This window comes from Moschus berezovskii, chromosome 5 (genome assembly GCF_049115385.1).
Source record: "Moschus berezovskii isolate FMDL1 chromosome 5, NW_MosBer_1.0, whole genome shotgun sequence".
Classification (NCBI taxonomy): Eukaryota; Metazoa; Chordata; class Mammalia; order Artiodactyla; family Moschidae; genus Moschus; species Moschus berezovskii.
The window spans coordinates 93,990,886-94,062,974 of NC_142464.1; the positions used below are offsets into that span (position 1 = coordinate 93,990,886).

Consider the following 72,089-nt stretch of genomic DNA (forward strand, 5'->3'; position numbering starts at 1 on the left):
CTCTGGGTTGCTTTTGCCATTTGGAGCCTTTTTTGGTTCTTATAAATTTTAGTACTATTTCTTCTAGTTTTGGGAAAAATGTTATGGATATTATTGTAGGGATTGAATTAAATATATTGATTACTTTTGGCACTATGGCCATTTTAGCAATGTTAATTCTTCTAATCCAAGAGCAAAGGATAGCTTTCCATTTCCTTGAATAATTTTTAATTTCCTTCATTAGTGTTTCAAGTGTTTAAGGCTTTCAATTTATTGGTTTCTTCTTAGGTATTTAACTTGTTTTTGATTTGACTTTAAATGAGACTTTTTTCTTTCACTTTTTGATATTTCAAGATTAGTGTATAGAAATACAACAGATTTCTGTATTAATCTTTTATCCTTCAACTTTGCTAAATTCATTTATTCTATAATTTTTATTATAATGCATTAGAGTTCTCTATATAGAGTGTCATGTCATCTGCAAGCGGTGACAGTTTTACCTCTTCCCTTCCAATCTGGATAATTTTATTCTGCTTTTATTTTAATTTTTTTTTTTTTTTTGAACAGAGGAAAATTTATGCGTCGAACCTGGACTGGTCACTTATGATAATATACATGCTACAATTCCATTCTCCCCAATCATTCCACCTTCACCCTCTCCCACAGAGTCCCAAAGACTGTTCTAAATGCCTATGTCTCTTTTGCAGTCTCTTATACAGGGTTCAGGTTACCATTTTTCTAAATTCCATATATATGCGTTAATATACAGTATTGATGTTCTTCTTTCTGGCTTACTTCACTCTGTATAATTGGCTCCAATTTCATCCACCTCATTAAAACTGATTCAAATGCATTCTTTTTGATGGCTGAGAAATACTCCATTGTGTATATGTACCAAAGTTTTCTTATCCATTCATCTGCAGATGGACATCTAGGTTGCTTCCATGTCCTGGCTATTATAAACAGTGCTGCAATGAACATTGGAGTACATGTGTCTCTTTCAATTCTGGTTTCCTCGGTGTGTATGCCCAGGAGTGCGATCGCTGGATCATATGGCAGTTCTATTTCCAGTTTTCTGAGGAATCTCCACACTGTTCTCCATAGTGGCTGTACTAGTTTGCATTCCCACCAACAGTGTAAGAGGGTTCCCTTCTCTCCACACCCTCTCTAGCATTTATTGCATGTAGACTTTTGGATAGCAGCCATTCTGACTGGTGTGAAATGGTATCTCATTGTGGTTTTGATTTGCATTTCTCTGATGATGAGGGATGTTGAGCATTTTTTCATGTGTTTGTTAGCCATCTTTATGTCTTCTTTGGAGAAATGTCTGTTTAGTTCTTTGGCCCATTTTTTGATTGGGTCACTTAGTTTTCTGGAATTAAGCTGCAGGAGCTGCTTGTATAATTTGGAGATTAATCCTTTATCAGTTGCTTCATTTGCTATTATTTTCTCCCATTCTGAAGGCTGTCTTTTCACCTTGCTTAGAGTTTCCTTTGTTGTGCAGAAGCTTTTGATTTTAATTAGGTCCCATTTGTTTATTTTTGCTTTTATTTCCAATATTCTGGGAGGTGGGTCTTGGAGGATCCTGCTGTGATTTATGTCGGAGAGTGTTTTGCCTACGTTCTCCTCTAGGAGTTTTATAGTTTCTGGTCTTACATTTAGATCTTTAATCCATTTTGAGTTTATTTTGGTGTATGGTGTTAGGAAGTGTTCTAGTTTCATTCTTTTAAAAGTGGCTGACCAGTTTTCCCAGCACCACTTGTTAAAGAGACTGTCTTTTCTCCATTTTATATTCTTGCCTCCTTTGTCGAAGATAAGGTGTCCATAGGAGCGTGGGTTTATCTCTGGGCTTTCTATTTTGTTCCATTGATCATTGTTCCATTATTCTGCTTTTATTGTCTGATTGCTGTGGGTATGAATTTACATTCTGCGTTAAACAGAGGCAGTAAGAGTAAGCATCTTTATCTTGATTCTGAATTTAGCAGGAAGTCTTTCAAGTTTTCATTTTTGAGTATTATATTGACTGTGACTTTACAAAAAAATGACCTTTATTATGTTGAGATATGTTTCTTCAATATCCACTTTAATGAGAGTATTTTTCTCATGAATGGATGCTGGATTTTGTTCAATGCTATTTTGTGCCTATTGAGATGATTATGTGGTTTTTTAGTTTCTTTTTTTCGTGTATGTATTCCACTGATTGATTTACCTCTATTGAATCATCTCGTGACCATGGAAAAATTCAAACATAATCAATCGAAGATCTTTTTTTTATATATCATTACATTCAATTTGCTACTATTTTTTGAGGATTTTTGCATATGCATTCATCAAAGACATTGGCCTGTAATTTTTTTGTATTGTGTCCTTGTCTGATTGTATACCAGGTTAATACTTCCCTTCATTAGTGAATTTGGGGGCATTCTGTCTCTTTAATTTTTTGGATAAGTTTGAGAAAGATAAGCTCATATTTATATGTTTGGTAGAATTCTCATTGAAGCTGTCTTGTCTTGGACTTTTGTTGTGTGATAGTTTGTTGTTGTTGTTTTTTTAAAATAGATTCTATATCACTTATTTAAGTTGGAATTTGGGAATAAGGAGTTCATGATCTGAGCCACAGTAAGCTCCTGGTCTTGTTTTTGCTAACTGTATAGAGCTTCTCCATCTTTGGCTGCAAAGAATATAATCAATCTGATTTCGGTGTTGACCATCTGGTGATGTCCATGTGTAGAGTCTTCTCTTGTATTGTTGAAAGAGGGTGTTTGCTATGACCAGTGCATTTTCTTGGCAGAACTCTATTAGCCTTTGCCCTGCTTCATTCTGTGCTCCAAGGCCAACTTTGCCTGTTACTCCAGGTGTTTCTTGACTTCCTACTTTTGCATTCCAGTCCCCTATAATGAAAAGGACATTTTTTGGGGGTGTTAGTTTTAAAGGTCTTGTAGGTCTTCATAGAACCATTCAACTTCAGCTTCTTCAGCGTTACTGGTTGGGGCATAGGCCTGGATTACTGTAATATTGAATGGTTTGCTTGGAAATGAACAGAGATCATTCTCTTGTTTTTGAGATTGCATCCAAGTACTGCATTTCGGACTCTTTTGTTGACCATGATGGCTACTCCATTTCTTCTAAGGTGTTCCTGCCCACAGTAGTAGATATCATGATCATCTGAGTTAAATTCACCCATTCCAGTCCGTTTTAGTTCACTGATTCCTAGAATGTCAGTGTTCACACTTGTCATCTCCTGTTTGACCACTTCCAATTTGCCTTGATTCATGGACCTAACATTCCAGGTTCCTATGCAATATTGCTCTTTACAGCATTGGACTTTGCTGCTATCACCAGTCACATCCACAACTGGGTATTGGTTTTGCTTTGGCTCTATCCCTTCATTCTTTCTGGAGTTATTTCTCCACTGATCTCCAGTAGCATATTGGTCACCTACTGACCTGGGGAGTTCCTCTTTCTGTATTCTATCATTTTGCCTTTTCATACGGTTCTCAAGGAGAGAATACTGAAGTGGTTTGCCATTCCCTTCTTCAGTGGACCACATTCTGTCAGATCTCTCCACCATGACCCATCTGTCTTGGGTAGCCCCACACAGCATGGCTTAGTTTCATTGAGATAGACAAGGCCGTGTGATCAGATTAACTAGTTTTCTGTGATTATGTTTTCAGTATGTCTGCCCTCTTATACCCTCTCGCACACCTACCATCTTACTTGGGTTTCTCTTAGCCTTTGACTTACCTTTCTCTTAGCTTTTCCTTATTGCCAAATGCAAAGTTAAATTGAAGAAAGTAGGGAAAACCACTATACCATTCACATATGACCTAAATAAAATCCCTTATGATTATACAGTTGAAGTGAGAAATAGATTTAAGGGACTAGATCTGATAGATAGAGTGCCTGATGAACTATGGACAGAAATTCATGACATTGTACAGGAGACAGGGACCAAGATCATCCCATGGAAAAGAAATGCAAGAAAGCAAAATGGCTGTCAGAGGAGGCCTTACAAATAGCTATGAAAAGAAGTGAAGCCAAAAGCAAAGGAGAAAAGGAAAGATATAAGCATCTGAATGCAGAGTTCCAAAACATAGCAAGGAGAGATAAGAAAGCTTTCCTCAGTGATCAGTGCAAAGAAATAGGGGAAAACAACAGAATGGGAAAGACTAGAGATCTCTTCAAGAAAATTAGAGATACCAAGAGAAAATTTCACTCAAAGATGGCCTCAATAAAAGACAGAAACGGTATGGACCTAACAGAAGCAGAAGATAATAAGAAGAGGTGGCAAAATTACACAGAAAAACTGTACAAAAAAGATCTTCACGACCAAGATAATCATGATGGTGTGGTCACTCACCTAGAGCCAGACATCTTGGAATGTGAGGTCAAGTGGGCCTTAGAAAGCATCACTACGAACAAAGCGAGAGGAGGTGATGGAATTCCAGTTGAACTATTTATAATCCTGAAAGATGATGCTTGAAAGTGCTGCACTTAATAGGCCAGAAAATTTGAAAACTCAGCAGTGGCCACAGGACTGGAAAAGGTCAGTTTTCATTCCAATCCCAAAGAAAGGCAATGCCAAAGAATGCTCAAACTACCGCACAATTGCACTCATCTCACACGCTAGTAAAGTCATGCTCAAAATTCTCCAAGCCAGGCTTCAGCAATACATGAACGTGAACTTCCAGATGTTCAAGCTGGATTTAGAAAAGGCAGAGGAACCAGAGATCAAATTGCCAACATCCACTGGTCATGGAAAAAGCAAGAGAGTTCCAGAAAAGCATCTATTTCTGCTTTATTAACTATGCCAAAGCCTTTGACTGTGTGAATCACAACAAACTGTGGAAAATTCTGAAAGAGATAGGAATACCAGACCACCTGATCTGCCTCTTGAGAAACCTGTATGCAGGTCAGGAAGCAACAGTTAGAACTGGACATGGAACAACAGACTGGTTCCAAATAGGAAAAGGAGTATGTCAAGGCTGTATATTGTCACCCTGCTTATTTAACTTATATACAGAGTGCATCATGAAGAGCGCTGGGCTGGAAGAAGCACAAGATGGAAACAAGATTGCCAGGAGAAATATCAATAACCTCAGATATGCAGATGACACCATCTTTATGGCAGAAAGTGAAGAGGAACTAAAATGCCTCTTGATGAAAGTGAAAGAGGAGAGTGAAAAGTTAGCTTGAAGCTCAACATTCAGAAAACGAAGATCATGGCATCTGGTCCCATCACTTCATGGCAAATAGATGGAGAAACAGTGGAAACAGTGTCAGATTTTATTTTTTGGGGCTCCAAAATCACTGCAGATGGTGACTGCAGCCATGAAATTAAAAGATGCTTACTCCTTGGAAGGAAAGTTATGACCAACCTAGATAGCATATTAAAAAGCAGAGACATTACTTTGGCAACAAAAGTCCGTCTAGTCAAGGCTATGGTTTTTCCCGTGGTCATGTATGGATGTGAGAGTTGGACTGTGAAGAAAGCTGATCGCTGAAGAATTGATGCTTTTGAACTGTGGTGTTGGAGAAGACTCTTGCGAGTCCCTTGGACTGTAAGGAGATCCAACCAGTCCATTCTAAAGGAGATCAATCCTGGGTGTTCGTTGGAAGGACTGATGCTAAAGCTGAAACTGCAATACTTTGGCCACCTCATGCGACGAGTTGACTCACTGGAAAAGACTCGGATGCTGGGAAGGATTGGGGGCGGGAGAAGGGGAAGACAGAGAATGAGATGGCTGGATGGCATCACTGACTCGATGGACGTGAGTTTGAGTGAACTCTGAAAGTTGGTGATGGACAGGCAGGCCTGGCGTGCTGTGATTCATGGGGTCGCCAAGAGTCGGACATGACTGAGCGACTGAAATGAACTGAACTGATGGCAGATCCATTTGTCATTAAGTAATGGCTTTTTTTTCTTTCAAAAGGCATTTCCTTAAAAGTCTATTTTGTCTGATATTTCCCTACTTCTGACTTGTTTCCATGTACATAAAATATCTTTTTTCATCCCTTTACAAAGACATCTCTGTGTGTCTTTCACCCTGAAGTATCACTGTTCTTATATTTTTTAATCCATTCATCCACTGTATATCTTTTGATTAGAGCATTAAGTCCATTGATATTTAGAGTAATTGTTTAAAATTTTGCAGTTACAGACATTTATGTTTTTATTTTCTAATTGCTTATATAGTACTTCTGTATTCATTTCTTTTTATTTTTCCACTTGTCTCTTGATGATTTTTTTCCTCTTGTATTTTGGTATAGTTCCTATGTTTCTGTTTTTTGTGAATCTCTCTATGTTTTTGATTTGTGGTTAACATGGCATTTGTTTAAGTTGACACCAAATATGTCTACTTGCTTAAATACATTTGAGTTCAGTCATACTCTAAAAGATTTATGTTTTATACTTCTCTTCCTCACATTCTGTGACTTTGATATCTTATTTTTATTTTCATCCTGCTTATTCTTTGACTGTTTATTATAATTATAGTTGCTTTTTCAATTTTTAAATTTTTATTCCATGTACTGATTTATCTAAGTGATCTTCAGCCTTTACTCTATGCTTGCCTTTCTTATTCAGATCTTATCTTTCTAAAGAATTTTTCTTGTTTTTCATTTAGAGAACGTTCAGCCTCTCTTTTAAGATAGGTTTGGTACTACTGAATTCTTTGTTTTTACATGTCTGAGAAATTATCTTTCTTTCTATACTAAATGATAGTCTTCTGGGCAAGTTTGAAGGGTTTTCCCATTCAGTATTTTGTTTTTAGCATGACTCTCCCAATGGCTTTTTTTTGTCAAGAAATCATCTGATAGACTTATGGAAGTCTCCTTGAAAATGACTGTTTTCTTCCTACCTTTGAGCATTGTCTTTATCCTTAATATTTACCATATTAAATTATAATATGTCTAGCTGTTGGTCTGCTTAGGTTGATTCGGTTTCATACCATTTTAATATCTGTTTCTTGCTTTATGTTAGGGAATTTTCCATCCATAATTTCTTCAAATAGATTTTTGATCCTTCTCTGTCTCTACTTCTTCTGGAACCTGTATTATGCATAAGTTGGCGCATTTTCTATTATCCCAAAGATCTTGTATGTTGCTTTCATTTTTTCATTTGTTTTTCTGTCTGCTGTTCTGATTGGGTGATTTTTTCCTAAGCTTTCTTCCAAATGACTTGTTCTTCTGTGTCATTTAGTTAACTATTGATTGCTTATAAATTGCTTTTTGTCTCAGAAATTGAATTCTCTAATTTTGGTTGTTTGATTTTTATAATTTATAAATTCTTGTTATAGTTATTTGTGTTTTTTATTTATAACTTTCCTTAAAATTTAATTAATATTTGTATTACTTCCTTTTAAAACTCAGGGTCTGGTTGATTAGTGATGCCTGTTTCATTATGTATTTTTTCAGGGGATTTCTCTCACTCTTTTAGTGGGAGTATTTCCTCTGCTTTTTCATTTCACTTAACTTTGTCTCTCTGAATTTAGGAGAAATAATTCTATATTGTGGTCCTGATAGGGTGAGTATTCACCTATATGTGAGTATTCCTGTGTAGACTACATGTTTTCAATGTCTTTGGTGTGAGCTGTGGTTTGGAAATGGATGTCAGTCATAACTTTCATCAGAGTGTGTGTGCTGGCTGTTAAAACCTTGATAGGGAGTGTTGTTCCTGTGTAAGTTTCTAAAAACTAGCAGGATGTGATATAGGACTTCTTTTCTGCTTGAAAGCTCTCGCTGCCCTGTCATGGGTAGAGTCTATTCCCACTTGTTGGAAAGAAGTCCTAAGAGTTAGGTTTAATCAGGCTTTTTTCATATTATTTTTCCCCCTTCTCCAAGGGTGGGGATTGCTGAAGTTAGTGAGGTTGGTTTGCTCACAGATGTCCTATATAACCAGACTCCATCAGCCAGTAAAGAAACTGCCTGCCATGCCGGATACCTGGGTTCAATCCATGGATCAGAGCATCCCCTGCAGAAAGGCATGGCAACCCATTCCAGTATTCTTGCCTGGAAAAGCCCATGGACAGAGGAGTCTAGCCAGATACAGTCTTTTGGATTGCAAACAGTCAGACATGACTGAGTGACTAAGCACGCACACACATCATGTATACCACCTGTGTAGACATCTGTGGTTCTGTTTTTGTGCAGCCCAAATTTATGTCCATTGATGTGGTTGACTCAGACATACTGCAAAACTGTGCTGTGGAGTTCAGTTTGAGTTTAGTTGTTCAGTCATATTCAACTCTTTGCAACCCTATGGATTGCAGCATGCCAGGACTCCCTGTCCATCACTAACTCCCAGAGTTTACCGAAACTCATATCCATTGAATCGGTGATGACATCCAACCATCTCATCCTCTGTCGTCCTCTTCTCCTCCTGCCTGTAATCTTTTCCAACATCAGGGTCTTTTCAAATGAGTCAGTTCTTCACATCAGGTGGCCAAAGTATTGGAGTTTCAGCTTCAACATCAGTCCTTCCAATGAACACCCAGGACAGATCTCCTTTAGAATGGATTGGTTGGATATCCTTGCAGTCCAAGGGACTCTCAAGAGTCTTCTCCAGCACCACAGTTCAAAAGCATCAATTCTTCGGTGATCAGCTATCTTCACAGTCCAACTCTCACATCCATACATGACCACTGGAAAAACCATAGCCTTGACTAGATGGACCATTGTTGACAAAGTAATGTCTCTGCTTTTTAATATTCTATCTAGGTTGGTCATAACTTTCCTTCCAAGGGGTAAGCGTCTCATAATTTCATGACTGCAGTCACCATCTGCAGTGATTTTGGAGCCCCAAATAATAAAGTCTGACACTGTTTCCCCATCTGTTTGCCATGAAGTGACAGGACCGGATACCATGATCTTAGTTTTCTGAATGTTGAGCTTTAAGCCAACTTTTTCACTCTTCTCTTTCCCTTTCATCAAGAGACTCTTAGTTCATCTTCACTTTCTGCCATAAGGGTGGTGTCATCTGCATATCTGAGGTTACTTATATTTTTCCCAGAAATCTTTATTTCAGCTTGTGCTTCATCCAGCCCAGGGTTTCTCATGATGTCCTCTGCACATAAGTTAAATAAATAGGGTGACAATATACAGCCTTGAAGTGCTCCTTTTTCTATTTGGAACCAGTCCTTTGTTCAATGTCCAGTTCTAACTCTTGCTTCTTGACACGCACACAGATTTCTCAAGAGGCAGGTCAGGTGGTCTGGTATTCCCATCTCTTTCAGAATTTTCCACAGTTTGTTGTGATCCACACAGTCAAAGGCTTTGGCATAATCAATAAAGCAGAAATAGATGTTTTCCTGGAACTCTCTTGCTTTTTCCATGATCCATTGGATGTTGGCAATTTGATCTCTGATTCCTCTGCCTTTTCTAAAACCTGCTTGAACATCTGGGAGTTCACGGTTCACATATTGCTGAAGCCTGGCTTGGAGAATTTTGAGCATGACTTTACTAGGGTGTGAGATGAGTGCAATCGTGCGGCAGTTTGAGCATTCTTTGGCATTGCCTTTTTTGGGATTGGAATGAAAACTGACTTTTTCCAGTCCTGTGGCCACTGCTGAGTTTTCAAAATTTGCTGGCATGTTGAGTGCAGTACTTTCACAGCATCATCTTTCAGGATTTGTAATAGCTCAACTGGAATTCCATCCCCTCCACTAGCTTTGTTTGTAGTGATGCTTTCTAAGGCCCACTTGACCTCACATTCCAGAATATCTGGCTCTAGGTGAATGTGAGTGATCACACCATCGTGATTATCTGGGTCGTGAAGATGCTTTTTGTACAGTTTTTCTGTGTGTTTTGCCACCTCTTATTAATATCTTCTGCTTCTGTTAGGTCCATACCATTTCTGTCCTTTATCAAGCCCATCTTTGCATGAAATGTTCCCTTGGTATCTCTAATTTTCTTGAAGAGATCTCTAGTCTTTCCTATTCTGTTGTTTTCCTCTATTTCTTTGCATTGATCACTGAGGAAGGCTTTCTTATCTTTCTTTGATATTCTTTGGAACTTTGCATTCAGATGCTTATATCTTTCCTTTTCTCCTTTGCTTTTCACTTATTTTCACAGCTACTTGTAAGCCCTCCTCAGACAGTCATTTTGGTTTTTTGCATTTCTTTTCCATGGGAATGGTCTTGATCCCTGTCTTCTGTACAATGTTTAAAACCTCCATCCATAGTTCATCAAGGCACTCTATCAGATCTAGTCCCTTAAATCTATTTCTCACTTCCACTGTATAATTGTAAGGGTTTTGATTTATGTCATACATTAATGGTCTATTGGTTTTCCCCACTTTCTTCAATTTCAGTCTATTCGCAACAAGGAGTTCATGATCTTAGCCACAGTCAGCTGCCGGTCTTGTTTCTGCTGATGGCATAAAGCTTCTCCACCTTTGGCTGCCAAGAATATAATCAATCTTATTTCAGTATTGGCCATCTGGTGATGTCCATGTGTAGAATCTTCTTTAGTGCTGTTGGAAGAGGGTGTTTGCTATGGCCAGTGGAGTAGGTGGAGTCAAAGCACTTGGTCAGCTGGTAGATGGACTATAGCATGTGATCATAGTTATTTTTCAAACAATGCCCAATAAGTGCTAGTACTGGCTGTAGTCACCCCATCCAGAACACACCCAAGGCTCCAAGCTTTCTCATCATAGCTAGTCTGAGTCTTTTCCCAGCTTACCCAGATTCTGTGTCAAGCTGTTGTGTGAAATGAAGAGGCCTGGAATGTTTCTTTTGCTTGGATTCAGGTGTGTGGCAAGGTGAAAGCTGCCAGTGTGGAGCTGCTCCTTACTGTTTGTAAGCAAGTAGCACCTGTGTACTGTTTGAGAACAGAGTCTAGACTTCTCCAGCCATGTGCTTTGTGTCAGTAGTTCTCTCAGCAACCAATGGGCTTTCCCCTTCCATGTAGGACCCCATGATGGACACCCATTCTATGGCTTGACTCCTTAGTTACCCAAGGGGACAGTTCACCTGTTTGGACCTTCTCTCTTTTTCATATATCTCTCAGGAACAGCCAATCTTACAACTTTTTTCCATCCTGTGAGTTATATGGAAATCCTTCTTGTGCCTATATTTGTGTAAGAGTTTTGCCAGTCTGAAGATAGTTTTCTGTGAGAATTTTTCCACAGAAAGATACATTTTTGATGTGTTTGTGGGGGGATGTGAACTCTGGGCCCTCTTACTTCACCTCCATGTTCCAATCCCATATGATAAATTTAATTCTGACAGATTTAATTTCTAGAGATTTGATGGAAAATGCTGTTATTATCATTTATGTTTGAAATGTTACATTAAAAATTAGACTAAAATTATTGTTGACAATTTTTATTCATTTTAATGAGAATAGTTAGTGTAAATTACATTCCACTATGTACAGAATTTATTTAGTCCTCTATGATGTTAATGTATTCAGACTCTGTTAACCCCATGAACTGATTGATACCATTACTTTATCTTCATTACTATATATAAGGGAACAGCTGAGGCATAGGGAGGTTAAATAACTACAATGATCCCAAACAAATCCATAGTAATTTTGTAGTGATTTTACTCTACACTATCTTGTTTTTAGTACAATCCCTTAAACATTATACAATGGTGTCTCACTTTTGGGTTCCAATGTAAAACAAGAATCTTTCCATGTTATTATACTTCTTCAAAATTAGTTCTACCAGATTAATTGCTCTGCAAAGTTTTGGTAAAAAAAAAAAAAAATGATTTTTTGACTTAATTTATATTCCTTAAGAACCAGTGACTTTTGTCACCTTTAAATTATCATTGACAATTTTACTTATGTGAATTTCCTGTTTGTATTCTTCATTTATTTTCATTTTGGGCTGCTTAAGTTTTTGTTGTAGATCTGTAGTCATTCTCATTGTACAGTGACTACCAATCCTTTTTTTGTTACAATTATTAATGGATAGATTTGAGGCAAATTATATAAGCCTATATATGTGAGTTAACAATACTCTCTACTATGGCAGTATATTATTTCTACTTTTCTTCGGAAATGTGTCAATTATCAACAGGGGTTCTATGGAAAGTCCTGTGGTAAATCTTCCTATTATTCTCCAAGCATCAACGTTTCAATTTATTTTTAATATTAGTTATGTCTTAGGTTGATGAATGTCATACGGTGTGGATGGTGGTCCTCTTGACTAAAATACTCTTTTCTTCACCTGGACCGCTTCAATCATAAACTGCTTTCCTGATGTGCAGTTTTCATGAGTGTGGCTTCAGATTGCTTTCATCTGATTCACCAATTTTTCTTAACATTTCTGTAATTTTTGTACTGTGCTCATTGTTGCTGATTATTTCAGTCATAGTGGACCCAGGTTTAAAGAACATGATGTCTATGTTATTTTCTGTCATGATAAAGAATTGAATTTTACATATAAGTGCTATGGCAAGGAATGAGGCAATAGCTGCTTGAAGCAAGACAAAAGAATGATAAATGCTAATCAAAAGTGTGGTTCAAAATATATTACAATGCAATAGTAATTAATTCAATCTATGGTCAACAAACCCATTGGATATCACATCGTATCTGCCAGTAGTTAAGTGATGCTGTGTCCTGTTTTGTAAGAGCATATACAGACTTAGATACGTATATAGATATAGATAAGATCTGTAGATAAATTCGGGTATTTGAGAGAATGAAAATTCTCTAAGTCCCTTTAGAGTCCAGGTTATATATTTTCTTTATATACAGTTGAGAACTTACATCCATTATTAAAAATTGAATATGGAAGGGAAAATAATAGGTGACTAAAAGGTGGATGAGAATTAAGTCATGAAATTAACGATTTTCACAAATATTTTGATTTTATAATAGGAAGCAGGTAGCAGTTGCTGTATTTCTAATTCTACAAACACTCTTCTGTGAAATAAGCTAAACTGGATGAAAGCAAATGTCTTGCCATGGCTCTAGGCAGGAAGTGATGCTGAGGCTGCATGCACAGTAAAAATGAAGACCTGATAGTGGTCTCACAAATAGAATAAAGGGATGAATCTTTTTTACAGAATTCCAATTATTGAACAATTTCAATAACAAGGAAAACCTATAAAATTTGACATCAAAATGAAGTTAAAAATTCTGAATATCTAGAAAATGACACAGATGCTATGAGTAGACTTCCTATTGTTGTTTTTATATAGAGTATGTGAAAAATAGTTAAACACAATCATTTATTTTTAGATTAACTTTTGAATTAAAATAATAAATTTCAATATGTATGCACATAGTTTTATTTTTATTTAATTTTTCATCAGTGTTTTTTCTTGGCAAGACATATTTTTGTCAGGTAGAAAATCCCTTGAAAGTAAAATTTATATTTTGTCACAGAAGAGTAGAACTTTATCATAATTCATCTTACTGTAATAAATATGAGGAGTTCTATTTATGTGTCAAACCTGCTGGACATCTCAGAAACAGCTAGTCTCTTTTCCCCTTCTTTCCTATGCTAGCAAGCTTCCGGGAACAAAACAGACAACACTTTGTAATGACAAAAACAGCAGTTGTCACACAGGCCAGCAGAAACCCAATTACATCCAGAGAGTGGTACTGGAACCAAGTGAGGTTGTGGGAGGCTGGCCGCAGGTGCTTGGCTCCTTTGTGCCGCATGACAAATTCAATCCAGAAGATCGCTCGGTCCAAGGGTTTCATAGGCTGATCATGTTGAATGGCTGATAACCTCATGACATTCTCTTTGTAGCTGAAGGAAAATCAGTGATTAATTTATAGAATGAGCTATAATAGATAAGTGAAATTTTCTTGCAAATGGTAACAAAGTGTGCAACACAGAGTGGAAGAAAAGTAGCTACTTTTCCTCCAAGGTGATTACTGAGATCTTAGCTTATGGGCTGTGCTGTGCTTAATCAGTCAGTCATGTCTGACTCTTTGTCACACCATGGACTATAGCCAGCTAGGCTACTCTGTCCATGGTGATACTCCAGGCAGGAATATTGGAGTGGGTTGCATGCCTTCCTCCAGGGGATCTTCCCAATCCAGAGATTGAATCCAGGTCTCCTGCATTGCAGGCAGATTCTTTACTATTCGAGCTACCAAGGAAGCCTGAGAATACTGGATTATCCTATCTCTTTGCCAGGATCTTCCCGACCAGGAATTGAACCAAGGTCTCCTGCATTGCAGGTGTTCTTTTCCGTCTGAGCTACAAGGGAAGCCCAGTTTATGGGCTAGATTTCTTAAATTCTTAGGATTTTGAGCTATGAAGGAAAGAAAGGAAATGAGAGGGAAAAGACTGTGTAGTCTAGAGAATGGCATGAGTTGTTCCAAAGTGAAAAAAAAGAAAAAAATTCATAATTTGTTTGTTCAAAGTTTGAATAATTTAGTAAAGAATTGTTAATTGACCTGGTAAACATGTTTTAAAATGTAGTCATAATCCAGAGATAGCAAGTAAATCTATGATGAAGTTGAGACAAGTCCAGAACGGACTGACATTAGTGAAGTAGTGGTTGAAAGTGTGGAAATGGATTGACTTGGTTTGATTTCTGACTCTGATACTTGCTGACTGTTTTTTATTCTTTCTGTCCTTTAGTTTTTTAAAAACTTAATTTTATTAATTTTTTAAAACATTTTAATCTTTTAAACATTTTATTTTATAATTGGAGGGCCCAATCACAATAAAGTCTGTTCCTCAGGTTTTCATTTTTTTATAAAATGGATAGAAATAGTACCTTATCTGATTATTTTGAGGATATCATATTGATTCTTAGAGACATTCTTAGAATCTAGTACACTTTCAGAAAATGTTTTCTCATATTGTTGTTCTGGTTCTTGTTCTTTTAGAATGTGGAGATTCTCTTAGAATGTGGAGAAGACTCAAAATTTCACTTTCAGGCATTGCAGTTACAATGCCTGAACTACTGTTTCCACTGTTGAAATGATGATGGACTGTGTGTGTGTTTGTATTCAGTTGTGTCTGACTCTTTACAACCCTACAGACTGTAGCCTGCCAAGCTCATCTGTCCATGGAATTCTCCAGGCAAGTGTACTAGAGTCGGTAGCCATTCTCTTCAGGGGATCTTCCTAGGGATGATGTCTAACAGACAAGAAAGTAGGAAGAATAATAATGATTATGGTTCATGAACTCTAAATCACAAAATGTTATAACATGGCACTGTAGCGGTAACAGTGGAGTTAACTTTTTCCCCTTTTCTGTCAAAACACAGGGGGAGCACTTTGTGTTTGCAAGGATTACAGTAATCAGGAAATATTTTTGTGATGCAATAGGAATCAGTTCAGTCACTCAGTCATGTCTGACTCTTTGTGACTCCATGGACTGCAGCACGCCAGGCTTCCCTGTTCATCACTAACTCTCAGAGCTTGCTCAGACTCATGTCCATTAAGTCGGTGATACTATCTAACCATCTCATGAATAAAGTACAATAAAAAAGTTACTTAATATGTGTAAAGTAACACTATGCTGCTAAATAAAATATGTAGCATATCATGAATATTCAGTATATAGCAGCTAAAAAATCGTCATTTTTGACACCAACTTTATATTATTAAAATTAAAAAATATAAAGATACTAGAGAGATGTACATTTATATAGAATCAGCAAATGAAAGATCTATTAAGAAAAAAAGAAAATGTGCTTTTTGCGCTGCTCATTTAAGACAATAGCTGTGCTAAAATTAAATTTAAATAGCACTGCTATAAAAACACAAATACACACTGTGCTACTATTACTGACATTCTCAAAATGTTTCATTGCAAAGTCATTATGAAACAATAGGGGGAAACATATATGTATCTTATTTATGATATTAATATAATTGTGTTACTGAAATTCACATATATCCTGAAGTGATTTGGAAATAAAAAATTTCTTGTTTTTGAAAATGTGGCTTTTGGACAGTAATATCCCATCATATCTCTTCCAAATAAGACAAAATCAATCACAACCTAAAGAACTCAGGATATATCTACATTTATAAGCAATATATACATAGTTGAAATTAAGTTAGAAAGTTCTAGTTAGCAAAGTATTATTAAAATCTTGCAGATATAGAGAACAATTTTTGGTTACCAGATTGGAGGAATAGAAATATATGCATAGGGGTGTAGGAAGCTAAAACTACCGGGGATAATATAAGCTCAAGGTTGTGTTGTACAACACTGTGAACATAACCAATATTTGGTAATAATTTTGAATGGAAAATAGGCTTTAAAAATTGTGTAAAAATTTTTTAAAAAGGAATATCTATCACAATCAGCAAACCTAAGAATAAACCTGTATTTATAAATATTATTTACACAGTTGAAACTGAGTAATTAGAAAGTTCTAGGTATTTACCATTTATCAGTGATGGAGTCAAAATATTATTATAGAAAACTTGGAAAATATTAAATGTAATGGAATTTAAGATTGATTATGTCAAAATGGTTTACTGAAAATAAAGTATCTTTGTAGAGTTTAAAATATTTGAGGAGTTCACAGGCTGAAAGAAAGTAAAGTGGGCAGATGAGTATTCATATTAACACGATGCATGATTCCCTGCTTACTTTTGTCCTTAATGCTTCTTAATCCTTCTATTACCATTTCAGTGATTCTTCTCATTCTAATGATTAAGTCTTCCAGAATTTCTCTACTATCTTTAAACCACTGACAAACCTTTCCCATAAAACCATAAAAAAATATTGAGACACTCATAATAGATTATTGTTGATTGTTTTCAAAGCATTGGGTAAATCTTACTCTTCATTATACTTATGTGAAGGCTCATTCCTGCCTCCTTGGCCTTCAGATGAGACCTTCTCTAGAAAGAATGTCAGGTAAAAAACATATACTCACAAAGGATTATTAATGACTTCCTTCAATGCATTGAGCAAATTTTCTGTTGACATTGTTTCCAAGTCCAATCTGATAGCTGCTCCCCTGGCCGTCATATGAACAACGTTATGAGGTTGATCAGCAAACAAAGGAAGACCGACCATAGGGATCCCATGGTAGATGGCCTCATAAATGCCGTTGCTTCCACCATGAGTTACAAAGGCTTTGGTTTTTGGATGACCTAGGATTGAGTGAATTTCAATAAAATTATTAATTATTACTTTTAGAATAAAATGAGAAATGGGCTTTATAAGGCACTGAAAGAAGCAGTGCTTTTTTTAGATAACAGATGATTACACATATGAAAGTGCTTTTAAATTGCTTTCAGAACTCAGAGGAGAAACTGCTATGTCTGTTGAAAGGGTAAATGAAGACTTTGTGAAAGAAATGCTGAGTCACTTGAATGTCACAGATGAATCCATGATTGGCAGGTGAACAACTTGAAAGAACCTTCTGGATAAAAGAAACCATGTGTGCAAAAAAAAGAGGAGGGCATGCCAGAAATTTTTCTCTTAAAGATATACTGGAGTCATTTAGTTTGACAGGAATGCTATCAGGGGAAAAGAAGGATAATGGTAGTGGCACTGGAACCAGAGGAAAAGCATCCTTTTGTCATGAAGTGTATTATTGTGTCATAAAAATGATTGCAGATTTTTTTTTTTAACAGAAAATGGAGAGTCACCTGTAACTCATTTTTAGCAGCATTTGGTATACCCCTACAGAGGGGAAAAGAGAGGTATAAGGAAAGAATTCAGAGACAGAACAACAACCCAGGAAGTTATTGAAAAGATCACGGTGAGTAAAAATTAGAGCCAAATTAAAGATTCTGGCCATAAGGGGTATGACTGTGTAGAATAAAAGGCCAATTGTTTTATGTTCTTCCTTTATCCCCTTGCATAGGAATTAAAAATAAAATAATAAATTTTCCAAGTGTTTCAATAATTCTCTATACGTTTGTTTCCTTTTGAAGTGCTATCACTTTGCTCAGCTGTTACTAATGTTTTCAATATTTTTTTTTTTTTTTACCAAGTCTTACCAAGAAGGTCGTTCTGGGGGATCCACTTATACAGCCGAGTATTGGGTCCTAAGGTGTCTGGTTTCTTGCCATCGTATCTCCATAGAACCTGTTAGGATAAGGGTAATATCTTATTCTATGAGTTGAACTTCAAAGTTACAATTCTAAAGTGATCAAAATATATCTAGTTACATGTCTTCCATATGACATGTAACAAATGAGGGCATATTAAGTAATATTAACTGTTAATACATTGACCGGCTTCCCAGGTGGAGCTGCTTGTAAAGAACTCACCTGCCAATGCAGGAGACATAAGTGATGTGGGTTCAGTCCCTAAGCTGGGAAGAGGCCCTAGAATAGGGCACAGCAACCCACTCGAGTAATTTTGCCTGGAGAATCCCATGGACAGAGGGGCCAGGTGGGATATGGTCTATAGGATCGCAAAGAACTGGATATGACTGAAGTGAATTAGCACCCACACACAATACACTGACACGAATAGGAACACCTACATTTGATATACACATGATGGCATAGACAATTAAGATTTCAGTGCCAGCCTGAAAACTTAAATTTCTAGGTGGTCTTATTTCAAGTACAAAAAGACAGTGACAGATTACAAGTAACCTGAACACTTATTTGCCTTCTTTTTATACTAGATGGCATCTTCAAATTTAATATTCACTGATTTCTTTTTGACCCTTATAGAAGAGTTTAGTTATATCAACTTGTTAGTATAGCAAGTTATTTTATTAGAATTTCACACATTTTGGTTCCAGAGAGGAAAATGCATGCATCAGCCACTTAGAAATAAATATCTTTGTTTATTCATAATTTATTAATAATAAGTTAATTAGTGCTTCTTAGGAAGTATAGCTTCATTTAAGTTATAAACTGTAAGCATTTGCAAAAGCAATGACAGCTGGAATTTTTTGACAGGAATCCAAAGTATTACCACTATTACTAGACTTGGATGTTTTACCTTTAGAAAAGAAGAGCCAGTTGGAAATTTGAAAGGGACAATAGGGCTATTGAAAAAGTTCCAAACTAGTGGCACCAAATTTTATTCAACTGATCCTGAATACTTCAACAATGAAGCATAAAGCATTGACGGAATTGATTAGTGTGGTCTCTAGATCCAGTACAAAAATAAGGAACAATTTTGGAATTCCAAGCAAGTCTCATAAACTGGATTATAATTTATTAGTGTTTAACTTCTATTTGCTCTGTGAGTGAATGTAAATTAATTTTAGTTTCTCAGCAAAAAATAGCGTAGATTATTAGCAGAGGCCTATCAGATTGCAAACTAAAAAAGTTATTCACAAATATCCGAAGACCACAGGGGCACTTTATATATTAGAAAAAAAGTTACTCCTGCATTTTATGAAGAAGAAGGCAGCTGAATCTTCTCCATGCCAGTCTTGCCTATGCTTGACTGCTTTTTATAGTCCCTTCTCCCTCTTCAATTAGGAGGAAGAATGTGACAGGTTAAAAGCAGAGTTCAGAAGACTGGGCCTGAATGCTGCGAGGGAAGTCTGGGGGAGCTGATTGGAGATAGCAGAGCAGACTGCGGGGTAGCTACCCTACGAAAAGCCCTAACTTAAGACTTTGCCAGCCCCGCTCACAGAACAAAGGACTGAGCAGAGCTAGCCAGCTGCGGACGGCCCATCCCCCACTGAGACAGGCAGGGGAGGGCAGCCAGAGCCAGAAGGGGGCAATCGTGACAGAGAGGCATCCGATACCAAACTGCAGGCAGGCTTCAGTGTTAACCAAGACTTTTTGGGTTTCTGGCTGGTTAACATCCGCCTGAGAAGGTGCGCCAGTTGTATACCCAGAAAACCCAGCGGGAGGGACCAGGGATATGACAAGTTGCAGCAACTGCACTCGCCAAACACCTGGTCACCTGAGCTGCTCGGTCTGGGGAAGGCACAAAACGCAGGCCCAACCAAGTCTGTGCCTTTGTGGATTACCTGAGTACCTGAACGGGAGTGGCTTAGACCTGAGACATGCATGCAACCCAGTGCAGGCCGCAGACAGTTATCGGCAGAGCAACTTAGAGCCTGTGCAGTGAAGACTGGGACGGCACACAGGCCGTGAGCAGGGGCAAACCCAGTGTGGCCGGGACACTGTGAGCACTCCTCACAGACGCCAGAGATATTTCTCTGCAGTGTTCCTCCCTTCCCAGAACAGGACTGAACAACTGAGCCTTAAAAAGTGTCCACCACCGTCCCCTAGTGTCAGGGCAGAAATTAGACACTGAAGAGACCAACAAACAGAATCTAAAACAGAGGGAACCATCTTGGAAGTGACAGATAGAGAAGCCTAGAGGCTATTGCAAGAATAAGACTGAAAACCAAAGACAGGAGAATTAAGTTCGAATTGTGAGAACACCAGAGAACTTCTGGCTATAGGGAACATTAATCGATAGGAGCTCTTCGAACGCCTCCATACCCACACTGAAACCAAGTACCACCTAAGGGTCAACAAGTTCCAGAGCAAGATATGCCACGCAAATTCTCCAGCAACACAGGAACATAGGCCTGAGCTTCAATATACAGGTTGTCCAAAGTCACTCCAAACCTATTGACATCTCATAACTCATTACAGGTCACTTCATTGCACTCCAGAGAGAAGAAATCCAGCTCCACCCACCAGAACACTGACACAAACTTCCCTAACCAGGGAACCTTGACAAGCCACCTGTCCAAACTCACCCAATGTGAGGAAACTCCACAATAAAGAGAACTCCACAAACTGCCAGAAGACAGAAAGGCCACAACAAACACAGCAATATAAGCAAGATGAAGAGGCAGAGAAATATCCAGCAAATAAAGGAACAGGATAAATGCCCACCAACCCAAACAAAAGAGGAAGAGATAGGGAATATACCTGATAAAGAATTCCAAATAATGATAGTGAAATTGATCCAAAATCTTGAAACCAAATTGGAGTTACAGATGAATAATCTAGAGACGAGGATAGAGAAGATGCAAGAAAGGTTTAACAAGGACCTACAAGAAATAAAACAGAGTCAATATGCAATGAATAATGCAATAGATGATATCAAAAACACTCTGGAGGGAACACAGTAGAATAATGGAGGCAGACGATAGAATAAGTGAGTTAGAAGATAGAATGGTAGTAATAAATGAAGCAAAGAGGAAAAAAGAAAAATGAATTAAAAGAAATTAGGACAATCTCAGAGACCTCTAGGACAATTTTAAATGCCCCAAAATCTTAATCATAGAAGTCCCAGAAGAAGAAGACAAAAAAGAAAGACCATGAGAAAATACTTGAGGAGATACTAGTTGAAAATTTCACTAAAATGGGGAAGGAAATAATCATCCAATTCGAAGAATCCTAGACAGTCACAAACAGGATAAACCCATGGTGAAATACCCCAAGACACATATTAATCAAATTAACAAAGATCAAACACATAGGACAAATATTAAAAGCAGCAAGGGTAAAGCAACAAATAACACACAAGAGGATCCCCACGAGGATAACAGCTGATCTTTCAATAGAAACTCTTCAGGCCAGAAGGGAATGGCAGGGCATACTTAAAGTGATGAAAGAAAATAACCTACATCCCAGATTACTGTATCCAGCAAGGATCTCATTCAAGTATGAAGGAGAAATCAGAAGCTCTACAGACAGGCAAAAGCTGAGAGAATTCAGCACCACCAAACCAACTCTCCAACAAATGCTAAAGGACCTTCTCTAGACAGGAAACACAGAATGAGTGTACAGACTCGAACCCAAAACAATAAAGTAAATGGCAACAGGATCATACTTATCAATAATTACCTTAAATGTAAATTGGTTGAACGCCCCAACTAAAAGACAAAGGTTGGCTGAATGGATACAAAAACAAGACCTCTATATGTATTGTCTACAAGAGACCCACCTCAAAACGAGGGACACAAACAGATTGAAAGTGAAGGGCTGGAAAAAAGATATTCCATGCAAATAGAGACCAAAAGAAAGCAGGCGTTCCGTTCAGTTCAGTTCAGTCACTCAGTCGTGTCCGACTCTTTGCGACCCCATGAATCACAGCATGCCAGGCCTCCCTGTCCATCACCAACTCCCGGAGTTCACTCAAACTCATGTCCATCAAGTCGGTGATGCCATCCAGCCATCTCATTCTCTGTCGTCCCCTTCTCCTCCCGCCCCCAATCCCTCCTAGCATCAGACTCTTTTCCAGTGAGTCAACATGAGGTGGTCAATGTATTGGAGTTTCAGCTTTAGCATCAGTCCTTCCAATGAACACCCAGGATTGATCTCCCTTAGAATGGACTGGTTGGATCTCCTTGCAGTCCAAGGGACTCTCAAGAGTCTTCTCCAGCACCACAGTTCAAAAGCATCAATTCTTCGGTGATCAGCTTTCTTCACAGTCCAACTCTCACATCCATACATGACCACTGGAAAAACCATAGCCTTGACTAGACGGACCTAGGTTGGCAAAGTAATGTCTCTGCTTTTTAATATGCTGTCTAGATTGGTCATAACTTTCCTTCCAAGGAGTAAGCATCTTTTAATTTCCTGGCTGCAATCAGCATCTGAAGTGATTTTGGAGCCCCCTAAAATAAAGTCTGACACTGTTTCCACTGTTTCCCCATCTATTTGCCATGAAGTGATGGGACCAGATGCCATGATCTTCGTTTTCTGAATGTTGAGCTTCAAGCTAACTTTTCACTCTCCTCTTTCACTTTCATCAAGAGGCCTTGAGTTCCTCTTCACTTTCTGCCATAAGGGTGGTGTCATCTGCATATCTGAGGTTATTGATATTTCTCCTGGCAATCTTGATTCCAGCTTGTGCTTCTTCCAGCCCAGCGCTCTTCATGATGCACTCTGCATATAAGTTAAATAAGCAGGGTGACAATATACAGCCTTGACATACTCCTTTTCCTATTTGGAACCAGTCTGTTGTTCCATGTCCAGTTCTAACTGTTGCTTCCTGACCTGAAATCAGGTTTCTCAAGAGGCAGGTTAGGTGGTCTGGGATTCCCATCTCTTTCAGAATGTTCCACAGTTTATTGTGATCCACACAGCAAAGGCTTTGGCATAGTCAATGAAGCAGAAATAGATGTTTTTCTGGAACTCTATTGCTTTCTCCGTGATCCAGCGGATGTTGGCCATTTGATCTCTGGTGCCTCTGCCTTTTCTAAAACCTGCTTGAACATCTGGGAGTTAACGGTTCACGTATTGCTGAAGCCTGGCTTGGAGAATTTTGAGCACGACTTTACTAGTGTGTGAGATGAGTGCAATTGTGTGGTAGTTTGAGCATTCTTTGGCATTGCCTTTCTTTGGGATTGGAATGAAGACTGACCTTTTCTAGTCCTGTGGCCACTGGTGGGTTTTCCAAATTTGCTGGCTTATTGAGTGCAGCACATTCACAGCATCATCTTTCAGGATGTGAAATAGCTCAATTGGAATTCGATCACCTCCACTAGCTTTGTTCGTAGTGATGCTCTCTAAGGCCCACTTGACTTCACATTCCAAGACGTCTGGCTCTAGGTCAGGTGTCACGTTATCATGATTATCTTCGTCGTGAAGATCTTTTTTGTACAGTTCTTCTGTGTATTCTTGCCACCTCTTCTTAATATCTTCTGCTTCTGTTAGGTCTATACCATTTCTGTCCTTTATTGAGCCCATCTTTTCATGAAATGTTCCCTTGATATCTCTAATTTTCTTGAAAAGATCCTTTTTTTTTTCCTGTTCTGTTGTTTTCCTCTATTTCTTTGCATTGATCACTGAGGAAGGCTTTCTTATCTCCCCTTGCTATTCTTTGGAACTCTGCATTCAGTTGCTTATATCTTTCCTTTTCTCCTTTGCTTTTCGCTTCTCTTCTTTTCATAGATATTTGTAAGGCCTCCTCAGACAGACATTTTGCTTTTTTGCATTTCTTTTCCATGGGGATGGTCTTGGTCCCTGTCTCCTGTACAATGTCATGAACCTCCGTCCAGAGTTCATCAGGCACTCTATCAGATCTAGTCCCTTAAATCTATTTCTTACTTCCACTGTATAATCATAAGGGATTTGATTTAGGTCATATCTGAATGGTCTAGTGGTTTTCCCTACTTTCTTCAATTTAAGTCTGCATTTGGAAAAAAGGAGTTCACGATCTGTGCCACAGACAACTCCTGGTCTTGTTTTTGCAAACTGTATAGAGCTTCTCCATCTTTGCTGCAAAGACTATAATCAATCTGATTTCGGTGTTGACCATTTGGTGTTGTCTATGTGTAGAGTCTTGTCTTCTGTTGTTGGAAGAGGGTGCTTGCTATGACCAGTGCATTCTCTTGACAAAACTCTATTAGCCTTTGCCGTGCTTCATTCTGTGCTCCAAGGCCAAATTTGCCTGTGACTCCAGGTGTTTCTTGATTCCTACTTTTGCATTCCGGTCCTCTACAATGAAAAGGACATCTTTTTTGGGTGTTAGTTCTAAAAGGTCTTGTAAGTCTTCATAGAAACATTTCACTTCGGTTTCTTCAGCATTACTGGTTTGGGTATAGACTTGGATTACTGTAATATTGATTGGTTTGCCTTGCAAACGAACAGAAATATTTCTGTCTTTTTTTTTTAAATTTATTTTATTGGAGGCAAATTACCTTACATTAATATATTGGTTGGTTTTGCCATACATTGACATGAATCTGCCCCGGTGTACATGTGTTCTCTTTCTTGAACCCCCCTCCCACCTCCCTCTTCCCCATATCCTCCCTCCAGGTCATCCCTGTGCACCAGCCCCAAGCATCCTGTATCATGCGTCAAACCTGGACTGGTCACTTATGATAATATACATGCTACAATGCCGTTCTCCCTAATCATCCCACCTTCACCCTCTCCCACAGAGCCCCAAAGACTGTTCTATATGCCTATGTCTCTTTTGCAGTCTCGTATACAGGGTTCAGGTTACCATCTTTCTAAATTCCATATATATGCGTTAGTATACTGTATTGATGTTTTTCTTTCTGGCTTACTTCACTCTGTATAATTGGCTCCAATTTCATCCACCTCATTAAAACTGATTCAAATGCATTCTTTTTGAAGGCTGAAAAATACTCCATTGTGTATATGTACCAAAGCTTTCTTATCCATTCGTCTGCAGATGGACATCTAGGTTGCTTCCATGTCCTGGCTATTATAAACAGTGCTGCAATGAACATTGGAGTACATGTGTCTCTCAATTCTGTTTTCCTCGGTGTGTATGCCCAGGAGTGCGATTGCTGGATCATATGGCAGTTCTATTTCCAGTTTTTTGAGGAATCTCCACACTGTTCTCCATAGTGGCTGTACTAGTTTGCATTCCCACCAACAGTGTAAGAGGGGTCCCTTCCCTCCACACCCTCTCCAGCATTTATTGCATGTAGACTTCTGGATAGCAGCCATTCTGACTGGTGTGAAATGGTATCTCATTGTGGTTTTGATTTGCATTTCTCTGATTATGAGGGATGTTGAGCATTATTTCATGTGTTTGTTAGCCATCTTTATGTCTTCTTTGGAGAAATGTCTGTTTAGTTCTTTGGCCCATTCTTTGATTGGGTCACTTAGTTTTCTGAAATTGAGCTGCAGGAGCTGCTTGTATATTTTGGAGATTAATCCTTTATCAGTTGCTTCATTTGCTATTATTTTCTCCCATTCTGAAGGCTGTCTTTTCACCTTGCTTAGAGTTTCCTTTGTTGTGCAGAAGCTTTTGATTTTAATTAGGTCCCATTTGTTTATTTTTGCTTTTATTTCCAATATTCTGGGAGGTGGGTCTTGGAGGATCCTGCTGTGATTTATGTCGGAGAGTGTTTTGCCTATGTTCTCCTCTAGGAGTTTTATAGAATCTGGTCTTACATTTAGCTCTCTAATCCATTTTGAGTTTATTTTGGTGTATGGTGTTAGGAAGTGTTCTAGTTTCATTCTTTTACAAGTGGCTGACCAGTTTTCCCAGCACCACTTGTTAAAGAGACTGTCTTTTGTCCATTTTATATTCTTGCCTCCTTTGTCAAAGATAAGGTGTCCATAGGTGCGTGGATTTATCTCTGGGCTTTCTATTTTGTTCCATTGATCTATATTTCTGTCTTTATGCCAGTACCATACTGTCTTGATGACTGTGGCTTTGTAGTAGAGCCTGAAGTCTGTCAGGTTAATTCCTCCGGTTCCATTTTTCTTCTTCAAGATTGCTTTGGCTATTCGAGGTTTTTTGTATTTCCATACAAACTGTGAGATTATTTGTTCTAGTTCTGTGAAAAATATCGTTGGTAGCTTGATAGGGATTGCATTGAATGTATAAATTACTTTGCGTAGTATACTCATTTTCACAATATTTATTCTTCCAATCCACGAACACGGTATATTTCTCCATCTATTAATGTCCTCTTTGATTACTTTCACTAGTGTTTCATAGTTTTCTATGTACAAGTCTTTTGTTTCCTTAGGTGATAGATTCCTAAGTATTTAACTCTTTTCGTTGCAACAGTGAATGGAATAGTTTCCTTAATTTCTCTTTCTATTTTCTCATTATTGGTGTATAGGAATGCAAGAGATTTCTGTGTGTTGATTTTATATCCTGCAACTTTACTGTATTCATTGATTAGCTCTAGTAGTTTTCTGGTAGAGTCTTTAGGGTTTTCTGTGTAGAGGATCATGTCATTGGTGAACAGTGAAAGTTTTACTTCTTCTTTTCCAATTTGTATTCATTTTATGTCTTTTTCTGCTCTGATTGCTGTAGCCAAAACTTCCAGAACTATGTTGAATAGTAGTGGTGAGAGTGGGCACCCTTGTCTTGTTCCTGACTTTAGAGGAAATGCTTTCAATTTTTCACCATTGAGGATAATGTTTGCTGTGGGTTTGTCGTATATAGCTTTTATTATGTTGAGATATGTCCCTTCTATTCTCACTTTCTGGAGAGTTTTTATCATAAATGGATGTTGTATTTTGTCAAAGGCTTTCTCTGCATCTATTGAGATAATCATATGATTTTTATTTTTCAGTTTGTTAATGTGGTGTATTACATTGATTGATTTGCAGATATGGAAGAATCCTTGCATTCCTGGGATAAAGCCCACTTGGTCATGATGTATGAGCTTCTTAATGTGTTGTTGGATTCTGATTGCTAGAATTTTGTTAAGGAGTTTTGCATCTATGTTCATTAGTGATATTGACCTGTAGTTTTTTTTTTTTTTTTCGTGGGATCTTTACCAGGTTTTGGGATTAGGGTGATAGTGGCCTCATAGAATGAGTTTGGAAGTTTTCCTTCCTCAGCAGTTTTCTGGAAGAGTTTGAGTAGAATAGGTGTTAGCTCTTCCCTAAATTTTTGGTAGAATTCAGCTGTGAAGCCGTCTGGACCTGGGCTTTTGTTTGCCGGAAGCTTTCCGATTACTTCCTCTATTTCCGTGCTTCTGATGGGTCTGTTCAGATTTTCTATTTCTTACTGGTTCAGTTTTGGCAAGGTGTACTTTTCTAGGAATTTGTCCATTTCTTCCAAGTTATTCCTTTTATTGCCATATAATTGCTAATAGTATTCTGTAATAATCCTTTGTATTTCTGTGTTGTCATTTGTGATCTCTCCATTTTCATTTCTAATTTTATTGATTTGGTTCTTCTCCCTTTGTTTCTTGATGAGTCTGGCTAGTGGTTTATCAATTTTATTTACCTTCTCAAAGAACCAGCTTTTGGCTTTGTTGATTTTTGCTATGGTCTCTTTTGTTTCTTTTGCATTTATCTCTGCCCTAATTTTTACGATTTCTTTCCTTCTGCTAACCCTGGGGTTCTTCATTTCTTCCTTTTCTAGTTTCTTTAGATGAAGTGTTAGGTTATTTAGTTGACTTTTTTCTTGTTTCTTGAGGTGTGCCTGTATTGCTATGAACTTCCCCCTTAGCACTGCTTTTACAGTGTCCCAGAGGTTTTGGGTTGTTGTGTTTTCATTTTCATTCATTTCTATGCATATTTTTATTTCTATTATTCAGCAGAGTGTTGTTCATCCTCCATATGTTGGCACTTTTAATAGTTTTTCTCCTGTAATTGAGATGTAATCTTACTGCATTGTGGTCAGAAAAGATGCTTGGAATGATTTCAATTTTTTTGAATTTACCAAGGCTAGATTTATGGCCCAGGATGTGATCTATCCTGGAAAAGGTTCCGTGTGTGCTTGAGAAAAAGGTGAAATTCATTGTTTTGGCGTGAAATGTTTTATAGATATCTATTAGGTCTAACTGGTCTATTGTATCATTTAAAGTTTGTGTTTCCTTGTTAATTTTCTGTTTAGTTGATCTATCCATAGCTGTAAGTGGGGTATTAATGTCTCCCACTATTATTGTGTTATTGTTAATTTCCCCTTTCATACTTGTTAGCAATTGTCTTACAAATTGTGGTGCTCCTATGTTGGGTGCATATATATTTATAATTGTTATATCTTCTTCTTGGATTGATCCTTTGATCATTAAGTAGGCTCCATCTTTGTCTCTTTTCACAGCCTTTGTTTTAAAGTTTACTTTATCTGATATGAGTATTGCTACTCCTGCTTTCTTTTGGTCTCTATTTGCATGGAATATCTTTTTCCAGCCCTTTACTTTCAGTCTGTATATGTCCCTCGTTTCGAGGTGGGTCTCTTGTAGACAACATATATAGGGGTCTTGTTTTTGTATCCATTCAGCCAGTCTTTGTCCTTTGGTTGGGAAATTCAACCCATATACATTTAAGGTAATTATTGATAAGTATGATCCCGTAGCCATTTTCTTTATTGCTTTGGGTTCGAGTTTATACATCCTTTCTGTGTTTCCTGTCTAGAGAAGATCCTTTAGCATTTGTTGGAGAGCTGGTTTGGTGATGCTGAATTCTCTCAGCTTTTGCTTGCCTGTAAAGCTTTTGATTTCTCCTTCATATTTGAATGATATCCTTGCTGGGTACAGTACTCTGGGCTGTAGGGTATTTTCTTTCATCACTTTAAGTATGTCTTGCCATTCCCTCCTGGCCTGTAGAGTTTCTGCTGAAAGATCAACTGTTAACCTTATGGGGATCCCCTTGTGTGTTATTTGTTGTTTTTCCCTTGCTGCTTTTAATATTTTTTCTTTGTGTTTGATCTTTGTTAATTTGATTAATATGTGCCTTGGGGTATTTCGCCTTGGGTTTATCCTGTTAGGGACTCTCTGTGTTTCTTGGACTTGGGTGATTATTTCCTTCCCCATTTTAGGGAAATTTTCAACTATTATCTCCTCAAGTATTCTCTCATGGTCTTTCTTTTTGTCTTCTTCTTCTGGGACTCCTATGATTCGAATGTTGGGGGTTTAATATTGTCCCATATGTCTCTAATATTGTCCTCATTTTTTAAAATTCTTTTTTCTTTTTCCATCTCTGTTTCACTTATTTCTACATTTCTATCTTCTAGCTCGCTTATCCTGTCTTCTGCCTCCATTATTCTACTGTTTGTGCCCTTGAGAGTGTTTCTGATCTCATCTATTGTATTATTCATTGTATATTGACTCTTTTTTATTTCCTCTAATTCCTTATTGAACATTTCTTCCATCTTCTCAATCCTTTTCTCCAGTTTATTTATCTGTAACTCCATTTTGCTTTCGAGATTTTGAATCATTTTCACAATTAAAATTCGAAATTCTTTATCGGGTAGGTTCCCTATATCTTCCTCTTTTGTTTGTGTTGGTGGGCATTTATCCTGTTCCTTTACTTGTTTGGTCTTTCTCTGCCTCTTCATCTTGCTTATATTGCTGTGTTCGGGGTGGCCTTTCCGTCTTCTGACAGTTTGTGGAGTTCTCTTTATTATGTAGTTACCTCGTTGTGTGTGGGGTTGGATGGGTGACTTGTCAAGGTTCCCTGGTTAGGGAAGCTTGAGTCGATGTTCTGGTGGGTGGAGCTGGATTTCTTCTCTCTGGAGTGCAATGAAGTGTCCAGTAATGAGTTTGAGATGTCAGTGGGTTTCGGTGGCTTTGGGCAGCCTGTATATTGAAGCTCAATGCTATTCTCCTGTGTTGCTGGATAGCTTGTGTAGTATGTCTTTCACTGAAACTTGTTGACCCTTGGGTGGTGCCTAGTTTCAGTGTATGTATGGAGGCATTTGATGAGTACCTATCAATTAATGTTCTCTGGAACAGGAGATCTCTGGTGTTCTCAGGATTTGGCCTTAAGCCTCTGCCTCTGGTTTTCAGTCTTATTCTTGTGGGAAGCTCAAGGCTTCTCCCTCTGTTACTTCCAAGGCAGTTCCTTCTGTTGAAAAAGCTCTTCTGTTTTCTGGTCTCAGTGTCTAATTCCCATCCTGACACCAGGATGCGGTGGTGGACACTTTTTTTTTTCCCCCAGCTCTCCTATTCAGTCCTGCTATGGGGAGGGAGGAACAGCTAACAAATATCCCTGGTGTTTGTGGGGAGTGCTCAGCTACACTGGGAATGCTCCTGCTCGAGGCGTGTGTGCTTTCCCTGTTTATGATGCTTAGGCTTTAGTTTGCTCTGCTACGAGCTGTCCGCAGCTGGCGCTGGGTTGCATGCACTTCCCAGGTCTGAGCGGCTCAGGTTCAGGTCCTCGGGTACTCGACAAAAGTGCAGACTTGGCTGGGCCTGCGTTTTGTGCCTTCCCCGGTCCTAGCAGCTCAGGTGACCAGGCATTTGGCGAGCGCGGTCGCTGTGACTTATCTCCTTCCCGGTCCCTGCCGCTTGGTTTTCTGGGAGTACAACCGGCGCACTTTCTCAGGCGGATATCGACCGGCCCGAACCCAAGAAGTCCTGGCCAGCAAGGAAGCCTGCCTGCAGCTTGGCATGGGAAGCCTCTCTGGGGCCGCGGCTGCCCCCGCCCAGGCGTGGGCTGCCCTCCCCGCCCGCATTGGTGGGGGCTGGGGGCTGGGCTGCCTGCTGCCACTCGCTCCGCTCAGTGCCCAGTTCTGTGGGCAGGGCTGGCTTGGGGATTTTCCCAGGCTTTTTCCAGCCCTGTCGCCCTTCAGCTGCAACCTCTGCTCTGGTATCTTAAGTTCGAGCCCTCAGTTTGCCCTGGGGCGTTCAAGCCCGGTTTTCCCTCTAAGCGCCGCTGCCGGCGCCTCCCTGCCCAGCCCCCACCTGCTAGTGAGGGGCGCGGACGTCTGCGCCACTTCTCCACTGAGAGTTTCCTCTGGGAACTTAGTCTGTGAGTTTTAATTATTTATGTCTTTTGTCTCCCAGTTATGTGGCCCTCTGACATTCCACTCGCCAGTGTTTCCAGGTGTTTGGAAACTTCTCTCTCTCACTGATTCCTAGAATGTCTATGTTCACTCTTTTCATCTCCTGTTTTCCACTTCCAATTTGCCTTGATTCATGGACCTAACATTCCAGGTGCCTATGCAATATTGCTCTTTACAGCATCGGATCTTGCTTCTATCACCAGTCACAACCACAACTGGGTATTTGTTTTGCTTTGGCTCCATCCCTTTATTCTTTCTGGAGTTATTTCTCCACTGATCTCCAGTAGCATACTGGGCACCTACCGACCTGGGAAATTCCTCATTCAGTATCCTATCATTTTGCATTTTGATACTGCTCATGGGGTTCTCAAGGCAAGTATACTGAAGTGGTTTGCCATTAAATAGACTTTAAGACAAAGGCTGTGAAAAGAGACAACGAAGGACACTACATAATGATCAAAGGCTCAATCCAAGAAGAAGATATAACAATTATAAATATATATGCACCCAACATAGGAGCACCACAATATGTAAGACAAATGCTATCAAGTATGAAAGGGGAAATCAACAATAACACAATAATAGTGGGAGACTTCTGTACCCCACTCACACCTATGGATAGATCAACTAAACAGAAAATTAACAAGGAAACACAAACTTTAAATGATACAATAGACCAGTTAGACCTAGTAGATATCTATAGGACATTTCACCCCAAAACAATGAATTTCACCTTTTTCTCAAGTTCACACGGAACCTTCTCCAGGATAGATCACATCCTGTGCCATAAATCTAGCCTTGGTAAATTCAAAAAAATTGAAATCATTCCAAGCATCTTTTCTGACCACAATGCAGTAAGAATATATCTTAATTACAGGAGAAAAACTATGAAAAATTCCAACATATGGAGGCAGAACAACACGCTGCTGAATAATGAACAAAGCATTGAAGAAATAAAAAAAGAAATCAAATTATGCATAGAAATGAATGATAATGAAAACACAACAACCCAAAACCTGTGGGACACTGTAAAAGCAGTCTTAAGGGGAAGGTTCATAGCAATACAGGCATACCTCAAGAAAAAAGAAAAAAGCAAACTAAATAACCTAACTCTACACCTAAACGACTGTGAAGAAAGCTGATCTCTGAAGAACTGATGCTTTTGAACTGTGGTGCTGGAGAAGACTCTTGAGAGTCCCTTGGACTGCAATGAGATCCAACTAGTCCATTCTAGAGGAGATCAATCCTGGGTGTTCATTGGAAGGACTGATGCTAAAGCTGAAACTGCAATATTTGGCCACCTCATGAGATGAGTTGACTCACTGGAAAAGACTCTGATGCTAGGAGGGATTGGGGGTGGGAGGAGACGGGGACGACAGAGAATGAGATGGCTGGATGGCATCACCGACTCCATGGACATGAGTTTGAGTGAACTCTGGGCATTGGTGATGGACAGGGAGGCCTGGCGTGCTGTGATTCATGGGGTCGCAAAGAGTTGGACACGACTGAGCGACTGAACTGAACTGACACCTAAAACAACTAGAAATGGAAGAAATGAAGAACACTTGGGTCAGTAGAAGGAAAGAGATCTTAAAAATTAGGGCAGAAATAAATACAGAAGAAACAAAAGAGACCATAGCAAAAGTCAACAAAGCCAAAAGCTGGTTCCTTGAGAGGGTAAATAAAATTGACAAACCACTAGCCAGACTCATCAAGAAACAAAGGGAGAAGAACCAAATCAATAAAATTAGAAATGAAAAGGAAGAGATCACAACAGACAACACAGAAATACAAAGGATCATAAGCGACTATTATCAGCAATTATATGCCAATAAAATGGACAACTTGGAAGAAATGGACAAATTCTTAGAAAAGTACAACTTTCCAAAACTGAACCAGGAAGATACAGAAAATCTTAATAGATCCATCACAAGCATGGAAATTGAAACTGTAATCAGAAATATTCCAGCGAACTAAAGCCCAGGTCCAGATAGCTTCACAGCTGAATTCTACCAAAAATTTAGAGAAGAGCTAACATCTATCCTAGTAAAACTCTTCCAGAAAATTGCAGAGGAAGGGAAACTCCCAAACTCATTCTATGAGGCCACCATCACCCTAATACCAAAACCTGACAAAGATGCCACAAAAAAGAGAACTTCAGGCCAATATCACTGATGAACATAGATGCAAAAATCCTTAACAAAATTCTAGCAATCAGAATCCAACAACACATTAAAAAGATCACACATCATGACCAAGTGGGCTTTATCCCAGGGATGCAAGTATTCTTCAATATCCGCAAATCAATCAATATAATACACCACATTAACAAAATGAAAAATAAAAATCATATGATTATTTCAATAGATGCAGAGAAAGCCTTTGACAATATTCAACATCCATTTATGATCAAAACCCTCCAGGAGGCGGGAATAGAAGGAACATTCCTCAACATAATAAAAGCTATATATGACAAACCCACAGCAAACATTATCCTCAATGGTGAAAAACTGAAAGCATTTCCCCTAAAGTCAGGAACAAGACAAGGGTGCCCACTCTCACCACTACTATTTAAAAAATTAATAAATAAATAAAAGCAGAGTTCATTAAGGACCAGACTTTACAGAGTTCACCTTAAGGGCAGGACCCTAGCTTCACTCTTTCACATCAATCCTCCTGCTTCAGATTTTTGCAGGGCCTAGTCAACCAGGGAGGCAGATGTTTCTCTTCTCTAAATCACTGTGGTGGATGGCAGTTTGGGGAATCTTGTCCATCCTTTTTCTGAGTAGTACCTTGAAAAACATACTGATAGGTCTGTTCCAAAATTTATGGGATACAAAAAAGACCAGGATTACATGCTAAGTGCACACTGCAAGAATCACAACAGACTTTTATCAATGTTGCTTAATATTATTGTGTGACTATATTTTCCGTTAAAATTTAACCCCAGAGAAAATCTGTATGTATATTGTACCTCAGGCATCATTCAAGGAAATGGTACAAGTGACAAAGCAGAATTTGGTGGTTTCTTTTCTGGCCCCATGTTACCATTATAATACCAAAATTCATACTGTATCTCTTTAATATCATTTTTTTGATTACAGTGTTAATGTGAATTTATTATGGATAAAAGACACTCCTTGCAATTCTGTAATACCTACTATGTATATTTTGGTTTATATATATGAGAGATAAATTGGAGTTAACATAATCATTTACCTTTCTGTTAGAAAATGTCTAAAATCAGATCTTCTATAGAGTTCAAAAGACATTAAATAGTTACTCGCTATTAAGTTACTGTGTGTACCTTTTGTGGTATCTGGGCAAGAGCTGATGCAATCACATTGGCTCTTTCTTCTGACATGTTACTGACCATTGACCCCAACGAAAACACCACAATACCATGTTCTCCAGAGCTCTGCACAAATTCTTCCATTTCCTGTGAAAAAAAGAATTTGTTCCATCATAAAAGAGAAGGAGCATAGCAAACATTATTGAAGGGATTGCTACCAGCAACTAAAGAGAGAAAATCAAATACAGTCTGTAGCAGAGGTTTTTTAAAAAAAATATTGTGGTAAAATACACATGACAAAATTTACTTTGTTAATCATTCCTAAGTGTATAGTATAACAACATTAAATATATTCCCACTGTGTAACCAATCTCCAGAACTTTTTCATCTGGCAAAACCGGAATTCCTTGCTCATTAAGAAACTCCACATTCCTCATTGTCTAGCCTCTGGCAAGCTTCATTCTACCTTAAAAGTGAAAGTGAAAGTTAAGTCACTCAGTCGTGTCTAACTCTTTGCGACCCCGTGGACTGTAGCCCACCAGGCTCCTCCGTCCTTGGGATTCTCCACTCAAGAATACTGGAGTGGGTAGCCATTGCCTTCTCCAGGGGACCTTCCTGACCCAGGGATTGAACCCAGGTCTCCCTCATTGCTTTAACGATATGCTTTAACCACTGAGCCACCTTATGTTTCTACGAATGTGATTAGTCTGGATACTTCCTATATGTTTAATTTTAGAGTATTTGTCTTTCTCTGATTGACTTCTTTCACTCAGCATAAGGTTCCTTCATGTTGTGACATTTGTCAGAATTTCCTTTTAAATGTGAGTAATATTCCATTACTTGTGTGTATGACATTTTGTTTATTGCTTCCTTAGTTGGTGGACACTTGGTTTGCTTTAGCCTCTTGACTCTTGTGAGTTGAGGTTTTATGCACATGTACAGATATCACATTGGGGTAATAATTTTAATTCTTTTGTATATGTACCCACAGAAGAGAAATCGCTGAGTCATAGGTGTTGATATGTTTTATATTAGAAGGTGCATATTAGTCTTACTACATACCATATAGTTTATAGAGTGATTTCCTTCCTCATGTTCCTTAAATATGTTAACTTCACGTCTTGGACGTTGGTTAGTTGTGCTAATAAATATTCAGCACTAAGAAAAAATATTTTAAAAAATTTGAAAAAACTCCATACTATTTTCCATAATGGCTGTTTTTTGTTTTTTTTTTTTTAACATAAATAATCCCTGAAGTCCTTGGGAAAGAAATGGGTGATATGAAGTCTATTTCTTCTATTATGTTGAGTTCAGTTCAGTCGCTCAGTTGTGTCCGACTCTTTGTGACCCCATGGACTGCAGCATGCCAGGCTTCCCAGTCTATCACCAACTCTCGGAGTTTACTTAAACTCATGCCCATTGAATCGGTAATGCCATCCAACCATCTCATCCTCTGTCATCCTTTTCTCCTCCCACCTTCAATCTTTCCCAGCATCAGAGTTTTTCAAATGAGTCAGTTCTTCTCATCAGGTGTCCAAAGTATTGGAATTTCAGCTTCAACATCAGTCCTTTCAATGAATATTCAGGACTGATTTCCTTTAGGATGGACTGGTAGGGTCTTCTTGCAGTCCAAGGGACTCTCAAGAGTCTTCTCCAACACCATAGTTCAAAAGCATCAATTCTTTAGTGCTCAGCTTTCTTTATAGTCCAACTCTCACATCCATGCATGACAACTGAAAAAACTATAGCTTTGACTTGACAGACCATTGTTGGCAAAATAATGTCTCTGCTATTTAATATGCTATCTGGGTTGGTCATAAATTTTCTTCCAAGGAGCAAGTATCTTTTAATTTCATGACTGCAGTCACCATCTGCAGTGATTTTGGAGCCCAAAAAAGTGAAGTTTGTCACTGTTTCCATTGTTTCCCCATCTATCTGTCATGAAGTGATAAGACCAGATGCAATGAACTTAGTTTTCTGAATGTTGAGCTTTAAGCCAACTTTTTCACTCTCCTCTTTCATTTTCATCACGAGGCCCTTTTGTTCTTCACTTTCTTCCATAAGGGTGGTGTCACTTGCATATCCGAGGTTATTGATATTTCTCCCAGCAATCTTGACTTGTGCTTCATCCAACCCAGCGTTTTTCATGATGTACTCTACATATAAGTTAAATAGACAGGGTGACAATATACAGCCTTGACTAACTCCTTTCCCTATTTGGAACCAGTCTGCTGTTCCATGTCCAGTTCTAATTGTTGGTTCCTGACCTGCATACAGGTTCCTTAAGAGGCAGGTCAGGTGGTGTTGTATTCCCGTCTCAGAATTTTCCACAGTTTATTGTGATCCATACAGTCAAAAGCTTTGGCATCGTCAATGAAGCAGAAGTATTATGTATATTTTTTCAAATATATTTGTTTATAAGAGGAAATGAGATAGGGCCAATTATACTGAGATTTTTCATCTGTTATGTTATTAATTACTAACACAGATTCTTAGAAGGAAGTTGTACTGCAAGATTCAACTGACCTTAAATTCTTTATTATTATAGGTCTACTAAATCATTTATTTATTCCAGACATACTTTTTTGAGAATTATTTTACATTAGCCATTAATATTTCATTTCTCTATTAGCATTATGAAAATCTTATAGTTTGAATCACTTATGTCTATCATTCACTCAGCTCTATAATCCTTATCTTAAAATTTGTCATAATTTCCCAAGCTGTCTAAATTATTAATCTCTGACATTGAGGAGTCTGGTATTATTTTTGAGAAGTTCTATGAGATAGTCCTATAAGTCCTGTGTATAACCCAGATATATACTTGTGTAGTTACTTATTTGACTGACCATATTGCTGAATTTGTTTACATGTGGCACACTTCATCCTGAATTATATTGTATAATTGATGTCACAATAGGATGTACAATGTCAACTGTGGTGAAGGACCCTCAGTATCACCTACATTAATGCCCCCAGAGAGCACCTGCCCAACAATGGGAGAGGTATCCTAAGGTTTTCAGCAGCAGAGATCTGGTCACCTTTTTAGTAGTTCACTTCAAACTATATAAAACTCCATGTGAATCTGTATTTATCTGTATTGTCTCTGAATTATTTTGTCTTGTGGTCCTTTATCCTTTCTAATTAAAAAAATGTACACTCTGTACTAGAATAATTATACATTGCTCAATGATCCTATTTAATAAAAGTAGAGCAGCAAAATTTTCCTGACCTGTAGTAGCATTTAAAGTTACTTGTCTTCCAAAAAGAAAGACCATGAGAAAATACTTGAGGAGATAATAGTTGAAAACTTCCCTAAAATGAGGAAGGAGATAATCACCCAAGACCAAGCAACACAGAGAGTCTCAAACAGGATAAACCCAAGGTGAAACACCCCAAGACACATATTAATCAAATTAACAAAGATCAAACACAAAGGAAAAATATTAAAAGCAGCAAGGGAAAACCAACAAATAACACACAAGGGGATTCCCATAAGGATAACAGCTGATCTTTCAATAGAAACTCTTCAGGCCAGAAGGGAATGTCAGAACATACTTAAAGTGATGAAAGAAAATAACCTACAGCCTAGATTACTGTACCCAGGAAGGATCTCATTCAAATATGAAGGAGAAATCAAAGGCTTTACAGACAAGCAAAAGCTGAGAGAATCAGCACCACCAAACCAGCTCTCCAACAAATGCTAAAGGATCTTCTCTAGACAGGAAACACAGAAAGGGTGTATAAACTCGAACCCAAAACAATAAAGTAAATGGCAATGGGATCATACTTATCAATAATTACCTTAAATGTATATGGGTTGAATGTCCCAACCAAAAGACAAAGACTGGCTGAATGGATACAAAAACAAGACCCCTATATATGTTGTCTACAAGAGACCCACCTCGAAACGAGGGACACATACAGACTGAAAGTGAAGGGCTAGAAAAAGATATTCTATGCAAATAGAGACCAAAAGAAAGCAGGGGTAGCAATGCTCATATCAGATAAAATAGACTTTAAAACAAAGGCTGTGAAAAGAGACAAAGATGGAGTCTACTTAATGATCAAAGGATCAATCCAAGAAGAAGATATAACAATTATAAATATATATGCACCCAACATAGGAGCACCACAATTTTTAAGACAATTGCTAACAAGTATGAAAGGGGAAATTAACAATAACACAATAATAGTGGGAGACTTTAATACCCCACTCACACCTGTGGATAGATCAACTAAACAGAAAATTAACAAGGAAACACAAACTTTAAATGATACAGTAGACCAGTATCTATTGGACATTTGATATCTATTGGACACTTCACCCCAAAACAATGAATTTCACCTTTTTCTCAAGTGCACACGGAACCTTCTCCAGGATAGATCACATCCTGGGCCATAAATCTAGCCTTGGTAAATTCAAAAAAATTGAAATCATTCCAAGCATCTTTTCTGACCACAATGCAGTAAGATTAGATCTCAATTACAGGAGAAAAACTATTAAAAATTCCAACATATGGAGGCTGAACAACACGCTGCTGAATAACCAACAAATCACAGGAAAAATCAAAAAAAGAAATCAAAATATGCATAGAAATGAATGAAAATGAAAACACAACAACCCAAAACCTATGAGACACTGTAAACACAGTGCTAAGGGGAAGGTTCATAGCAATACAGTCTTACCTCAAGAAACAAGAATATACAGCTAAAGTAACTTGAAAAGGAAGAAATTATGAACCCCAGAGTTAGTAGAATGAAAGAAATCTTAAAAATTAGGGCAGAAATAAATACAAAAGAAATAAAAGAGACCATAGCAAAAATCAACAAAACCAATGGTTGGTTCTTTGAGAAGTTAAATAAAATTGACAAACCATTAGCCAGACTCATAAAGAAACAAAGGAAGAAAAATCAAATCAACAAAATTAGAAATGAAAATGGAGGGATCACAACAGACAACACAGAAATACAAAGGATCATAAGAGACTATTATCAATAACTATATGCAAATAAAATGGACAATTTGGAAGAAATGGACAAATTCTTAGAAAAGTATAACTTTCCAAAATTGAACCAGGAAGAAAGAGAAAATCTTAATAGACCCATCACAAGCACAGAAATTGAAGCTGTAATCAGAAATCTTCCAACAAGCAAAAGCCCAGGACCAGATGACTTCACAGATGAATTCTACCAAAAATTTAGAGAAGAACTAACACCTATCCTACTCAAGCTCTTCCAGAAATTTGCAAAGGAAGGTAAACTTCCAAACTCATTCCGTGAGGCCACCATCACCCTAATACCAAAACCAGACAAAGTTGCCACAAAAAAAGAAAACTACAGGCCAATATCACTGATGAACATAGATGAAAAATCCTTACAAAATTCTAGCAAACAGAATCCAACAACATATTAAAAAGATCATACATCATGACCAAGTGGGCTTTATCCGAGGGATGCAAGAGTTCTTCAATATCCACAAATCAATCAATGTAATACACCACATTAACAAATTGAAAAATAAAAGCCATATGATTATCTCAATAGATGCAGAGAAAGCCTTTGACAAAATTCAACATCCATTTATGATAAAAGCCCTCCAGAAAGCAGGAATCAAAGGAACATACCTCAACATAATAAAAGCTATATACGACAAACCCTCAGGAAACATTATCCTCAATGGTGAATAATTTGAGAGCATTTCCCCTAAAGTCAGGAACAAGACAAAGGTGCCCACTCTCACCACTACTATTCAACATAGTTTTGGAAGTTTAGACCATAACAATCAGAGCAGAAAAAGAAATAGAAGGAATCCAGATTGGAAAAGAAGTAAAACTCACACTATTTGCAGACATGATCCTCTACATAGAAAACCCTAACGACTCAACCAGAAAATTACTAGAGATAATCAATGAATATAGTAAAGTTGCAGGATATAAAATTAACACACAGTAATCCCTTACATTCCTATACACTAACAATGAGAAAACAGAAAGAGAAATGAAACAATTCCATTCACCATTGCAACGAAAAGAATAAAATACTTAAGACTATATCTACCTAAAGAAACAAAAGACCTATATATAGAAAAGTGTAAAAAACTGTTGAAAGAAATCAAAGAGGACACTAATAGATGGAGAAATATACCGTGTTCGTGGATTAGGAGAATCAATATAGTGAGAATGAGTATAGTACCCAAAGCAATCTACAGATTCAATGCAATCCCTATCAAGCTACCAACGGTATTTCACAGAGAACTAGAACAAATTATTTCACAATTTGTATGGAAATACAAAGAACCTCGAATAGCCAAAGCAATCCTGAGAAAGAAGAATGGAACTGGGGGAATCAACATGCCAGACTTCAGTCTCTACTACAAAGCCACAGTCATGAAGACAATATGGTACTGGCACAAAGACAGAAATATAGATTAATGGAACAAAGTAGAAAGTCCAGAGATAAATCCACGCACCTATGGACACCTTATCTTTGACAAAGGAGGCAAGAATATACAATGGACAAAAGACAGTCTCTTTAACAAGTGGTGCTGGGAAAACTGGTCAACCACTTGTAAAAGAATGAAACTAGAACACTTACTAATACCATACACCAAAATAAACTCAAAATGGATTAAAGATCTAAATGTAAGACCAGAAGTTGTTAAACTCCTAGAGGAAAGCATAGACAAAACACTCTCCGACATAAACCACAGGAGGATCCTCTATGATCCACCTCCCAGAATATTGGAAATAAAAGCAAAAATAAACAAATGGGACCTAATTAAAATTAAAGCTTCTGCACAACAAAGGAAACTCTAAGCAAGGTGAAAAGACAGCCTTCAGAATGGGAGAAAATAATAGCAAACGAAGCAACGGACAAAGAATTAATCTCAAAAATATACAAGCAACTCCTGCAGCTCAATTCCAGAAACATAAACGACCCAATCAAAACATGGGCCAAAGAACTAAACAGACATTTCTCCAAAGAAGACATACAGATGGCTAACAAACACATGAAAAGATGCTCAACATCCCTCATAATCAGAGAAATGCAAATCAAAACCACAATGAGGTACCATTTCACGCCAGTCAGAATGGCTGCTATCCAAAAGTCTACACTCAATAAATGCTGGAGAGGGTGTGGAGAGAAGGGAACCCTCTTACACTGCTGGTGGGAATGCAAACTAGTACAACCACTATGGAGAACAGTGTGGAGATTCCTTAAAAAACTGGAAATAGAACTGCCATATGACCTAGCAATCGCAGTCCTGGGCATGCACACCAAGGAAACAAGAATTGAAAGAGACACATGTACTCCAATGTTCATCGCATCACTGTTTATGTTCACTGTTTATGGAGACACATGTACTCCAATGTTCATCTCCAGGACATGGAAGCAACCTAGAAGTCCATTGGCAGACGAATGGATAAGAAAGCTGTGGTACATACATCCCAATTTTAAATTATACTAAAGCTGCAACATTTCAAATGATAGTGTACTGGCCCCAAAATAGACACGTAGATCAATGGAACAGCATGCAAGGTTTAGAATTAAAACCCTGAATAAATAGCCAACCAATTCAACAAGGGAGACAAGAACACCCTCTGTGGAAAGAATAGTCACTTCTTTCTTTTTGGAGAATATTGGATAAGTATGTACACAAGAAATGAAATGAGACCCCTGCTTTACACCCCTCATTAAAATAACTCCAGATGACTTCAAATAACTCCAAAGACTTAAACTTAAGACTATATACCATAATATCCTTAAAGGAAAATGTAAGGATGGAACTCTTTGGCATCTGTTTTAAAAATGATTTTTTTTTCCAATATGACATCAAAGCCACAACAAAAGAAAAAATCCACAAGTGGTACTATATTATACTTAAAGCATCTGCACAGTAGAAGAAACAATCAACAACATGAAAATGCAACCTACAGAATTGAAAAAAAGAATGTTTTAACCACATATTGAATGAGGGATTAATGTCCAGAATACATATAGAACTCATACAACAAAATTCAATTAAATAATGGGCAGAAGAACAAAATAAACATTTTCTAAAGAAGACTTCCAAATCACCACCAGGTATATGAAAAGATGCTCAATATCATTAATCATCAGGGAAATGTATTTCAAATTCACAATGAGATATTACCTCACCTCTGTTAGAAAGTTGGTTTAGCCCTTATGGAACACAAAAAAGAAGTTTCCTAATCTTGAAAGTTGTAATTCCAGTTTATATTTTTTAACCTTAGAGAAAATTGTGACCTTATTATATGTTATTTTCCACAACTAAATATTATGTATGACTTAGTGTAGTTAAATATTCCTTATAAATATATACATTTATATTGTAGAAGAAGGATGTTCATTTTAGACAAAGCACAGGTGAAGAGCCTCAAAACTCACAGAAAGATTTTAGCATTTCATCTTATATATCTGATTGGCAAAATCTTAAAAATTCCTAACATTAAAATGTTTACATTAAGTATGTTAAATTAAATGTTATTTAAAGTAAACTTTATTAAATTTATTAAATTATTTTAATTAATTTGAATGTAAACTTTTATAATTGACCATTAAAATACTCCATGGGATATCTAATCTTCAGCAGTTTGCTGAATTCTATAATCTTGATGATTAAGAAAATCAATTTCAATTAGGAATTAGATCAAGGTGGCTAGCATACATTGGGTTATTGATAGTATGTTATAATAACCAAATACAAATAATGACAGCAGTTAATATTTCTTCTGGACCACTGAGGATATGCCAGTGACATTTTGGATGTTTCACATGTACTTACAAATTTTTTCTCTCAACAATATAAGGTTGGTACTATTATAAGATGTAGTGTGGTCGAATCTATTAAAACACTAGTTTTCACCCATTGTTGCCTACATCTAGCAACAACCTGCAAAGTGGTCTTTTCTCCCATAATTTACCCTTTACATCTAACCCAGTAACTACAAGTTGCTTGTTGTCTTGTTGTTTGTTTGTTTAACAAATAGTATAATATAGTGCTTAGCCGCTCAATTGTGTCCAACTCTTTGCGATCCCATGGACTGTAGCCCACCAGGCTCCTCTGTCCATGAGGATTCTCCAGGAAGGAAAACTGGAGTGGGTTGCCAAGCCCTCCTCCATGGGATCTTCCCAACCCAGGGATTGAACCCAGGTCTCCCACACTGTAGGTGGATTCTTTACTGTCTGAACCATCAGGGAAGTGCAAGAATAGTGAAGTGGGTAGCCTATCCCTTCTCCAGGGGATCTTCCCCACCCAGGAATCCAATCGGGGTCTCCTGCATTGCAGGTGGATTCTTTACCAGCTGAGCTACCAGGAAAGCCTGTTTAAACAATGTTTGACTACACCTTTCTTTCTTAATCCTTTCAATGTTTTCCCAATGCCCCTACTAGACATTGTAAGTCTCTATCTGTTTCTACCTGACTTCACAAGCATCATCTGTCTCTTTACTTGGGCTTTTCCTGTTTAGACTAAACTTGGACTTCTTGACAACTACGATTACTACTCTACATGCTTTTCTTGTCTATCTTGTTCTACCCCTGCCCCATCCCTTCTGTTTATTTTTGAGCATTCTTCTAATTTCACCTTAATTATCAGTGAATCAGAGATACCTTCTATGATTCATGCTGGATAATTATTAGCATTCTGTTCTTTCCTTTTTATAGCACTTTTGAACAGTTTTCATGACTTGCTTGTACTCTGTCTTTCCACATGGAGTGTCATGTAACAAAAACTGTGTGTACACCATTAGTGTACGTTAGTACTCACTTCTAGAATATGTGACATATATAATTATCCTATAACATTACAATTATAATATAATTATAATAATATAGCTAATATTATATTACTTATATAAAATGTAATATAATTATAAATATTGTTTAGTAGATATCTGATTATGCTTCATTATGTGTTGAATAATGAAGCTGTTATTTAACTGACATATTCTTAAAGTGTCCCACATATTTTAGCTTATTCTGGAGTGACAATGAAATTCAGATACTTTGTTCATATAGAAATATATCAGTATCTAACTAGAAGGTCTCTTTATCCAGCTTCCCACACCTGACTCACTGTAATCAAACATTTTAAATAAAGAATACAGCATGATTCCTATTGAAAACACAAAGTTAACAAAGAAGAACAAAGAGGAGTAGGTGACCTTAGGCAGGGGTTTGGCAGGTTTGCAGTGGAGGCCTCCTACAAATTCAACATTTGGTAGCCGTGGGCGAGGAAATGAAAAATCCCAATAGTTTCGAATAAGCCACATTTCAGCTTTCCCCATTGACTCTGATAATGTAGTGGATCTTCCTGAAAGTGAAATAAAAAACAAAAACAACAAATGTTGGATCAAATGAGAATATTGCCGTGTGTATATATTTTAGGTAATTTTTGAAAAGGAGCTTGGGATAATGTGGTCAAAGATGTTTGAATGTATCTGTTCTTTGATAAATATAAACATAACATAGTATAATATAATATGTGTGTAATTCTCAGTGTACATGTCTTCATTTATTAAGACATTTTATGAGATTTCTAGTGATTTTTTTAAATTAAAAAAAAAGCTTTGTGAGTTAACTATATATTCACTTGCAGAAGTCCTATGTGCTTCAATTTGTGGTATGTGATTTCCTGGTATCTGAAACTAGTAACGTGTTCTACCTTACCCCATAATTTAAGTGTTTTTATAATATTTATAAGACTGATGGGTAATTTTATATTTTTATTTCACTCTTTCACTCATTTGAGACTAATTTCTGTGAAATTATACAAACTCACCTTCCAAGGCATAAGGAAAGATAGGATTTAATGCTACCAAGTAAGAATATGAATTACCTAGTTGTTGTGTGCTGTTTAGTCTCTAAGCCGTGTCTGACTCTTTTGTAACCCAGTGGACTCATCTGTCCATGGAATTTTCCAGGAAAGAGTACCGGAATGGGTTGCCATTTCCTTTTCAAGGGGATCTTCTCAACCCAGGGATCGATCCCACATCTCCTGCATTTGCAGGCAGATTCTATACCACTCAGCCATTAGGAAAGCCTGACTTACCTAGTACTTCACTGTAAAACTGATTCCACTTCTTCTCATTGTACACCTGAAACCAGTAGTCAAAATAAAGTACACATATCATATTTTTGACCCTCTCCATGAATGTCATGTGATCACTTAATTCAGACAACATAACAGGTACATAGGATGGTGGAAATGAAAGTCTTCCACTCTTCTTTTCAACTGAATATCCAGGTGAGAAGTAGAGACTGTATACTAAAGGTACTTTAAGTATCTCAGCCAATAGCTCTCCACAGGGTCCAACAGCATCTGCAAGAATGACATCAAACCTCGATTCCTGTAGTTGTGTCATAAGTTTCTTGTTTGCAACAGCTTCTTTACATATCTTCATACCAATATCAGACAATCCCTCAAATAAACTTTGTACTGACAAAAGATGGATCCAAAAGAAATCTTTCACCGCAAGGGTCCATGTCTCAATCAAAATCTTTGCAACATTCTGAAATTCATCTTTAGTTAAAGATACAGGGAAAGTCTCAAATTTCATAGCCAATGGTTTGTTGGGATCAATAAGAGTGGAAGCTGAAGATTTCAGTACAGTCACCTCATGACCCCTCATCACAAGTTCATCCAGAATTGTCTTCATATTCATCCAGTGACTAAATTCCACAGGCCACACCAGCACCTTTCCACAACTCCCAGAGCTAAAATAGCAAGTGAGCTGTAACAGCTTCAGAAGCAAGAGCCATTTCATAGACATCTTGTTCACATGCAGTAGGTTAAACAATTACTATATCCTTTTGCTATTGCTCAGGCTTATATCCAGAAGAAATCATTCAGAAGTTAAATTATAACTCCTTTGCCTCGTGCAGTAAGTAGATTGCATTAATAGTCAGCAGATGTGGAAATCAGATGAAAGGGCAAAGTGTAGACTACTTCAAGATTATACAGTGTGTTTATGTTGATTTCTCAGTGCTGTCATCCAGCTAAAAGTCAATGACCTTGTACAAACAAATTAATTATATGATGTAAGAAAAAAGACTAGTGTAAAACAAAAGCAAGTGAGAGGTTCTTGTGTCTTCAGTCACTTTGACACAGAATGAGAGAAAGGTGACATCAACAAGATAGAACATTAGGAGGTCCCAACACTTGCATCCCTCACAAAAACAAGAAAAACAATAAATGAACAACTATAAACCAATATAAATCACTTTTCAAAATTTCTGGACTACAATGGAGAAGCAGAAGAAACCCTGCAGGTTGCAAAGTCTGAGGATTCCTGTGCAAAAAAGCATGGGAAAGATTTTACCCCCGCCCAGGGTCCCTGCTGCTGTTTCTTTCCTGAGGCTGGAAAGGTCACTGTGGTGAGACCTGATCTTGGGGTCAAGGAGTTTCCCCATCTCTCCTGTAACCCACTTTCCCTGATCGATGTGTCACAGTGCCTTACTATCTGTGCAACTAGAGTTTCTGATCTATGCCCTGCTCCCAGGTTCTAAGTTGGTGATTTGTCCTTAATAACTGTGGCCATGCTGCTGTTTATTTGAGTCTTATCCTGTTATTCCTAATTTTGGTTTTGACTGGCCATTACCTAGGCTAAACTGCTGCTTTTTTACACATCATTCTTCAGTCCTGAGTCTGGCTTTAGCCTATCATTGCTGGGGTAACAGTGCAGATACTCTGTGCCTCATCATGGGTCTTAGAGTTCTGATTCAATTACCGTGTTCACACCATTGCTTCTCTGTTCCTCACCCTTGGGTCCCAACAAATGTCTCTAATAGCTCATTGCTAGGAACATAACTGCTGATGTTCTCTGACTTCCCCTCTGGCCAAAAGTGGAACTTTGACTCATTATCCCCAGGCTGTATATCCCAGGTACAGCACCTGTCCCCTGGACCTATGCCACTGCACAACCTTGTCATCTCAGGGCCTAAACCACTGCTGCCTTCCCCCAACTTCTCAAATATATTATTAAATAACTATGTCATATGTCTAGAAATGCAACTATATACATTTTGCTTGCTTGCTTTTCATATTTGTTAAGAGAAGAAAGGAGAAGGTATATGCACTTAACACTATCTTACATAGTTGCTTATCTTTACCAGTGCCCTTTGGTCTATCACCATGATTAGAATTGCAGTCTAGGTTTACTTTCCTCAGTCAGAGGCCTTCCTTCAAGTTTTCCTATAAGGCAGATTTCCCAGAAATAAACTCTTTTTGGGGTGATAGGGAGAATAAGACTATCTATATTTTGACTTCATTTTAAAATAATTATTTATTTATTTTTGGTTGTGCTAGATCTTTGTTGCTGCACAAGCTTTCTCTAGTTTCAGCAGTGGGGGCTATTCTCTCATTTCAGTGGCTTCTCCTGTTACTGATAACAGACTCTAAGGCATCAGGGATTCAGTAGTTGTGGCATGTGGGCTCAGTGGTTGGGGCTCCTGGGCTTTAGAGCACTGCCTCACTACTTGTGGTGCATGGACTTTGTTGTGGTGCATTGCTCTGTGCTATGTGGGATTCTCCCGGATCAGTGATCAAATCCATGTCTTTTACATTGGCAGATGCATTCTTTTCCACTGAACCACCAGTGAACCCCATGCCCTCATTTTTGAAAGATAGTTTTTCTTGATATAGAATTTTTGGCTTATAGTTTTATCTTTTAGCACTTTCAATATATCATCTCACTGCCAGAGAACAATCCTTGTGTCTAATGAGAAATAAGCAATATCTTGGCATTCTCTTGTAAGGATGAATTATTTTTCTTTTAATGCTTCAAGACTTTCTGTTTTTAGTTTTCAATATTTCATTAATGTCTGTGTATGGCTTTCTAATATTTATCCTACTTGGAATTAATTGGACAATTGGGTTTTACAGATTAATGTTTTACATCATGATTGGGATGTTTTCAGGCATTAATTTTTGAATATTTTACTCTGCACCTTTTTCTTCTGGCACTCCATTTTTGTGTATGTTAGTGTGCTTTATTATGTCTATGGCCATGCCACCCTGAATACACCCTATCTCGTCTGATCTCAGAAGCTAAGCAGGTTAGTACATAGGGCTTCCTTGGTGGCTCAGATGGTAAAGAACCTGGTTGCAATGCAGGAGACTTGGGTTAGATCCCTGAGGGCATGGCAACCCATTTCAATATTCTTGCATGGAGAATCCCCATGTTCAGAGGAGGCTGGAGGGCTACAGTCCTGCCAGTGGGGTCACAAAGAGTCAGATACAACTGAGTAACTAAGCACATACAGCACATGCACCATTCTCTAAGTCTCTGTTCACTTTTCTTTATTCTTTTCTTCCCTTTTCTTTGGATTATGTTAGCTTATTGATCTATCTTCAAGTTCACTTGCTTTTTCATCAGCTTCTTCAAATCTACTGTTAAATCCAGCTTGTGAATTTTTCATTTTAGATATAGTAATTTTCAGCTCCAAAATTTCCATTTGTTACTTTTGTAAAATATGATTTCTATCTCTTATTTATAGACTCTATTAGATAGAAACTTATTATACTTTTGTTCTATAAGAATAGTTTCTTGAAAGTAGGTTGTATGCTTATAAGAATTTATCCATTTTTCTAAGTTCTCCAGTTTGTAGGAATATTTTCTACATTCCTATATTCACAATAGTCTCCTATGACCTTTTATTTTTTAATTTTAGTTTCTAATTTTATTAATTGAGTGTTTTGTCTTTTTGATTTCCTTTGGTTCACTGAGTCCATTGGCAATAGCTATTTTGAAGTGTTTTCCTGTTAGAGCCAGGAAGTTACCCTCTTACAGGAAGATTCTATTGCCTCATTTTCCCCCCTGTAGGCCACTTACTTTATTTCTTTATATGTTTTGTGAAATTATTTTTTAACTGTTACAGTTAGACAATGGAGTGTAGTAACTCTAATTCCATGTATTGTTACTCCTATATATTTAATGACTACAGTTCAGTTCAGTTCAGTTCAGTTCAGTCGCTCGGTCGTGTCTGACTCTTCGCGACCCCATGAATCACAGCACGCCAGGCTTCCCTGTCCATCACCAACTCCCGGAGTTCACTCAAACTCATGTCCACAGAGTCGGTGATGCCATCCAGCCATCTCATTCTCGGTCGTCCCCTTCTCCTCCCGCCCCCAACCTTTCCCAGCATCAGAGTCTTTTCCAGTGAGTCAACTTGTCGCATGAGGTGGCCAAAGTATTGCAGTTTCAGCTTTAGCATCAGTCCTTCCAATGAACACCCAGGATTGATCTCCTTTAGAATGGACTGGTTGGATCTCCTTGCAGTCCAAGGGACCCTCAAGAGTCTTCTCCAACATCACAGTTCAAAAGCATCAATTCTTTGGCATTCAGCCTTCTTCACAGTCCAACTCTCACATCCATACATGACCATGGGAAAAACCATAGCCTTGACTAGACGGACCTTTGTTGGCAAAGTAATGTCTCTGCTTTTTAATATACTATCAAGGTTGGTCATAACTTTCCTTCCAAGGAGCAAGCGTCTTTTAATTTCATGGCTGCAATCAGCATCTGCAGTGATTTTGGAGCCCCCCAAAATAAAATCTGACACTGTTTCCACTGTTTTTCCATCTATTTCCCATGAAGTGATGGGACAAGATGCCATGATCTTAGTTTTCTGAATGTTGAGCTTCAAGCCAACCTTTTCACTCTCCTCTTTCACTTTCCTCAAGAGGCTTTTGAGTTCCTCTTCACTTTCTGCCATAAGGGTAGTGTCATCTGCATATCTGAAATTATTGATATTTCTCCCAGCAATCTTGATTCCAGCTTGTGCTTCTTCCAGTCCAGCGTTCCTCATGATGTACTCTGCATATAAGTTAAATAAGCAAGGTGACAATATATAGCCTTGACGCACTCCTTTTCCTATTTGGAACCAGTCTGTTGTTCCATGTCCAGTTCTAACTGTTGCTTCCTGACCTGCATATAGGTTTCTCAAGAGGCAGGTCAGGTGGTCTGGGATTCCCATCTCTTTCAGAGTTTTCCACAGTTTATTGTGATCCACACAGTCAAAGGCTTTGGCATAGTCCATGAAGCAGAAATAGATGTTTTTCTGGAACTCTCTTGCTTTCTCCATGATCCAGCAGATGTTGGCAATTTGATCTCTGGTGCCTCTGCCTTTTCTAAAACCTGCATGAATATCTGGGAGTTCACGGTTCACATATTGCTGAAGCCTGGCTTGGAGAATTCTGAGCATGACTTTACTAGCGTGTGAGATGAGTGCAATTGTGCGGTAGTTTGAGCATTCTTTGGCATTGCCTTTCTTTGGGATTGGAATGAAGACTGACCTTTTCCAGTCCTGTGGCCACTGCTGAGTTTTCCAAATTTGCTGGCATATTGAGTGCAGCACTTTCACAGCATCATCTGTCAAGATTTGAAATAGCTCAACTGGAATTCCATCACCTCCACTAGCTTTGTTCGTAGTGATGATTTCTAAGGCCCACTTGACTTCACATTCTAAGATGTCTGGCTCTAGGTCAGTGATCACGTTATCGTGACTATCTTGCTCATGAAGATCTTTTTTGTATTGTTCTTCTGTATATTCTTGCCACCTCTTCTTAATATTTTCTGCTTCTGTTAGGTCCATACCATTTCTGTCCTTTATCGAGCCCATCTTTGCATGAAATGTTCCCTTGGAATCTCTAATTTTCTTGAAGAGGTCTCTTGTTTTTCCTATTCTGTTGTTTTCCTCTATTTCTTTGCATTGATCACTGAGGAAGGCTTTCTTATCTCTCCTTGCTATTCTTTGGAACTCTGCATTCAGATGCTTATATCTTTTTTTCTCCTTTGCTTTTCGCTTCTCTTCTTTTCACAGCTATTTGTAAGGCCTCCCCAGATAGCCATTTTGCTTTTTTGCATTTCTTTTCCATGGGGATGATCTTGGTCCCTGTGTCCTGTACAATGTCACGAATCTCCGTCCAGAGTTCATCAGGCACTCTATTAGATCTAGTCCCTTAAATCTATTTCTTACTTCCATTGTATAATCATAAGGGATTTGATTCAGGTCATATCTGAATGGTCTAGTGATTTTCCCCACTTTCTTTAAGTCTGAATTTGGTAATAAGGAGTTCATGATCTGAGCCACAGTCAGCTCCTGGTCTTGTTTTTGCTAACTGTATACAGCTTCTCCATCTTTGGCTGCAAAGAATATAATCAATCTGATTTCAGTATTGACCATCTGGTTATGTCCATGTATGGAATCGCCACTTTTGTTTTGGAAGAGGGTGTTTTTTTGACCAGTGTTTTCTCTTTCCAAAACTCTTAGTCTTTGCCCTGCTTCATTCTGTACTCCAAGGCCAAATTTGCCTGTTACTCTAGGTATTTCTTGCCTTTCTAGTTTTGCATTCCAGTCCCCTATAATGAAAGGGACATCATTTTTGGGTGTTAGTTCTAGAAGGTCTTTTAGGTCTTCATAGAACTGTTCAACATCAGCTTCTTCAGCATTACTGGTCCAACTTAGATAGCATATTAAAAAGTAGAGATATACTTTGCTGACAGAGTTGGATATTGCAAGCTATGTTATTTCCAGTAGTCACGTATGGATGATAAAGTTGGACCATAAAGAAAACTGAGCACCGAAGAATTGATGCTGACCTAGATTCTGTGCAAAGCTGTGGTGTGGATTGAACAGGGCAGTGATGTTTGTCCTACTTGGATTTGGGAGTAGGGTGAACTGCCTCCTGCTGGTGTAAAGCTACTCCTTAGTGTTTGTCGTCAAGCCAGCACCTGTATACCCTTCAAGATCAGAATCTAGGCTTCTGCAGCTGTGCTTTTTGTCTCAGTAGTTCCCCCCTCAACCAATGGGTTTGTTTCCTCCCTTGTTGTTATTCAATCTCTCAGTCACATATACCTCTTTGCAGTCCCATGGACTGTAGCATGCCAGACTTCTCTGTCCTTCACCATCTCTCAGAGATTACTCCGATTCATGTCCATTGAGTCGGTGATGCTATCCAACTACCTCATCCTCTGTCATCTGCTTCTCTTCCTATAGGACCCTAGGACTGAGACACCCATTGTGTGACTCAACTCCTTTGTTCCCCAGCGGGGAGGATCCACCTGCATGGATCTTTCCTATTTTTCTTTTTTTTTTTTTAAGATTTCTCCCAGAGACAAAGGTGTCAATCTTATGCCTTTTTTCTAACCTACAATTGATGTGGAAATTATTATTGAAGCTATATTTGAATAGGAATTATACCAATCTCCTTTTAGTTTTATGTGACAACTGTTCCATGTGAAGATGTATTTTTGATGTGTTTGTGGGGAGAGGTGAGCTCCATGCCCTCCTACTCCACCATCTTGACCTGATCCTATACCATATATCTTATGCTGACAAATTTAATTTCTCCATATTTAACACAGTGTTATTATTATCATTTATATTTGATAAATGTTACATTAAAATATAATAATGTGAAGACTAAAATCCTTCTTGAAAATTTTCTATGCATTTAAATGAGTCTAGTTACTGCAAATTATATTTCACTAGCTATTTAGTGCTTTCAGTTCAGTTCAGATCAGTAGCTTAGTCGTGTCCGACTCTTTGTGACCCCATGAATCGCAGCACGCCAGGCCTCCCTGTCCATCACCAACTCCTGGAGTTTACCCAAACTCGTGTCCATCGAGTTGGTGATGCCATCCAGCCATCTCATTCTTTGTCGTCCCCTTCTCCTCCTGCCCCCAATTTCTCTCAACATCAGAGTCTTTTCCAGTGAGTCAACTCTTTGCATGAGGTGGCCAAAGTATTGGAGTTTCAGCTTTAGCATCAGTCCTTCCAGTGAACACCCAAGACTGATCTCCTTTAGAATGAGCTGGTTGGATCTCCTTGCAGTCCAAGGGACTCTCAAGAGTCTTCTCCAACATCACAGTTCAAAAGCATCATTTCTTCGGTATTCAGCTTTCTTCACAGTCCAACTCTCACATCCATACATGACCACTGGAAAAACCATAGCCTTGAGTAGATGGACCTTTGTTGGCAAAGTAATATCTCTGCTTTTTAATATGCTATCTAGGTTGGTCATAACTTTCCTTCCTAGGAGTAAGCGTCTTTTAATTTCATGGCTGCAAATTTTGGAACCCAAATTAATAAAGTCTGACACTGTTTCCACCGTTTCCCCATCTATTTGCCATGAAGTGATGGGACTAGATGCCATGATCTTAGTTTTCTGAATGTTGAGCTTTAAGTCAACTTTTTCACTTTCCTCTTTCACTTTCATCAAGAGTCTCTTTAGTTCTTCTTCACTTTCTGCCATAAGGGTGTTGTCATCTACATGTCTGAGGTTATTGATATTTCTCCTGGCAACCTTGATTCCAGCTTGTGCTTCTTCCAGTCCACCATTTCTCATGATGTACTCTGCATATAAGTTAAATAAGCAGGGTTACAATATACAGCCTTAATGTACTCCTTTTCCTATTTGGAACCAGTCTGTTGTTCCATGTCCAGTTCTAACTATTACTTCCTGACCTGCATATACGTTTCTCAAGAGGCAGGTCAGGTGGTCTGGTATTCCCATCTCTTTCAGAATTTTCCACAGTTTATTGTGATCCACAGAGTCAAAGGCTTTGGCATAGTCAATAAAGAAATAGATGAATGCTAAAATAGTCAGACTTCAGTAACCCCTGAAGTAAGTAACACCATTCTGTTCTGTTCAGTCACTCAGTCGTGTCCGACTCTTTGCGACCCCGTGGACTGTAGCCTACCAGGCTTCTCCGTCCATGGGATTCTCCAGGCAAGAATACTGGAGTGTGTTACCATTTCCTTCTCCAGGGGATCTTCCCGACCCAGGGATCGAACCCGGGTCTCCCGTATTGGAGGCAGACGCTTTAACCTCTGAGCCACCAGGGAACACCACTACCATAACTTATTAGTTTATCTGATGAAACAGCTGAGAAATAGGAAGGTTATATAACTTACCCAACTCCACATAAATCTTCAATAATTTTTCAGTGATTTAAATCTATGCTATCTGTATTCAGAGTGCAATCATTATGGTATGCTGGCTCCCCTTCTCATCACAATTACTTTCAAAATATAACACTGATAGTTTCCCATTATTAAGCTAAATTTTAGTTATAATATTATAACAAAAGCTTAATTATTGTTTCTGTTATATATTAGAGGCTTAGAACAATACTTATTTTATCTTTCTCTCTCATAATTCTGGGTGTTGTGTGGGCTTCGCTGGGTGATTCTTTTACATGATTTCTCAGGTGGCTTCAATCTTATGGCGACTGGGGTTGTAATAATCTGAACGTATTTAGTGATTGGTTATTGAAGTCTACGTCTTATACATATCTACGTATCTCTTCACAAATGTTCATTTATAATACAAAAATTTAGTATGGCACAGAGTTCCATAGTGAGCAGAGAGAGAGAAAGACAGAGACAGAAATAGAGAGCCAGCATGTGTTGCATGTTGTAATTGAGCTTTGGCAGTTAAACTGCAACATTTGAGAGACAGCAATGAAACGTACTAAAGTTTGAGAGAGAAGAAATTAGTTGATGGAAGGGATGCCAAAGCAGTCGAAGTCATGTCAAAAACACTGCAATGCAAGTATTCGAAATGAGTCAGCAGAAGTCCCTACTGTAGTAAAATTAAATATTTACATAAAACCACACAAAAGTCATTAAGTAAATTTTTGTGAATTATGATTTGTGAAACTTTTGAAATTATAAACACATATTGTCATATATTTTATTTAAAATATCTAAACATGTTGGTATTTTAAAAAATGTCCCTAGATTGATATATTGAATAGTATGCCAGATTACCAGTCAACTCAAGTGTTCTGAAAGAAACTAATACATTGATAATATGATATGAAAATCTTAGAACTTATTTTCTTGAATCACTGTTTATTTCACTAGTTATTTAAAACCACATAATAAATGAAAACATTCTTGTGAAAGAGCAAATAATGAAGAAATTAGAATAAAAATGTAAATTCTTTTCAATGGAATTTCAGTGTATTTTTTTTTTTTTTGTCTTTTTTTAAAAATTTTTGTTGGAGGCTAATTATTTTACAATATTATATTGGTTGGTTTTGCCATACATTGACATGAGTCTGCCCCAGGTGTACATGAGTTCCCACTCCCGAACCCCCCTCCCACCTCCTTCTTCCCCTTATCCTCCCTCTGGGTCATCCCCACATACCAGCCCCGGGCATCCTGTAACATGCATCGAAGCTGAATTGGCGTTTCGTTTCACATATGATAATATACATGTTTCAATGCCATTCTCCCAAACGATCCCACCCTCACCCTCTCCCACAGAGTCCCAAAGACTATTTTATACATCTGCGTCTCTTTTGCTGTCTCCTATACAGGGTTATCATTTGCATCTTTCTAAATTCCTAATATATAGGCGTAAGTATATTGTATTGGTGTTTTTCGTTCTGGCTTACTTCACTCTGTATAATAGGCTCCAGTTTCATCCACCTCATTAGAACTGGTTCAAATGCATTCCTTTTAATGGCTGAGTAATACTCCATTGTGTATATGTACCAAAGCTTTTTTATCCATTCGTCTGCAGATGGACATCTAGGTTGCTTCCATGTCCTCGCTATTATAAACAGTGCTGTGATGAACATTGGAGTACATGTGTCTCTTTCAGTTCTGGTTTCCTCAGTGTGTATGCCCAGGAGTGCGATTGCTGGATCATATGGCAGTGATATGTCCAGTTTTTTGAGGAATCTCCACACTATTCTCCATAGTGGCTGTACTAGTTTGCATTCCCACCAACAGTGTAAGAGGGTTCCCTTCCCTCCACACCCTCTCCAGCATTTATTGCATGTAGACTTTTGGATAGCAGCCATTCTGACTGGTGTGAAATGGTATCTCATTGTGGTGTTGATTTGCGTTTCTCTGATTATGAGGGATGTTGAGTATTTTTTCATGTGTTTGTTAGCCATCTTTATGTTTTCTTTGGAGAAATGTCTGTTTAGTTCTTTGGCCCATTTTTTGATTGGGTCATTTATTTTTCTGAAATTGAGCTGCAGGAGCTGCTTGTATATTTTGGAGATTAATCCTTTATCAGTTGCTTCATTTGCTATTATTTTCTCCCATTCTGAAGGCTGTCTTTTCACCTTGCTTAGAGTTTCCTTTGCTGTGCAGAAGCTTTTGATTTTAATTAGGTCCCATTTGTTTATTTTTGCTTTTATTTCCAATATACTGGGAGGTGGGTCTTGGAGGATCCTGCTCTGATTTATGTCGGAGAGTGTTTTGCCTACGTTCTCCTCTAGGAGTTTTATAGAATCTGGTCTTACATTTAGCTCTCTAATCCATTTTGAGTTTATTTTGGTGTATGGTGTTAGGAAGTGTTCTAGTTTCATTCTTTTACAAGTGGCTGACCAGTTTTCCCAGCACCACTTGTTAAAGAGACTGTCTTTTGTCCATTTTATATTCTTGCCTCCTTTGTCAAAGATAAGTTGTCCATGGGTGCGTGGATTTATCTCTGGGCTTTCTATTTTGTTCCATTGATCTATATTTCTGTATTTATGCCAGTACCATACTGTCTTGATGACTGTGGCTTTGTAGTAGAGCCTGAAGTCTGTCAGGTTAATTCCTCCGGTTCCATTTTTCTTCTTCAAGATTGCTTTGGCTATTCGAGGTTTTTTGTATTTCCATACAAATTGTGAGATTATTTGTTCTAGTTCTGTGAAAAATATCGTTGGTTGCTTGATGGGAATTGCATTGAGTGTATAAATTACTTTGGGTAGTATACTCATTTTTACAATATTTATTCTTTCAATCCACAAACATGGTATATTTCTCCATCTATTAATGTCCTCTTTGATTACTTTCACTAGTGTTTTATAGTTTTCTATGTACAAGTCTTTTGTTTCCTTAGGTAGATATATTCCTAAGTATTTAATTCTTTTCGTTGCAACAGTGAATGGAATAGTTTCCTTAATTTCTCTTTCTATTTTCTCATTATTAGTGTATAGGAATGCAAGAGATTTCTGTGTGTTGATTTTATATCCTGCAACTTTACTGTATTCATTGATTAGCTCTAGTAGTTTTCTGGTAGAGTCTTTAGGGTTTTCTGTGTAGAGGATCATGTCATCAGCGAACAGTGAAAGTTTTACTTCTTCTTTTCCAATTTGTATGCCTTTTATGTCTTTTTCTGCTTTGATTGCTGTAGCTAAAACTTCCAGAACAATGTTGAATAGTAGTGGTGAGAGTGGGCACCCTTGTCTTGTTCCTGACTTTAGGGGAAATGCTTTCAATTTTTCACCATTGAGGATAATGTTTGCTGTGGGTTTGTCGTATATAGCTTTTATTATGTTGAGATATGTCCCTTCTATTCCCACTTTCTGGAGAGTTTTTATCATAAATGGATGTTGTATTTTGTCAAAGGCTTTCTCTGAATCTATTGAGATAATCATATGATTTTTATTTTTCAGTTTGTTAATGTGGTGTATTGCATTGATTGATTTGCAGATATTGAAGAATCCTTGCATTCCTGGGATAAAGCCCACTTGGTCATGATGTATGAGCTTCTTAATATGTTGTTTGATTCTGATAGCTAGAATTTTGTTAAGGATTTTTGCATGTATGTTCATCAGTGATATTGGCCTATAGTTTTCTTTTTTTGTGGGATCTTTACTAGGTTTTGGGATTAGGGTGATGGTGGCCTCATAGAATGAGTTTGGAAGTTTTCCTTCCTCAGCAGTTTTCTGGAAGAGTTTGAGTAGAATAGGTGTTAGCTCTTCCCTAAATTTTTGGTAGAATTCAGCTGTGAATCCGTCTGGACATGGGCTTTTGTTTGCTGGAAGGTTTCTGATTACATCCTCTAGTTCCGTGCTTGTGATGGGTCTGTTCAGATTTTCTATTTCTTCCTGGTTCAGTTTTGGCAAGGTGTACTTTTCTAGGAATTTGTCCATTTCTTCCAGGTTATTCATTTTATTGCCATATAATTGCTGATGGTATTCTCTAATAATCCTTTGTATTTCTGTGTTGTCAGTTGTGATCTCTCTATTTTCATTTCTAATTTTATTGATTTGGTTCTTCTCCCTTTGTTTCTTGATGAGTCTGGCTAGTGGTTTGTCAATTTTATTTACCTTCTCAAAGAACCAGCTTTTGGCTTTGTTGATTTTTGCTATGGTCTCTTTTGTTTCTTTTGCATTTATCTCTGCCTTAATTTTTACGATTTCTTTCCTTCTACTAACCCTGAGGTTCTTCATTTCTTCCTTTTCTAGTTTCTTTAGATGTAGGGTTAGGTTATTTACTTGACTTTTTTCTTGTTTCTTGAGGTGTTCCTGTATTGCTATGAACTTCCACCTTGCTGCTGCTGCTGCTGCTAAGTCACTTCAGTCGTGTCCGACTCTGTGTGACCCCATTGATGGAAGCCCACCAGGCTCCCCCATCCCTGGGATTCTCCAGGCAAGAACACTGGAGTGGGTTGCCATTTCCTTCTCCAATGTGTGAAAGTGAAGTCGCTCAGTCACACGGACTACAGCCTACCAGGCTCCTCAATCCATGGGATTTTCTAGGCAAGAGTACTGGAGTGGTTTGCCATTGCCTTCTCCGACCAAATGCTAGTACTACTCAAATATTCAACTTACTGAGCAGTTGTTGTCGAATTCCCTGCACCTCGATGTCCAACATCAGCACTGCTTTTACAGTGTCCCAGAGGTTTTGGGTTGTTATGTTTTCATTTTCATTTATTTCTATGCATATTTTGATTTCTCTTTTGATTTTGTTCTATGATTTGTTCATTATTCAGCAGTGTGTTGTTCAGCCTCCATATGTTGGCATTTTTAATGGTTTTTCTCCCGCAATTGAGATCTGATCTTACTGCATTGTGGTCAGAAAAGATGCTTGGAATGATTTCAATTTTTTTTTTTAAATTTACCAAGGCTAGATTTATGGCCCAGGATGTGATCTATCCTGGAGAAGGTTCCGTGTGCGCTTGAGAAAAAGGTGAAATTCATTGTTTTGTGGTGAAATGTCCTATAGATATCTATTAGGTCTAACTGGTCTATTGTATCATTTAAAGTTTGTGTTTCCTTGTTAATTTTCTGTTTAGTTAATCTATCCAAAGATGTAAGTGGGGTATTAAAATCTCCCACTATTATTGCATTGTTGTTAATTTCCCCTTTCATACTTGTTAGTAATTGTCTTACATATTGTGGTGCTCCTATGTTGGGTGCATAAATATTTATAATTGTTATATCTTCTTCTTGGATTGATCCTTTGATCATTATGTAGTTTCCTTCTTTGTCTCTTTTCCCAGCCTTTGTTTTAAAGTCTACTTTATCTGATATGAGTATTGCTACCCCTGCTTTCTTTTGATCTCTATTTGCATGGAATATCTTTTTCCAGCCCTTCACTTTCGGTCTGTATGTGTCCCTCGTTTTGAGGTGGGTCTCTTGTAGACAACATATATGGGGGTCTTGTTTTTGTATCCATTCAGCCAGTCTTTGTCTTTTGGTTGGGGCATTCAACCCATTTATGTTTAAGGTAATTATTGATAAGTATGATCCCGTTGCCATTTTCTTTATTGCTTTGGGTTCGAGTTTATACATCCTTTCTGTGTTTCCTGTCTAGAGAAGATCCTTTAGCATTTGTTGGAGAGCTGGTTTGGTGATGCTGAATTCTCTCAGCTTTTGCTTGTCTGTAAAGCTTTTGATTTCTCCTTCATATTTGAATGAGATCCTTGCTGGGTACAGTAATCTGGGCTGTAGGTTATTTTCTTTCATCACTTTAAGTATGTTCTGCCATTCCCTCCTGGCCTGAAGAGTTTCTGTTGAAAGATCAGCTGTTATCCTTACGGGAATTCCCTTGTGTGTTATTTGCTGCTTTTCCCTTGCTGCTTTTAATATTTGTTCTTTGTGTTTGATCTTTGTTAATGTGATTAATATGTGTCTTGGAGTATTTCGCTTTGGGTTTATCCTGTTGGGGACTCTCTGGATTTCTTGGACTTGGGTGATTATTTCTTTCCCCATTTTAGGGAAATTTTCAACTATTATCTCCTCAAGTATTCTCTCATGGCCTTTCTTTTTGTCTTCTTCTTCAGGGACTCCTATGATTCAAAAGTTGGAGCGTTTAACATGGTCCCAGAGGTGTCTAATATTGTCCTCATTTCTTTTAATTCATTTTTCTTTTTTCCTCTCTGTTTCATTTATTTCTAGAATTCTATCTTCTAGCTCGCTTATCCTGTCTTCTGCCTCCATTATTCTACTGTTTGTTCCCCCCAGAGTGTTTCTGATCTCATCTATTGCATTATTCATTGTATACTGACTCTTTTTTATTTTCTCTAAGTCCTTATTAAACCTTTCCTCCATCTTCTCAATCCTTTTCTCCAGGTTATTTATCTGTAACTCCATTTTGCTTTCAAGATTTTGAATCATTTTCACCATCAAAATTCGAAATTCTTTATCAGGTAGATTCCCTATATCTTCCTCTTTTGTTTGTGTTGGTGGGCATTTTTCTTGTTCTTTTACTTGCTGGGTATTTCTCTCCCTCTTCATCTTGCTTATAATGCTTTGCTTGGGGTGGCCTTTCCCTCTTCTGGCCATTTGTGGAGTAGTCTTTATTATGTAGTTTCCTCACTGTGTGTGGGGTTGGACGGGTGACTTGTCAAGGTTCCTTGGTTAGGGAAGCTTGTGTCAGTGTTCTGGTGGGTGGAGCTGGATTTCTTCTCTCTGGAGTGCAATGTAGTGTCCAGTAATGAGTTATGAGATGTCAGTGGGTTTGGAGTGACTTTGGGAAGCCTGTATATTGAAACTCAGGGCCATTTTCCTGTGTTGCTGGAGAATTTGCGTGGTATGTCTTGCTCTGGAACTTTTTGACCCTTGGGTGGTGCTTGGTTTTAGTGTAGGTATGGAGGCATTTGATGAACTCCTTTCGATTAATGTTCCCTGGAGTCAGGAGTTCTCTGGTGTTCTCAGGATTCAGGCTTAAGCCTCTTGCCTCTGGTTTTTGGTCTTATTCTTGGAGTAGTCTCTAGACTTCTCTATCTGTCATTTCCAAGGTGGTTCCCTCTGTTTTATCTTCTGTTTGCTGGTCTCTTCAGTGTTTAATTTCCGCCCTGATACTAGGGGGTGGGTGGATACTTTTTAAGGCTCAGTTGTTCAGTCATGTTCTGGGAAGGGAAGAACGCTTCAGACAAATATCTCTGGCGTCTGTGGGGAGTGCTGGCAGCGTCTCGGCCACACTGGGTTTGCCCCCGCTCACAGCGCGTGTGTTGTCCCAGTATACACTGCACAGGCTCTAGGTTGCTCTGCCAGGAACTGTCCAAGGCCGGCGTTGGGTTGTATGCACTTCCCAGGTCTAATCATCTCAAGTTCAGTTTCTCGGGTACTCCACAAAGGCGCAGACTTGGCTGGGTCTGAGTTTTGTGCCTTCCCGGGTCCGAGCAGCTCAGGTGACCAGGTGTTTGGTGAGTGTGGTCACTGCGACTTATCGCCTCCCCAGTCCTGCCATTCGGTTTTCTGGGTGTACAACCGGTGCACCTTCTCAGGCGGATATCGACCAGCCTGAGCCCAAGAAGTCTTGATTAGCAACAAGCCTGCCTGCAGTTTGTATCGGATGCCTTTCTGGGGCCGGTTGCCCCATCCAGCTCTGGCTGACCTCTCTGCCTGTCTCGGCGGGGGATGGGGGATGGGCCGACCATAGCCGGCTCGCTCTGCTCAGCCTTTTGTTCTGTGAGCGGGGCTGGCGGAGTCTTAGGTTAGAGCTTTCCGCCTTTTCGTGGGGAAGCTATTCCAGTCTGCTTTGCTATCCCCTATTAGATCTCTCAGATTGTTCTCGCAGCATTCAAGACCAGTCCTCTCTCTAAGCAGTTCAGCTGGCTCCTCCCTGCCCAGCCCCCACTTGCTAATGGCGTATGCAGGCTTCTGAGCTGCTTCTCCACTGGGAGTTACCGTTTGACAGGTAATCTGTGGGTTTTAATTATTTCTTTCTTTTTTTCTCCAGGTTATGTGGCCCTCTGAAGTTCCAAGGCTCGCCACAGACTAGCCAGTGAGAGTGTTTCCTGGTGTTTGGAAACTTCTCTCTTTTTAAAGCCTCCCTTCCCAGGATGGAGCTCCGTCCCTACCTCTTTTGTGTCTCTTTTTATCTTTAATGTTTTTTCCTACCTCCTTTTGAAGACAATGGGCTGCTTTTCTGGGTGCCTGATGTCTTCTGCCAGCATTCAGAAGTTGTTTTGTGGACTTTACTCCCTGTTCAAATGTTCTTTTGATGAATTTGTGGGGGAGAGAGTGGTCTCACCGTCCTATTCCTCCGCCATCTTGTTCCTTCTCTCCAGTGTATTCTTTAAGAGAATTTCCTCTATGGTATACATATTTACATAGACTTAATTTTATTTCCAAGTAAGACTGTCTTGCTTATTTTTTATAATTTCTAGAACTTGTTCTTTATTTAGCAATGTGACATGGAAACTACTCAACAATGTTGCCCATAATCTATCAGTTTTATCTATGGCTATATAACCTATACCTATATTGCAAGTAAGTGTGTTCACTAACTGATAGCCATTTAAGTGCTGGTGGGGATATTCAAAATATAATTAAGAACATGTGCAAGTCTTTCTCCTTGACAGATAACCAGATGTAGATTGACAACAGCAACAATATATTTAATTTTACTTTAAAGATGTTTCCATATTCAGTTCAGTTCAGTTCAGTTGCTCAGTCGTGTCCGACTCTTTGCAACCCCATGAATCACAGCACGCCAGGCCTCCCTGTCCATCACCAACTCCCGGAGTTCACTCAAACTCATGTCCATCGAGTCGGTGATGCCATCCAGCCATCTCATTCTCTGTCGTCCCCGTCTCCTCCCACCCCCAATCCTTCCTAGCATCAGACTCTTTTCCAGTGAGTCAACTCGTCAAAACTAGGTTCTACCAGATTACTTATTCTGCAAATCATCTGTTGGAAAATAATTTATTGACTCAATTTTCATTTCCTCAAACACAAATGAACTTTGTCACATTCTGTGTATCACTGACCATTTTACTTCTGTGAATTTCCTACTCATCTTCATCTATTTGCATATTGTGTTATTGACTTTTTGTTGGAGATTTGTGGTGGTTCTCACTACGATAGCCACCAATTCTTTTTCTGTTTAAGGAAAGTGATGTCTATGTTTTTTTCATCATGACAAAAGAGTGAAAATTTATATATAAGTCTTATGAGAGGGATGGGGCAATATGCTCTGAGATAAGGGACAAAAGAATCAGAAATACTGATCTAAAGTGTGGTTATATAGAGTAATAGTCATTATTTCAATTTGTGTTTAACATGTTAAATTTCACACCATATCTGCAAGTAGCTAAGTGATGCTGTGTATTGTTTTGAAAGAATGTGTATGTGTGTGTGTGTATATATATGTGTGTGTGTGTGTGTAGATAGATAGATATGCATGTAGATATAGATATATGGGCTTCCCTGGTGGCTTAGTTACTCAAGACTCCACCTGCAATGCAGGAGACCTGAGTTTGATAACTGGGCTGGGAAGATCCCTGGAGAAGGGAATGGCAACCCACTCCAGTATTCTTGCCAGGAGAATCCTCACTGATAGAGGAGCCTGGCAGGCTATAGTCCATGGGGTTGCAAACAGTTGGACATGACTGAGCGACAAAGCACAACATAGCACATATAGATACATGCAGGGACATTTGGAAAAAATGAACATTTCAAAAGTCCCTTTAGAGTACAGGCTATATACATATATTTGATATGCAACTGAGACCTTATACACCTTATCAAGGGCTGAATGTAGTAATGAAAACAACCAGGTGACTATTTTTTTAAAACTTTTTACGTTATATTGGGTATAGTTGATTGACAATGTTTAGTACTTTTAGGTGACTGGTGAAGGGACGCTTACTCCTTGGAAGGAAAGTTATGACCAACCTTGATAGTATATTAAAAAGCAGAGACATTACTTTGCCAACAAAGGTCCGTCTAGTCAAGGCTATGGTTTTTCCCGTGGTCATGTATGGATGTGAAAGTTGGACTGTGAAAAAAGCTGAGCACCGAGGAATTGATGCTTTTGAACTGTGATGTTGGAGAAGACTCTTGAGAGTCCCTTGGACTGCAAGGAGATCCAACCAGTCCATTCTAAGGGAGATCAATCCTGGGTGTTCATTGGAAGGACTGATGCTAAAGCTGAAACTCCAATACTTTGGCCACCTCATGTGACGAGTTCACTCACTGGAAAAGACTCTGATGCTGGGAAAGGTTGAGGGCGGGAGGAGAAGGGGACGACAAAGAATGAGATGGCTGGATGGCATCACCGACTCTGTGGACAAGAGTTTGAGTGAACTCTGGGAGTTGGTGATGGACAGGGAGGCCTGGCGTGCTGTGATTCATGGGGTCGTGGAGAGTTGGACACAGCTGAGCGACTGAACTGAACTGAAGGGATTCAGCCATACATATACATGTATTCATTTCCCCCTCAAATACCCCTACTATACAGGCTACCACATAACATTAAGCAGAGTTCATATGCTATATGGTAGGTCCTTCTTGGTTATCCATTTTAATATAGCAGTGTGTACATATCAGGTCCAAACTCCCTATCTATACCTCCCAAGCATCTGTCCCCTTGACAATCATAAGTTCATTTTCTAAGTCTGTAAGTATGTTTGTTTTGCAAGTTCATTTGTAACATTTCTTTTAAGATTCCACATATAATGGCTGCCATACGATATTTCTTCTTCTCTGTCCGACTTACTTTACCTAGCATGACAATCTCTAGGTTCATCCATGTTGCTGTAAATAGTATTATTTTATTCTTTTTAATGGCTGAGTAATATTTCATTGTATATATATGCCTCATCTTTATCCATTCCTCTTTCAGTGGGCTTTTAATTTCCTTCATGTTTCGGCTATTATAAACAGTGTTACAGTGACAGTGCATGTATTCTTTTGGATCCTGTTTTCCTCTGGATACATGCTAAGGAGTAGATTGCAGGGTCATATGGTAGCTCTAATTTTAGGTTTTTAAGGAAACTTTTCCATAGTGGTTGTACCAATTTAAACTCCCAATAAGGTAACTAATTTTAAAGATGATGAAAAATAGAGAATTAGGAAATGGAATCAAAGATTTTCAGAAATGTCTCAGTTTTATAATATGAAGCAGGTAGCAGTCACTATATTCCTAATGCCACAAATATTCCACTGTTAAACGAGTTAAACTGGATGAAGGAAAATGACTTGCCATGGCTTTAGGTTAAAAAATGATGCTGAGGCTGGATGGATAGTAAAACCGAAGTGTTAGTTGTCTCACAAATGAAATGAAGGGGTGCATCTTTTGACACAATTCCAATTATTGAACAGCTTCAATAGCAAGATCAAAGTATAGAATTTTACACCAAAATAGAGTAAAAATTCTGAATATCTACAAAATAATGTGGATACTATGAATAGACTTGTTACTGTTCTTGTAGCTATGCCTAACCTGTGAAACACAGTTAAATTCAATGATTTCAGTATAGTTTTTGAATTAAAATAATAAATTTCAATATATACCCTATAGCTTTATTCTCACTGAAGTTTTCACCAGTTTTATTCTTGGCACAACTTATTTCTAATTTTAAACAGGTATAAAATAACTTGAAAACAATTTTGATCTGAGATGCTAAATTGTGAATTGTTGTTTTGTCACAGGGGAAGCTCATCAAAACTCTTTTGTGCTGGAATAAACTGGAGGAGTTCCATCTAGGGGCATAACGCCTTCAGCTACTCCCTCTTTTGCTTCTTTCCTGTTTTAGCCAACTTGCAGTAACAAAAGAGAAAGCATTTTGTGATGACAAATACAACAGTTGCCACACAGGCCAGCAGGAACACAATCAAATCCAGAGAGTGGTACTGGAACCAGGTGAGGTTGTGGGCGGCTGGCCTCAGGTGCTTGGCTCCTTTGTGGTGCATGACAAACTCGATCCAGAAGACTGCTCTGTCCAGGGACGTTATAGGCTGATCACGTTGAATGGTGGATAACCACATAGCCTTCTCTTTGTAGCTAAAGGAAAAGCAAAGAAACATCAATTTATAAAATGAGCTAGCTTGTGAGGCAACTGTTGTATTTGTTATCACAAGATGTAGTGAAACAAATATACTCACGAAGGATTGTTAATGACTTCCTTCAATGCATTGAGCAAATCTCTTGATGACATTGTTTCCAAGTCCACTCTGACAGCTGCTCCCTTGGCCTTCACTCGGGCAATATTATCGTGTTGTTCAGCAAACAAAGGAAGGCCCACCATAGGGATCCCATGGTAGATGGCCTCATAAATGCCATTGGTTCCACCATGAGTTATAAAGGCTTTGGTTTTTGGGTGACCTAGAGTTAAGTGAGTTTCAGTAAAATTATTAATTAAAAGTCTTAAAAATAAAATGAGAAGTGAGCCTTATAAAGCAACTGAAATAAGCAGTGTCTTTTAGATAACATATTACACTGTATTTAAATTACTTCAGAACTCAGAATAAGAAATTCCTAAGTCTGCTGGAGAAGGAAGTGAAGACTTCATAAAGAGCTATGTCACTTGAACTTCACAAATGAATCCAAGATTGGTAGGTGAAAAACCTTAAAGGGCATTCTGGTTAAAAGAAAACATTTTTGCAACAAAAATGGGAAGGTCATGTCAGAAATATAATCTCTTAAAAAATAATGAAGTCATTTAGCCTGATAAGTTTGTCAATGCAACAGGAAGGGTAAATGGCAGTGGCAGTGGAACCAGAGGAAGGAAAAACTACAATTTATCATGAAATGTGTGACCACTTGATATAAAAGATATGGATGTTTTCTGAGAGAAAATGGAGAGTCACAGGTAATAAAAAGAGGAACTCTTATTTCTAAGTATCATTAAAAATATCCCTAAGGATTGCTCAAAATTCGAAGCCAGGCTTCAGCAATACATGAACCGTGAACTTCCAGATGTTCAAGCTGGTTTTAGAAAAGGCAGAGGAACCAGAGATCAATTTGCCAACATCTGCTGGATCATCAAAAAAGCAAGAGGGTTCCAGAAAAACATTTATTACTGCTTTATTGACTATGCCAAAGCCTTTGACTGTGTGGATCACAATAAACTGGAAAATATTTCAAGAGATGGGGATACCAGACCACCTGACCTGCCTTTTGAGAAACTTATATGCAGGTCAGGAAGCAACAGTTAGAACTGGACATGGAACAACAGACTGGTTCCAAATAGGAAAAAGATTACGCCAAGGCTGTGTGTTGTCACCCTGCTTATTTTATTTATACGCAGAGTACATCATGAGAAATGCTGGGCTGGCAGAAGCACCAGTGGAATCAAGATTGCTGGGAGAAATATCAATAACTTCAGATATGCAGATGACACCACCCTTATGGCAGAAAGTGAAGAAGAACTAAAGAGCTTCTCGATTAAAGTGAAAGAGAAGGGTGAAAAAGTTGGCTTACAGCTCAACTTTCAGAAAGTTAAGATCATGGCATCCAGTCCCGTCACTTCATGAAAATAGATGGGAAACAGTGGAAACAGTGGCAGACTTTATTTTCTTGGGCTCCAAAATCACTGCAGATGGTGATTGCAGCTATGAAATTAAAAGACACTTCCTCCTTGGAAGGAAAGTTATGATCAGCCTAGACAGCATATTAAAAAGCAGAGACATTACTTTGTCAACAAAGGTCCATCTAGTCAATGCTGTGGTTTTTCCAGTAGTCATTACGGATGTGAGAGTTTGACTATAAAGAAAGCTGAGCACAGAAGAATTGATTCTTTTTAATTGTGGTGTTGGAGAAGACTCTTGAGAGTCCCTTGGACTGCAAGGAGATCCAGCCAGTCCATCCTAAAGGAGATCAGTCCTGGGTATTCATTGGAAGAACTGATGTTGAAGCTGAGACTCTAATACTTTGGCCACCTGATGCGAAGAGCTGACTCATTGGAAAAGACCCTGATGCTGGGAAAGATTGAGGCCAGGAGGAGAAGGGGTGACAGAAGATGAGATGGTTGGAGGGCATCATCGACTCAATGGACATGAAAATTCTGGGAGTTGGTAATGGACAGGGAGGCCTGGCGTGCTGTGTTTTATGGGGTCACAAAGAGTCAGACACAACTGAGCGACTGAACTGAGCTGAACTGAAGGAGTGGAAAAGATAGGTTTAAGGGGAGAATTCAGAGACAGAACAATGCATAGAGTTACTTAAAATTTCACAGTGAAAAGTAATTATACCCAAAGTCAACATATTTTGATTCTGGATATAAAGGATGTGACGATGTATAATACAATGCTGCTAAATTTTCTCCTTTTTTCTTCTCTGGGGCTGGAAATAGCAATGAAGGAGTAAAGATATCTTACTTAAACTCAAAGGAGTTTTTCAATAATAAATGTTGAATGTTTGTTTCCTATTGAAGTAGCATCACTCTGTTTACCTGTTACTCATGTTTTCAGTATTTTTCTGCCAAGTCTTACCAAGAAGGTCGTTCTGGGGTATCCACTTATACAGACGAGTATTGGGCCCTAGGGTATCTGGTTTCTTGCCATCATGTTTTAATAGAACCTGTTAAGGTAAAGGAAATACCTTATTCCATGAGTTAAACTTCAAAGTCATAGTGTAAAAAGTTTAAGCAAATAAACTTTAAATGCCTCTGTGTAACAGATAAGTAAATCAGAGCATGAGGCCTTAATTGATAATAGCTACTAATATACTACTCAATAGCAACACCCACATTTGATGTACTCATTTTCAGGTTCAATCTGAGATGGAATGCAATCATGACATCTCACATATGACGACATAGACAAATAGGTTTTCAATGACAAATTCAAATATTTGAGAAATTTTTACATGATCTTATTTCTAGGGCAAAAAGACTATGGCAAATTACTAATAAACCACATATTTTTGTTTTAGTTTGTATTCTAAATCTCATTTTAAGTTTATTCACCAATTTCTTTTTAACTGTTATAAGTGTTTGCTTATATCCATATGTTAATATAACATATTTTATTAGAACTTTGCAATTTTTTACCTCAGAGAAGAAAATGCATGCAATCAGCAACTTAAGATAAATACTCTGCTTGTTTATAGTTTATTACTACTAAGTTAATTAAGACTGTCTAGGAAATATAATTTCATTTAGATTACAAATTGTTAAATACTACTTCCCAAAACAATGACATCTGGAGTTTTTTTTACATAAATCCAGATTATTGGAGAAGGAAATGGCAACCCACTCCAGTATTCTTGCCTGGAGAATCCCATGGACAGAGGAGTCTTGAGGGCACAATCCATGGGATCACAAGAGTTGGACATGACAGCAACTAAACCACCACAACTAGATGATTAACACTATTATCATACTAGGCTTGGAAATGTTTTACCTTTAGAAAGAAAGAGTCGGTTGGTAATTTGTAAGGGACAACAAGGCTGTTGAAAAAGTTTCAAAACTGTGACACTAAAGTTACTCACTCAACTGACCCAGAATGCTTCTACAGTGAAGCAGAAAGCCCCAACAGTATTGATTAATACGGTTTCTAGGTACAGTAGCAAAGTAAGGACCAGTTTTGTAATTCCAAGCAATTCTCATAAACTAGATTATAATTTACTAGTGTTTAACTTCTATTTGCTCTGTGAATGTAAAGTAACTTTAGCTTTTCAGCAAAATATTATCCTAGGCAATTAAGAGAAGCCAACTTTTCTCTGAATAGCAACCTAGAAAGCACACTAATTAGGTCTGTTCCAAAACTTAGGGGATATAAAAGGGACCAGGAATTCCTGGCAAATACAAACTGCAAGAAGCACTCCAGACTTTTATCAATATTGTTTAACATTATTGAGAGGCCATACATATCATGAAAATTCAATTCCTGAGAACATCTGTATGTGTATCGTGTCTTCAGGAGTCCTACGAGAAAATGGACAAATAACAAGACAGAATTTGGTGATTTATTTTCCTGTCCACACTACCATTACAATACCAAAACTCACACCCGATCTTTTACATATTTTCTTTGTGATTACAGTGTTAATCCAAATTTAATGTCAGGAAGACTTTATATGTACTGTTCTACCATCTACCATATATATTTTGTTTTTTTTAATATAAATCTGAGATAAATTGGAGACATCTTAATAGTTTGTCCTTCTTGCATAATATATTTGTAATCAGGGCTTTTTACAGAATTTAATAATTTCCTTAAGTACTTATCCACTATTATGTTACTTTACATACATTTTGTGGAATCTGGGCAAGAGCTGATGCAATTACATTGACTTTTTCTTGTGTTAAGTTACTGATCATTGATCCCAAAGTAAACACCACAATACCATTTTCTCCAGAGCTCTGAACAAACTCTTCCATTTCCTGTGAAAAAGAATTTACTTCATCACAAATGAGCAATAACAGCATAGCAAACAATATTGAAAAGTTTGCAAAAAAAAAAAAAAAGCTAAAGAGACAAAATCAGACATAGTCTAGAAATTATTAGTCACTTTTTAAAAAAATATCATGGTAAAATGAATACAACATAAAATTTTGCCATCTTAATCATTCCTATGTGTATGGTTCAATAATGTTAATTATATTCACATTGTGCACCAATCTCGAGATCTTTTTCATTTGGCAAAGATGGAAGTCTGTACCCATTAAGAAACTCCATTTTCATCATTCCTCAGTCCCTGGCAACCATTATTCTACTCTATGTTTCAACAGATTAGATTAGATACTTTTTTCAAGTTTAATTGTACAGTCTGTCTTTTCATCTCTGGCTTAATTCACTTAGCATAAGATTCATTCATGTTGTGACATGTGTCCAAATTTTCCTTTAAATACTGAGTAATACCCCATCTTTTTGTATCTACACATTTTTTTATTCTGTTTATGGATGCTTCAGTTGCTTCAGCCTCTTGGCTCTTATGAATACTGCTTTCATGAATATGGTGTGAAAATATCTCATTGGGATCCTCATTTCAATTCTTTTGTATATATAACCAGAAGAGTAATTGCCACATCATATGTATCAGTGCTAGGCTCAACAGTACGTGAACTGAGAACTCCCAGGTGTACAAGCTGGATTAGAAAAGGCAGAGGAACCAGAGATCAAATTGCCAATATCCGCTGGATCATAGGAAAAGCAAGGGAATTCCAGTGAAACATCTGCTTCTGCTTCATGAATCATGCTAAAGCCTTTGACTGTGTGGATGACAATATACTGTGGAAAATTCTTAAATAGATGGGAATACTGCCTTACTTGCCTCCTGAGAAACCTGTATGCAGGACAAGAAGCAAGAGTTAGAACTGGGCATAGAATAACGAACTGGTTCAAACTTGGGAAAAGACTAACTCAAGACTGTATCTAGTCACTCTGCTTATTTAAGTAGGCTGGATGAAACATAAGCTGGAATCAAGATTGTTGGGAGAAATATCAACAACCTCAGATATGCAGATGACACCACCCTACTGACAGAAAGTGAAGAGGAGCTAAAGAGCCTCTTGAGAGTGAAAGAGGAGAGCAAAAATGCTGGCTTAAATGCAACATTCAGAAAACTAAGTCAGGATATCTGGTCCCATTACTTCATGGCAAATAGATGGGGAAACAATGGAAACAGTGAGAGACTTTATTTTTGGGGACACCAAAATCACTGTGAACAGTGACTGTAGCTATAAAATTAAAAGATGCTTGGAAGGAAAGCTGTGACAAATCTAGACAGCATATTCAAAAGCAGAGACATCACTTTGCTGAAAAAGGTCCATACACTCAAAATATGATTTTTCCAGTAGTCATGTATTAATGAGACAGCTGGACTATCAAGTTGGCTGAGCAATGAAGAACTGAT

At 38.1% G+C, this 72,089-nt stretch overlaps 2 protein-coding genes across 7 annotated transcripts in view; both read right to left on the reverse strand.

Annotated features, from left to right (window-relative positions):
- Positions 1-13,413: 13,413 nt before the first annotated feature.
- LOC129561582 (UDP-glucuronosyltransferase 2B4-like) lies at positions 13,414-46,093 on the reverse strand. 4 transcript variants are annotated; one of them, XM_055434271.2, is made up of 6 exons: positions 45,370-46,093; positions 44,483-44,631; positions 34,308-34,439; positions 17,875-17,962; positions 16,800-17,019; positions 13,414-13,693 (listed from the first exon to the last, which is right to left on the reverse strand). In XM_055434271.2, the coding sequence occupies exons 1-6, from the start codon at positions 46,088-46,090 to the stop codon at positions 13,414-13,416; spliced, it is 1,590 nt and encodes a 529-aa protein (XP_055290246.1). In that variant the 5' UTR covers positions 46,091-46,093. The 4 variants fall into 4 exon arrangements, with proteins under 4 accessions (XP_055290246.1, XP_088692203.1, XP_088692202.1 ...); XM_088836077.1 differs by having other exon boundaries at positions 44,483-44,627; positions 45,366-46,093; XM_088836076.1 differs by having other exon boundaries at positions 44,483-44,627; positions 45,618-46,090.
- A 19,920-nt stretch (positions 46,094-66,013) lies between these two features.
- Positions 66,014-72,089, reverse strand: part of LOC129561598 (UDP-glucuronosyltransferase 2B17-like) — a 23,235-nt gene continuing 17,159 nt past the window's right edge. For all 3 annotated transcript variants that reach the window (XM_088836078.1, XM_088836079.1, XM_055434329.2), the window contains exons 3-6: positions 70,486-70,617; positions 68,723-68,810; positions 66,395-66,614; positions 66,014-66,293 (exon numbers count right to left, since the gene is read on the reverse strand). In XM_088836078.1, coding sequence (XP_088692204.1) covers positions 66,014-66,293; positions 66,395-66,614; positions 68,723-68,810; positions 70,486-70,617 — 720 coding nt within the window. The remainder of the gene's footprint in view (positions 66,294-66,394; positions 66,615-68,722; positions 68,811-70,485; positions 70,618-72,089) is intronic.

What these genes read in the sequence shown, in the direction of transcription:
- LOC129561582 (XM_055434271.2), bottom strand. Translation starts at nt 46,090, where the DNA reads ATGTCTATGAAATGGCTCTTGCTTCTGAAGCTGTTACAGCTCACTTGC. An exon ending in CTGCCAAACCCCTGCCTAAG is followed by an intron (nt 34,440 to 44,482) that starts GTCACCTACTCC and finishes TTTTTTTCACAG; the next exon opens with GAAATGGAAGAATTTGTGCA. An exon ending in CCCCCAGAACGACCTTCTTG is followed by an intron (nt 17,020 to 17,874) that starts GTAAGACTTGGT and finishes ACTCAATCCTAG; the next exon opens with GTCATCCAAAAACCAAAGCC.